We start from the raw sequence: 72089 nt of genomic DNA on the forward strand, positions 1-72089 counted from the left end.
CACTTCAATATAACATTTAAACTAGTAATTAACAATACATATAAACAAAATTCAAACCATATCACGCCTCAAGAATTGGGAGTCAAACATCATTATAGCATAAAAATGGTTACCAAATCAATCAGCCATCAATCGGGTAAGAGTAATTATGCTTTAGAATGCTTCATTTTGCAGAAAATTCGAAAACCACTTGAAAAATCTCCAAATTGAGTCTCAAAAATACTATAAGTCAACTAAGAAACTATCAAAAACTCATGAGGAAATTGTTCTAGACTCGTTCCTCCTTCTAAATTGACTCTTAAAAATCTAATTTATAGTTGTTAAAAATAAGATATGAAGGGCCATTGGACCAGGTAAGTCGAATTCGCCGAGTGGTTCAGTAAACTTCCTATTATTCTCTTCTATTGCCTTTTTGCCTTGACTCTTAGCTTCTTCAACTCATGTAACTTTAGGTGGTCACTCTTCGCATTGCGGAACTACTCAGCGATTCATCGACTGTCCCTTTTCCATCGCCGACTTGGTTTCTTCCCTCAGGGCTGGCATAGAGGAACTTTAGGTGGTAAAAATAGCTACTTGGTGAGTGCTCTTGCCGATCATCAGGCTCGCCTTTCTTGACTTCTTCACTCTTTTTTTTTGTTTTTTGCCTTTTAGTGTCCTTTCTTTGCTGCTCAATCAATATACCTAGAAATCAATGCTTTAACATCACTTTATGAGACAAATTAAGCATTTGAGGACAAAAATGTATATACACAATGTCCCAAATAAGTCCAAATATCATAGTTATCATGCACGGAGACTTTTAATCTTGTAGCTTTCTGCTAAATAATTTTGTTTGAAGTGACTTCTATGGTATAGTTTTCATTGGAATCATGCTTGTTGAATCCTTGAATTTGTGTTGTTATTCCGATTGTCTATCTTTGTGAAAGCAAGGAAGAATCTTGGGCATAAATTTTGAGAGAGAACCCAAATGTTCATATACCCTTTTAAGGCTGATTGGGAGAAAGCAAACATTTTTGCTCCATTTGAGCCTAAAATATTTGTTGATAACCTTGTTGAAACCTATTCGACCAAATTTTTCCTAACTTCTCACCCATAAGTCCTTTTCTAAAAATTGGTTTGTTTGAGTAGTCAACTTAGGCCAAAATCTAAAGGTGGGGTATGGAAAGAAAGGAGGAAAAAAATCCAAGGGGAAGGCAAAGAAAGAGAAAGGGAAAATCAACTTGAAGTGTGTTACGATAAAAAATGAATCCATCCTTATAAAAATAATAAAGTGTGATGAGCAAATATTTGAGAAATTGAATCGAAAAAGAAATTTTGGGGAAATAAAAGGGATATCAAATAACTTGTTTGACTTGTTGAAGCTTGAGTTCCTAAGTAAAACCAAGAGAAAGAACTTGACAACAGGTGAATATGATTGCAATAGTGCTTTGAAAAGGTGAAGTCACTGAGTAAAATTCAACATACTGTTACCCTCAACCCTATTACAAGCTTAAAATACTCTTCATATCTTGCATAATCTAGGTTGTGTGATGATTGGAAAATATAGGCAAGCAAAAGGGATTAAGCTTGCATCTATTTCTCTTTAGAGAGTGAAGTTGTATTGATTTCTAACTTCTTTATTGAATTTCTTTGTGATAAAATTGATTCATTCTTGATGTTTGGGAACTTGAATGCATTTGTTGAAACATAGTTTTTTATTTGAAAAGAAGTTACAGTGAGCTTAAACTTGGTTTGCTACAAGCTAGTCATAATTTGAAGTTTTTTTTATCATGATTGAATGTTGCATATGATTGAGAGTAGTCTTGTGGTAGTAGTTGAATGTTGAAAATCATTAAGAACTGTTGTAGACACTCTTGTTAAACTAATTTTGTTCTTCATTTAATTGAGGAAAAATAAAATTTTAAGTTGGGGTTCTGGATGAGTGGTAGATTTACACTTGTGTGAGTCCTTTTTATTTCAACAATTTGTGCCCTTAATGCCTAATTATGTCTTTTTCTAGTTATATTTTTATGATAACTATGAATGCTAAAGGATAAGGCAAGGATAAATATTTCGAAGAAATGCCAAAATCATTGAAAGAAGTGTAAACATCACATTGGGAGTTGCCTAACCAAAATGGAGGATTACCCAACTAGAACAACATTGCCTAAAGTTACAATTCTTGATACTTAATTTAATTGAGACATGTCAGCGTACTTAATATGAACGGAGACTCGTAAAAGGCAAAGGCAAAACATTCAGACCTAAGCTAAAGGTCATAAAAATTGGAAGAAATGTGAAGGCTTCAAAGGCGAAAAAAATGAAGTACTCAGCGATTCACCAAATGGGAAAGGTAGACTCAAAAGATCTCACCAACTGAGGTTCAAATATTTGAAGCCTAATGAAAGAGAAAAGTGATCAAAGTATCACATGAAAATCCGCTAAATCACCTTGGTGAGCCCGACTAAAGTCGCTGAAGTTGTCACATAGTGAATTCTGGGAAACATTTTGGGAAACTATAAATCAATCAAATGAGAGAGAAAAATAGAGAATTTTGCGAGGACTTTTCAGTGGGACTTCAAAAGAGAACTGTGAGTTCGTACTTTGATCAAGTTTGATAAAAACACTCTCTTGAATTTGATAAATCGAAGTGGAAATCAAAGTGGGTGTTGATTGTAATTGCTTAATTACATCACACCCATAATTCCTCAGCAGACCTTGTGTGTTTTATTTGTGTTGGTTTAGAAACACACTTAAAGAAAAATTATGAACTTCCAAACCCAAAAACTACGTGTACAAAGATCTTTCATATGAAAAGAACCTTTAAGTTGTTGCTGGAGGCTAGTGATTAGTGAAGAATCAGTTCATGTGATAATAATGTCATCTACATACACTAAAAGAAGAACACAACATCTACATGTTTTTCGAAGAAACAAAGATGAGCCATATATGCTAATCTCAAAAGATATTGTAGCAAAGTAGACTGGAGCTTATCAAACCAAGCTCTTGGAGCTTGTCCATAAAAACACCTCTTAAATTTGCATACATCTGATGTAGGTGATGAGAACAAACCAGGTGGAGTCTTCATATAAATATATCCTTTAATATCACCATGGAGAAAAACATTTTTGACATCCATTTAATAAACATACCAATTCTGTGAAGCAGCAATTGCACACCGTGGTCATTTTTACAATGAGTGTAAAAGTCTCCTCGTAGTCCATCCCATACTCTTGTTTGTTACCAAGAACAACCAATCAAGCTTTGTACCAATTTAGTGTTCCATCGGAATGAAGTTTGGTTGAGTAAATCCATTTACATTCAATAGGGAAGACATTTGAAGGACATGAAACAATGTCCCATGTGTCATTTTCTTTACTAACAAAAAGTTCTTCCACCATTAATATCTGCCAATATTCATGCTTGGAAGCTTGTAAGTATTAAGATGGAACAGATAAGTTAGATAAACTATAGGATAATCCATACCAAATGGGAATACGAGATACTTTGGTTAATCACCGAGTAGGCTCAAGAGGACCAGATTGTGAAGAATTCTCATATTATAGTTGTGGTACAATTTTAGCCGACGAATATAGGATAAAGTTGACCGACATCGTTCATACACAAATCAAGTTTTGAACCTCTTAAAATAAGATGATAAATCCTCAAAAGTAGAAAAATAGGAGAAGAAGAAGATGAATCTACAATCGTATGAAAGAAATACCGATTCTTAAAGAAAACAACATTTCTAGAAATATGAAATTTGTGAGAACATGGATAGTAGCAAATAAATCCTTTTTTGTCATGTAGTATAACCCTTAAAATCACATTAAGTAGATTGTACATAAAGTTTATTGCGTTGCGAAAGAGGCAAATGCATAAAATAAACACAACCAAACGTATAAAAATTACTATAGTTGGATTTTGGAGACAAAGACGAAAAATTGGAGACCCAAGATTCATCACTTTAGATAAAAATCTATTAATTAAATAGACAACAAAAGAAAATTCTTTCACCCAATATTTAGATGGTACAGAGGACTCAATCAATAAAGTACGAGTGACATCCAAGAGATGGTGATTTTTTCATTAAGCAACTCCATTTTGTTGTGGAGTATATGAGTAAGAGTGTTGTAAGACAATTCCTTTGTCAAGCAAGAGTTTTTTTTTAATTCATAATATATATATTCTCCACAAGAATTAAAACTCAGCAATTTGATGCATGTAGAAAATTAACTCTCAATGTAAGCCAAAAATGTGTTGAACATGGAAAATACCTCAGATTTGGTTCGAACAAAATACACCATGTAAATCGACTATAATCATCTATGAATGTCAGAAAGTATTTGAATTGAGCATGAGAAATAATTGGTGAAATTCCCCAAACATCACTATGAATGACATCAAAACATTTTGTAGCACGACTACCAAAATTAGGAAAATGAAGGGTTTTGCTTTTTCCTAATTTACAAGTAGAACATTCAATGGAAGCAAAAAAAAATAGTTTTTATTTTCCAATAAACCAGATTTTGATAAATGTGACAACACAACATAATTTGAATGTCCTAGATGTTGATGCCAAATCTCAGACTTACTTGCAGTAGAATTACAAGCAAAAGATTGAACATGATGAATGGAGAAGTGTATAGAAAATAATCACCCAACTTTAGACCCCTTCATGATTATTTTCCTCGACACCTAATCCTACATAATACAATCATTACGAGAAAATTTCATATCATAATTGTTAAATACCAATTTTCCAACTGAAATAAGACTAGTTGAGAGCTTTAGTGAAACAAAAACATTCTTGAATGTTGGAGTAATGTCCCCATTCTTCACTATGGGTAAATTACTACCATTGGAAATTTGTATATGTGATGGACCTTGATGCTTACAATCATTTTTTAGGATGATCGCTGAGTTGGTCATATGATTGGAAGCACGTAAATCAACAATCCAAGAACTAGATGTAACACCGTTACCTTATAATCACAATGCTGAAAAGGCCAACACGATTATTTATTGTACCATTTCATGAGTTAGAACTTGTCCTAAATACGACTTATCATTAGTGGAACAATTTATTTCAGCTTGAAAAACATTGATCCTACGATTTTGAGGGCGCATATGACACTCTATATAATGTATCCTTTTTGTTTACAATAATTACATAGCTTCTTGCTATAATTGATAGAAATATGACCATATTCCCTTCAACTCTAGCATTAAATTCTACTCATATCCATGCCCTTTCCTTTACCTGGAAAAGCAAATGCCACAATGAAATTCGTGAAAGCATCTTGTGTGACAAGATGTTGCTCTTCACGAAGTAACTCCCTAAAGCAAACATCCAAAGAGGGAGACAGGTCACGAATCATCGAGTTAGAGCGAACACTATCAAAGTCAGAGCGTAGTTTCATGGAAAATTGTTCTCTCTTTCTTTGCTCGTGAACTACATGAATCACTAATAAAGATTCAATAGGTATTTTGGCATAGAAAGTAGATACTTCGTGTAATTAGCAAATAACCAATAAGTTCTGAAATCCAGCAAAATAACCCTGAACAGAATTACCTCCTTTAGAGTAATTAGCAATTTCATACTTTAACTAAAAGTGTCTTGCGCTATTATCTTGGTTGTAAACCTTTTTTAAGTAATACCACATGGCCTTAGCTGTCTTGTACGACTTGTAATTGAGAACAATAAGAGGGTCAATTGACCCAAGAGTCCATCTCATCACCTAAGCATTTTTAATCTCCCATTCACCTATTTTTGTTGCATCAGTGGGAGTGGGATCACATCGATCTATATGTCCCCATACTTGTTTGCCGGTGACAAACACCTGAAACTCCCAAGAAGAATATTTTTTTCCAATATAACTGTCACAATTGGGGGGCATCCCTATATAAGTAACACGACGTACTTGACCTCTAAGAGTTTTTGTACAAGACCTTAGACATCTTTCATTGCATAGAAATAAAAATTTAGCAGAAAATTTAAAACTTTTTATATCACATCAAATGCTAGAACATCACTTCAAATATATAAAAATATCACAAGTACATAATAAGATTCTAAGTCTCTTTTTTCATCTTAGACTCAACATCACTAGAGTAGAATAGGGACATGACCCTTAACAACATAAAAGAATAATCTAACTATTACATATACTTCGAATAAGAACTTGACATAGGGAAATCCTTGAAACATAAGGACCCCATTCCTTGAACTTGGGAGATCTATTCAAGATCTTCACTAATGAGACATCCTCTAGCCATCACCACCTACACTTTGTGTAAAAAGATGACGAAGAATGGTATTAGTACAAGAATGCACTAAGTATGAAAATCATGCAAAAACATGCATTTAATGAGGACATTTAGTTAGAAATCATGTATCATGTCTTTTTATAAAATTTTATGAAATTTGGCATAATAACCACGATATAGTTCACATACTTCATACAGACATGTACACTATCCATAATAACACATAAGGCCACTAATCAACATTTGAGGCATATTAAATACATACAACACATTACCTCTCTTTTACCTTAACATCCTTCCTTAAGCAGCCCTCATCTGGTACTTAAACAATGTACCCTTAAGGTCACCTAAGATGGTCTTTCCTAAATATGCTTCATCAACACAACCACATATTATCATAAGGTCATAAGCACATTATAGGACATAAGCTTCAAATAAAACCCACCACCTAAAACAACCCCTAAGTTACACTAGTTCAATGTGTAGAAACTGTCCCATAATACTACTTACACCAAGTGTTCCTAAGAGGCCACCCTAGACTAGGCATATCATACTCTACAAGCCATAACACCTTTATTCATCACTAAACATAAGGCCACATACTTCATAGCATTATATAAGGACTCATGCATATACTATAACTTTAGTCATAACTCATTTAGTTCATATCAGAGGCAAACCACCCTCACAACCCCTTCATAAACTTACTTAAATGTCCACATGGAGTCCCATAACCCCACATATACTAAGTAAACTCATTTAGAAGTCATAAAAGTAATTCACATGCATAATCATAATTCATGTATTGACATAACAAAGTCACTGAACATGCATTCATACAATTCATACGTAACATAAGTCTTATTTTAATAAAGGTCCTAATCTTATCCTTCCTTGAAGCTCACTTGTGCAATGCATGGGTAGGGTCCATAGTCCTACCTACACTAAGTAATCCTCTCAAGGATTTTTATTATAGTTCATATTTTTATCTTACTTTGTTTCTTACTTTCGGGATACATAGCCATAATTGACATTATTCATGTGACCTACATGGAATTCGGTGTTTAACTCCCACACCAAAAAGAGAGGGTATTACGTTCCAAGGTAGGAACATCATACATAATAGCTATTCTAGTGGATCCACTAACATAAAACCTACGGGGGCACGTACTTATGGAACATGGAGATAGATACTAGAAACCTTGACTTGCTAACGTGGAGGTTTCCATCTCATGAGACAAAATCTATGTTAAAAAATGACTTGCTAAACGTGAAGGTTCTCTCATAGGAAGCCGTACTTACTAAACGTAAAACCTCCACTATCATTTTTCATTTTCACTCGGTGCTAAGCTCAAACTCCCTTTTTAAACATATTTAAGCCTTTAGTTAGCATTAATTCATAAAGATAAGGCTTTAGGATCTTGCTCATTCATACATCATATAGCTCAAAGGTTTCTAATATGAGAATGTCCTTTCATCATAGAACCTATATTATGTGGGGATGTCCTTTCACATAATTCTACTATTCATACATCATGTGTGTGTGCATACATATGTGAGATCTGCCTTCACATAAGCATTTCTAGACGCACATGTTCATAACTTCATTAATCATATACTTCATATGCATATAAAAGGTAAGTATGCATAGGAGAACTATCTTTTCCTTAATCATAAATCTATCATATTCATAGATATGCATGGAGTGTGGGTACATTGGTCAACATGATCACATAATGGCTATAATATAGTATTGAGGAAGCCACCCTCTAAACATCACAACACATGTACAACATTCCTCAAGTCTCAAGTCATACACATATAGAGTTTAAGGACTATAGATACACACAGTCACATTACATCATAGAAGTCAAGAACATTTTCAAAATTAGAATAAAATACTCCTAGCATGCATAAGATCATATATTCTTATAGGGTTCATATAGGTAGAGGTCATGTTATAATAGTATTCATCACAACTAGTCATGTAGATTATAACTAACCCTAACATGATTATCACATATATATAACATCATTATTACACCTAAATCATGCAACTAGAATGGAAGACTATACACATAACTCCATAGTCATGATAATCATCATATTAATCCACTCTACATATAGTGCCTTCAAGGTCATGATCACAACATACAAATATAGACAAGAATGTAAAATCGTCATCATAAGTGGACCACACCAATCAAGACAATTCAATATCCATCTTTAGCTAAACAAAGAAAATAGGTCAACTTACCAAATCTCCAAGCTAATGATCATCCTTGATCAATTCCCAACAATTCATAATCAATTTACATAAAGGAATATAGAACTAAGAAATTCATTACAATCTAAACCTAATCTAATCATCATATAATCAAGATCACAAAATCCATATAATATCATAATTTGAAGGATTAAGGAGATCATAGGTTCTTCATGGAATTTGATTGAAAATTATGTTAAACCATTGATTATTCACATATTCAACAATATAATGCTTTTGAAATCACTTTAACAATGAACTCATGGCTAGATTGAAAGATATGATTTTTGACCTTAGAAACATGTTTGAAAAACCTTTGAAAGAACTTCGATGAAAGATTAACTAAGGATAAACCATTAACATACCTTACTATATGACAAGACCACAAAAAATGGATAAGAAACCATAAAAATCCAGCTCCTAGGTTGAACCTTTAGCTTAGTGTTCAATGGAGGTTTGAAAGAATTTGGAAGTTTTGAAGAATTTGGAAGAGAATAGAGTTTTGGGATTTTGATTTATTATTGGGAGATGGGGTTTTTACTTGGGAATGAGGTTAAATAGGACAAAAATAGTTTATAACCGACTCCCATAGTTACAAAAACACCTCCATACTTATTTACACTTTTAGACATGTCAAACTTGACTTTAAAATGACGCAACCGAATCTAGGAAGTGATTGCGCGTCGTTAGGGCAGCTCCTTATTTTGCCTCACGTAATTTTTGAGGCAGTGAGACTTGTGTTGGTCGCGCGACGCACATGCAGGATGAGTGTCAGGCACGTGATGCATGAGGGGCTCCAGATCTTGGTGTTGCACGCTGCCTTCGACAGCTTCCCTGTCCGACGTTTGGGTCCTCCTCGGGGCCCCTTAGGGTGGTTGTCGGGGATTATTACTCGGACATTTTGACCCTTAACATGTCTAATAAGATACTAGGGTAAAATTCACTTTTTTTAGACTCCAAACAACATTTAAAAAGACAAGGCAAAAAATACAAGGAGACACTAGCACACAAACGACTAGTTTTCGGACGTCTTGGTCGTCCTTTGATGTTTGACCTCCAAACCATTTCAAATCAACTATACAATTTGTAAAACACTTGATTGACATGTTATTAACCTTCAAAGAGCATGTGAAGCTCTAGATAAACGTATTTCATTTTAAGGGTCTTGACATAAACGAATACCGAAGGATTCAAAGGTGACGTAAATTCAAGTACAAAGACTCAAGAAAGCAACTAGAATGACCGAGAACGAAATTCCCAAATGGTAGGACTGATTATCTATAAAAATCAACCAAAAACCGTGATTTTAAAAAAAATCAAAGGAACCACAGATGACCCTATGAAACAAGACACCCAAGAGAAGGCTCTAAAACCATATCAATATTCTACTGAATGTCTCTCAAAGTGAGAGAGTCTTTCAAGTATATAGAGAAAATAAAGATTACACATATCTAAAGATCCTCCATTTCTATCCCTAAATATAAGTTATTATAGCTATACAAATCTACTATTCAATCCCTCTAAATCTGCTTGTTATCCCTCCAAAGCGATTATTCTATCACAATATTTATTCGGGAAAAAGGTCAAAAATAACCTTGGGCTATTAGAAAAGGTTTACCTATTGGGTTAAAAATACTCCTTCATCCACCTTTTTGGTCCATAATTACCCTTAAAACTAACAACCTTTTATTTTTTTAATTATTATTATTATTAATTATTATGCGGCATCTTCATATTGGATAAATTTAAATTTCAATCCACCAAAAATTTTTCTACCCATTTGACCCATATCCACATTTTTTTTACCTAAACCAAATTAAAAATTCATCAAAATTGAAAGATTTGAACACTCTTCTCTACCATTCAAACCTAATAGCTTATTCTCTTTCTCATCACTATGTACAACCTCAATCAATGATAACTAGTGAATTCAATACTAGTTAGAACTAAAAGCCTCTTCTTGCTTGTGTTAGAATTTGGTCAATGCTACCATTAAAATACAATCAAATAGAGCTTTTTAGTGCAACTCCACTATGAAAAATTGAATCTTTGAAAAGAGTATGAACCAAAAGGAAGAAATAAGAAGACCCAATTCAGGTTTTCTCAGTGTCACCATGAAAACACAATCAACAACAACTCTTTTAGTGCAACTCAACCATGAAAATTGAATCTTTTGAAAGGGTGTGAACTAAAAGCGGAAGAAAGAAACAAGACTCAAGTCAAATTATATGAATTCCACTATTAAAGCACGATTAAGAAGAACTATCTAGTGCAGCTCCCCTTAAAAAAATGAATTTTTCACATGGTGTGAACCAAAAGGAAGAAACAAGAAAGATCGATTAAGAAGAATTATCTAGTGCAGCTCCCCTTAAAAAATGAATTTTTCACATGGTGTGAACCAAAAGGAAGAAACAAGAAAGATCAAATTCAAACTCAATCAACAAGATCAAATTCAAACTCAATCAACAAGAGCTTTTTAGTTATATTTGATATGGCCAAATTCAAATATCATTATGTCAATTTCAAATTCAAATACTAATTGATTCAATCATTAATTTTATTTTGAACTTGTTGAAAAAGAAAAGAGGAAAAAAGAAAATAGGTTATTAGGTTCAAGGGAAAGAGAAGAGATGATGAAATTTATTATTTTTGATAAATTTTTTAATTGGGTTTGGATCAAAGAATGTGGATATGGGTTAAATGGGTAGAAAAATTTGGTGGGTTGAAATTTAAATTTATTCAGTAAAAAGAAGTCACATAATAATACGTAATAATAATAATAATTGAAAAAAATAACAGATTGTTAGTTTAATGGTAATTATGGCCTAAAAAGGTGGATGGAAGGGTATTTTTAATCCAATAGATCAATGAGGGGTATTTTTAAATCTTTTCAAATAGTTCAAGGATTTTTTTGGCACTTTTCCCATATTTATTCCTTTGATTCTACAATAAATATAGATGATCATCCTAATTTATATCATAATATAATTACATTTAAAATATACAATCATTTAGTTGTCCATAATGCTAACAATGTCTAGGTGATATCTTTTTCTATGTGGTTGTTGTAATTTAAAATTGTTGCATGTTTACCCTCTTAATGCTGATTTGGTTTATTTAATGTGTAAATGCTTTAGTGAAAGGTCTAGGATGAGAAAAGTTCGAAAATTGTCCATGTATAATAATAATAAATTGAAAGAACAGCTTGATGGTTTGTTTTTTAATGTGTTGTGTATCCTTTTAGATATATACTGTCTACCAGATAAACATATGGTAAAGTGGCCACTTTTCTCTCATAGAGAATTCGGGTATGTTTGGAAAGGCGCCTATTAACTAAAATTGCTTTATTTATTAAGATAATAATTATTGACCTAATACTTATACATTTTAGTAATTATACTGATTTGTTAGGTTATTATAGTGTAATTACATATGTTATATATTTTTAGATGTCACGGTGTAATTACATATGTTTTTTTTTTATGGATAATAGCAATCATAATATCACATCAAATTTTCAAAATAAAAATTAATTATTTAAAATTTATATTAAACAAAGAAAAAACTATATAAATAATATTAAACTAAATATTTAAGATATATATTAGTTTTTGAAAATATTAATTAATAAATATATATTGTTAACTAATATTTTGAAAAAGTAATTGATTCATAAAATTTCAAATTAATATTTTTCAATTGATAAAATCTAAAATATGAAGATTCTACTAACATCATGAAATGCGTGTTTGACAAAAAGATATTATATAAATAAAATGTCATAAATTATTAAAATGTTTGACAAAAAACTAATGTATCATGTCTAGTTAAAAAAAGATTTGCAATGTGAATAATTCAATATTACTAAAGCAAATAAACTAATATAACATAAATTTGAAATTCAAAACAAAAAATTTAACATAATACTCTTGTGATAATCTATCTGGTCTAATTAAGAAAATGACTTGCAATGTGAATAATTTAATATTAATAAAACAAATGAAACTGAAAATATAACATAAGTTATAAATTCAAAACAAAAGTTTAACATAATACTCTTAAAATTTCAACATACCATACATAAATATGATTTTTTTTTAACAAACGTAAGTTTATAAACTTACTTAAAAATAAATTCTAAATTGATATAAAAATTAGAATACTAATGAAATATGCTAATGAGAAAATAATCATGGCATAAAGAAATAGATAATACGAAAATATTACATAGAATCACATGAAATAAGATTGACAACGAAAATAAAATAAAATATAATAATATAAAATAAAAATTACACTTTTAGAAATTTTTAGGACAACAAAAATAAAAAGTAAAAACTTAAAATAATAGAAGTAAACTAAGTAAAACAAAAAAAAAACTTAAAAATAGAAATTAATAGGTAATGAGTTGGTAATTACACCATATAAATTACCGGTTGTTTATTGAATAATGTAATTATTCCCTACCAATTACATTAATTATTTGTCCAACCAAATAGGATAGTCCGTGTAATTAGGATAAAGATCCGATCAAGTATACTTAGGTCAAGTAATGCTCAATAGCTTTATAGATTCATGCCATGTGTACTGTATAATAATTTATGGTTAAGATCTATTTAAATTATACACTCATTAATTATTAAAAAAAAAAGTTGTCAATTTTTTTGTTTTTTAAAACTATTAAATAAAATAATTATGTGTACCCAAAATAATATTTTCAAGAAAAAAAAAAGACTAACGGTAATATGCGAACTTTCTGACTTTTTACCCGACAGACTTGTTCATGCATAATTTCACACATGTTTTCTCCAAAATCTGAAGTAATCTCCTAGAATAGATCAAATTTAAAAAACATAATTGAGTTCTAAATAATAATTTAAGTAAAGAACATGATAGTTTATTTTTTTAAAAAAAAATACTTAAATGGAGGTTTTCAAATAATTATAAAAATATATTTATTCTGATTTTTTTAAAAATGTTGGATTCTTTAAAACTAGTATAATATAAAAAATCTAATACAAGTATGAAGTTTGGCAGGTAAAAAAGTCGGAAAGTCCACATATTTCTGTCAATCTTATTTTTTTTCTTGAAAATATTAATTAGGGTATACTTAATTGTTTTATTTGATAGTATTAAAAAATAAAAATAATTGACACTTTTGTTGTTTTTATTATTGAAATGAATATATAATTTAAATGAATCTCAATCATAAATTATTATACAATACACATGCATGAATCTATAAAGCTATTGAACATTACTTGACTTAATTATACTTGATTAGATCTTTATCTGTTTACACCAGATCTAATATTAGTCTCAAATATTTGTAATCTCTAATCATCTCTTCTACGATAAATATTATGATTTTTTTAATTTAATTTTATTCTTTGTCGAAAAATCTGATTGTAATTATTCCATAATTGAATCTGTTCAGGAAAAACCTGAGTCTGTTATGGCTTGTGAATTGTGATGTATATTAGATTCAAGAAGATTATGAAATGGGTGGAGGGATCAGACCTTTTGACTTGCCAATTCTAACTGTTTGTATTAACATTTTGTGAATGAGCTAATTTCTTAGGGATTAAGGAGTAGGTGAGAATTTTCTTGAAAGCACTCTAGCTACTTTGATAAATAACCATCATTCACCGTAAGTTCATAATGGTAATTCTCCTGATAACTGATATTTAGTTTTCTATAACAATAATAATGAGTTTCATTATAGGAGTAAAATTACTGCACTCAAATATTGTGTAATACTAGTATTTTAGAATATGTATATTATCAGGGATGGCTCAACAGTGTTAAAAAAAATATGTGTCTTAGATTCCCAATTTAAGGGGCCTTCATTTTTGATAATTATAGTTTATAAGAAAAACTATATATAATAGCAATCTAATAACCTAAAATAAACATTACTAAAAAAAGGCCAAAAAGAAACCTAGAAATGGAGACTTCAAAAATAGGTCAATAATAAGAGACCTCATGAGGTCGCTATATAAATTAATATCTTTTAAAAAAAATTTAATGTAGGAGAGACCTCGTGAGGTCAATTTAATGAATATTTTTTTTACCTGACTTATTTAAAAATTTTAAATTTTTAATCTAATTCTCATAAAATTGGAGACCTCATGAGGTCTCCAATTTTTTAACTATTCAATTAAATTAAATTATTATTTTTAATTTAACAAGTAGAGACCTCATGAGGTCTCTACTTGTTAAATTAAAAATAATAATTTAATTTAATTGAATATTTAAAAAGTTATAGACCTCATGAGGTCTCTTAAACAAAACCAAAAACCTAGCCAAAATTAAAATAGTTCTTTCTTCCCTCTCTTAATTTTTGGTCGACCGCCTCTCTCTCTTTCTCACTGACCTCGTCGACCGCCTCTCTCTTTCTCGTTGTCGACCCTCTCTCTTTCTCGTCGACCCTCTCTCTCTCTGTATCGGCCCTCTCTCTCTGTATCGTCCCTCTCTCTCTCATCGCTCATCGCCAACTCTCTGCCGCCAGCTCTCTGCCGCCAGTTGCAGTCGCCTCAGCAGCAACGCAGATCTTCAGGTAAATTTATTTATTTTTTGTTATTGAAACTAAATGTGTTAGATCATTGAGATGAGGTGTTTGAGGTTCATTTGATTGTATTATTATATATTTATATCTCATTGTGATATTGTCACTTTGCACATATACTTATGTTGTTATGAATTTATAATATGTGATTTTTACTCTTTAACATCTCTTTTTTCATCAAACAAAAGCAATATTGGGAACTTGTGAAGTGAAAATTATTTTGTTTTTCAATTAATAAGAGTTGGGATGACTCATTTACTCTAAATTAAATAAACATTATGAGATGTCTAACCATATACATATAATAATAGTTAGATGTAGAATGATACACATATAATAGAGATGTGAACATGAATCAACAACAATTCCCCAATCCCTAACATTAATCTACATAATTATAAGTCATAATATACGACAAATGAGAACCAAATATCACAAAATTATTTGTTTAAGCATAAGTACCAACACTAGTTGATCCTATTGATGACAAAATTGATTTTCTTTGAAAATCAATTTGTGTCCATCTAGTGTTGACACTTAGCTTTAAATTTAGAAATAATTATTTGTTAAGCTTAAGAACCAACACTAGTTGATCCTATTGATGACAAAATTGATTTTCTTTGAAAATCAATTTGTGTCCATCTAGTGTTGACACTTAGCTTTAAATTTTAGAAATAATTATTTGTTAAGCATAAGTACCAACACTAGTTGATCCTATTGATGACAGAAAATCAATTTGTGTCCATCTAGAGTTGACACTTAGCTTTAAAGTTTAGAAATAGTTATTTGTTAAGCATAAGTACCAACACTAGTTGATCCTATTGATGACAAAATTGATTTTCTTTGAAAATCAATTTGTGTCCATCTAGTGTTGACACTTAGCTTTAAATTTAGAAATAATTATTTGTTAAGCTTAAGAACCAACACTAGTTGATCCTATTGATGACAAAATTGATTTTCTTTGAAAATCAATTTGTGTCCATCTAGTGTTGACACTTAGCTTTAAAGTTTAGAAATAATTATTTGTTAAGCATAAGTACAAACACTAGTTGATCCTATTGATGACAAAATTGATTTTCTTTTGAAAATCAATTTGTGTCCATCTGGAGTTGACACTTAGCTTTAAATTTTAGAAATAATTATTTGTTAAGCATAAGTACCAACACTAGTTGATCCTATTGATGACAAAATTGATTTTCTTTTGAAAATCAATTTGTGTCCATCTAGTGTTGATACTTAGCTTTAAATTTTAGAAATAATTATTTGTTAAGCATAAGTACCAACACTAGTTGATCCTATTGATGACAAAATTGATTTTCTTTTTAAAATCAATTTGTGTCCATCTAGTGTTGACACTTAGCTTTAAATTTTATAAATAATTATTTGTTAAGCATAAGTACCAACACTAGTTGATCCTATTGATGACAAAATTGATTTTCTTTTGAAAATCAATTTGGGTCCATCTAGTGTTGACACTTAGCTTTAAATATTAGAAACAATTATTTGTTAAGTTTGTAACTATCGTGTTAGTATTAAGTTAAACTAAACTAATTAAACTTAGAAATTCGTTAAGTTAGTTAATAAGTTAAACTTGTTACTATAGTATTAGAATTTAGTTAAAACTAGACTAATTAGACTTAGAAATTTGTTAAGTTGGTTAATAAGTTAAATTTGTAACTATTGTGTTAGTATTAAGGTAAAACTAAACTAATTAAACTTAGAAATTTGTTAAGTTATTTGGTAAGTTAAACTTGTTAAAATTTGTTTTCAGTAAATTATTACATAATGTAGTGCTTGACAAATTTAATTTATGATTCTTATGTAGATGGATCGTAGTTGGATGTGTAATATGACTAATTTTGGTCGAATGGGGCTAAGATTTGAATTTGTAGAAGGTGTCATTGGTTTTGTGGAGTATGCAAATACATTAGATCCTTTTCAACGTAGTGGTATGATTAAGTGTCCTTGTAATAAATGTCAATGTTTGAATTATGAAAAACCAGATGCTATTGAGCTTCATATCTATCGAAATGGGTTTAAAAAAGTAAACTGTGTGGACTAGTCATGGAGAAATTGATAATAACTTTGATGTATTCCAACATTATGTTCCTGGTGAAAGTAGTTGTCACGACCCAAAACGGGCCGCGAGTGGCACCCACACTTATCCTACTATGTGCGCGAACCAACCAATCTAAACCCCAACACTTTCAAACATAGTAAACAGAATAAAATGCGGAAGACTTAAAACTCAATAATAACTTCTAAAACTCAAAACTTATCATTATCCCCATAATCTGGAAGTCATCATCACAAGAACATCTATCCTCAAATTACTAATTCTAAAAGTATCTAGAAAGCTTAGAATAAATAAAAAAAAAACTAGTACATGTCGGAACTTCAAGGCATCAAGACATGAAGAAGAAGATCCAGTCCAAGCTAGAAGCGTTAGCTCACCCTGAAATCCGGTGTAATGAAGACTGGCTAGAGTTGCGATTGAGTTGAAGACGACGGTACGTTTGCTGTACTCTACAAATAACAAAGGAAGAAACATACAAGTAGGGGTCAGTACAAACACAAGTACTGAGTAGATATCATCGGCCAACTCAAAATAGAAAACAGTATATATCAGATAATATCATAAAATCAACTACAATACTCAACATGCGGCATTTACAATTACCATAACCCTTGGTCACAACACCAAGCACATCAATGAGGACTCACTCCTCCCCATCATACTCATTTGGGAATTAGGTTCATTAAATTGAGTATATTAACATATTTCAAGATTCATTCTCTTTACTAATCCTGGTGCCGGAACGTGACACTCCGATCCTCATATACTATCCTGGTGTCGGAACGTGATACTCCGATCCTCATATACTATTCTGGTACCGGAACGTGGCACCCGATTCATATACTATCCTGGTGTCAGAACGTGACACTTAGATCCTCATATACTATCCTGGTACAGAACGTGGCACCCGATCCCCTAATCTCACTACTTTCGTTCATCAAGCCTTCTTTTATACCAAGGCATCATCATTAACAAAGTAGATTAGGGTTTTTCAAGATTTAGGATTCAATAGCTTCATCATGCTTATTTTATCACAATTACATAATCACATTCATGCAAGCATACAATTAAGCATATAGAAGGGTTTACAACACTACCCAATACATATCATTCGCTATTAAGAGTTTACTACGAAGAGCATAAACCATAACCTACCTCCACCGAAGAATTGAAGTCAAGAAATCTACTTTCCCAATGCTTTGCTTTCTTCTTCGTCTCTCTCTTCTCTCGATCGTTCCCCCTCTCTTTCTCTTTTTCTGATTTTTCCTTATTCAAACTCTTTTTCTTTTACCCTAATTACCATATAATTAAGTATAAAAGATGATAAAAGTAACCCACTAATTAATCCAAGGTTATCTCCTTTAACCCCCAAGTAATTGAATTATTAACACTAAACCCCAAATTAAATAATTATAAGCAGGAATAGTCCAAAACGCCCCTTAAAATATTTAACAGAAATCCGACCCAGTCAGGGTTACGCAGTCTGTGATGGGCCGTCGTGCCTGCGACGGTCCGTCCTGTTGAGTCGTCACAGAGTTCAGAGACTCAATTTCATCAAAGGGTCTGTGACGGTCCGTCGTGCCCACGACGGTCCATCCTGCCATGTCGTCGCGAAGTTCAGAGAGTTGTTCTCAGTACCCAATTTTTCAGAATTCTAAGTGTTTTGGAACAAGACACCCTCGACGGTTCGTCGTGCCCATGACGGTCCGTCGTGGGATCCGTCGACCCAGACAGTGATTTTCAGTATTTAACTCTGCTGCTCCAAACGACTAAACAGGTCGTTACAATAGATACAAATTTACCCATCGTTCGTCCTCGAACGATCATAAGAAGAAAAACAAGAGTAAAAAGGAGTACTTGAATCTGTAAACAGGTGTGGGTATCTTTCTTGCATATCAGCCTCCTTCTCCCAAGTGGACTCTTCAATTGGTCGATTCTTCCATTGAACTTTGATGGATGCAATCTCCCTTGATCTCAGCTTGCGGACTTCTCTATCCAAAATGGCAACAGGCTCCTCCTCATAAGTCAAATTCTCATCAAGCAGAACTGAATCCCATCGAATAATGTAGTTTCCATCCCCATGGTATCTTTTCAACATAGACACATGAAATACCGGATGCACTCCTGACAGTCCTGGGGGCAAGGCTAATTCATAAGCCACCTCCCCTACTCGCTTAAGTACTTCAAATGGTCCAATATACCTTAGGCTTAGCTTACCTCTTTTTCCAAACCGCATCACCCCTTTCATGGGCGAAACCTTCAGCAAGACTTGCTCACCCTCCATGAACTCCAAGTCCCTAACCTTTCGATCTGCATATTCCTTTTGCCTTCTTTGAGCCGCTAAAAGCTTTTCTTGAATAGATTTCACCTTCTCTAATGAATCCCTCAAAAGATCAGTACCCCAAGGTCTAACCTCAAATGCATCAAACCAACCAATGGGAGACCTACATCTCCTCCCATACAATGCTTCGAAAGGAGCCATATCAATACTTGAGTTATAGCTATTATTGTATGAAAACTCCGCTAAGGGTAAGAAGTTATCCCAATGACCCCCAAATTCTATCACACATGCACGCAGCATATCTTCCAACACCTGAATTGTTCGCTCAGACTGACCATCGGTCTGAGGGTGAAATGCAGTACTAAGGTCCAACCTAGTACCTAATTCAGCATGCAATGTTTTCCAAAACATAGAAGTAAACTGCGTACCTCTATCTGATATGATGGAAAGTGGAACTCCATGCAATCGAGCAATTTCTGAGATGTAAAGTCTGGCTAACTTCTATGCATTGTAGGTCACCTTGACCGGGATGAAGTGAGCAGACTTAGTTAATCTGTCCACAATTACCCTAAATAGAGTCAAACTTCCCCAATCTCTTTGGAAGACCAACCACGAAGTCCATTGCAATTCTCTCCCACTTCCATTCAGGAATGGGCATTCTCTGAAGTGTTCTTCCGGGCCTCTGGTGTTCATACTTTACTTGCTGACAATTTGGACATTTGGCAACAAAATCAACAATGTCGCGCTTCATTCTACTCCACCAAAAGTGTTTCTTTAGGTCACGGTACATCTTGGTTGCACCAGGATGTATAGAATATCTGGAGCTATGAGCCTCTGTAAGAATAGTGTGGATCAAATCATCAACACGGGGCACACATACCCTTCCCTTAATTCTCAAAACACCTTCCTCATCCATTATTGCTTCTTTAGCCTCTCCTCGCAACACCATATCCCGAATTCAGCTTAGTTTCTCATCATCAAACTGTTTTCCCTTGATCTTGTCAAGAAAAGAAGATCTCGCCTCCACACTGGCCAAAAATCCTCCCTTCTCATTTACTTCTAACCTCATAAAGTCGTTAGCCAGAGTCTGAACCTCTCTAGCCAATGGGCGTCTAGAAACTTGTAAGTGGGGTAAACTACCTATGCTCCCTGTTTTTCTACTTAAAGCGTCTGCCACAACATTAGCCTTTCCTGGGTGATACAAGATGGTAACATCATAATCCTTCAGTAGTTCCATCCACCTCCTCTGTCTCAAATTCAAATCCCTCTGAGTAAAGACATACTGTAAGCTACGATGATCCATATAGACTTCACACTTGACCCCATATAGATAATGTCTCCATTGCTTTAATGCAAACACAACTGCGGCCAATTCCAAATCGTGGGTCGGATAGTTACGTTCATGAACCTTTAATTGCCTCGAAGCATAAGCAATTACATTTTTCTCTTGCATTAGCACTGCACCCAAACCAGAATAGGATGCATCACAATAAACAATGAAGTTCTTACCCTCTACTGGCAAGGTAAGGATAGGTGCAGTAGTCAGCAAGGTCTTGAGTTTCTGAAAGCTTTCTTCACATTCATCCGACCATACAAATGGAACATTCTGCTTAGTCAAGTTCGTCAATTGGGAAGCAATAGAAGAGAATCCCTTGACAAATCGACGGTAGTAGCTGGCTAAACCAACAAAGCTCCTTATTTCTGACACATTAGTAGGTCTTACCCAGTTTCTCACTGTTTCGATCTTAGAAGGATCCACCATCACTCCATCCTTAGAAACCACGTGCCCCAAAAAGGACACCGAATCTAGCCAAAACTCACACTTGGAGAATTTGGCATAAAGCCTTTTCTCTTTTAACACTTCCAACACAATTCTCAAATGCTCCTCATGTTCCTTCTTACTCTTGGAGTATATCAGTATATCATCAATAAATACGATCACAAAGAGATCCAGATATGGCTTAAAAATCTCGTTCATTAAGCTCATGAAAGCAGCAGGGGCATTCGTAAGACCAAAAGACATTACTACAAATTCGTAATGCCCATACCTGGTTCGAAAAGCAGTCTTTGGCACATCCGTTGCCCGTATTTTATATAGTAACTCATGGCAATCAACCAGAAAATCGTAGGCATCCTCGGATTCAGCACCCTTGAAGACTGGAGGTTTCAATTTCAAGAACTTACTGAAAAGTTCATGCTGATCGCTTGTCATTATAGGCCCTGTATTCAAACGAGGAAACGTGCCTATTTCTAATGAGGCATCCATGCGGGGAGCCTCAGCAGCGCCCTGTCGTACTTCCGGAACCTGAGGTGCTGGTGCAGAAAACACTGGAGGTGTCTGGCCTTGATCACTTAACCCGCTAAGATAAGCAAGAACCTGATTAATCATCTCTGAGGTAGGTTGGGGTGGTAATTCCTCATTCTGCACTTGCTCACTTTCCCCTTCCTCACCCTCTCTTACTACTTCCTCAGTCGGTGGAGGAGTCACCGCCCTAGTACTAGATGGGACAGGTGCTTGTCTTCTTCCTTTAAAGGACGTCCTCCCACGACCTCTACCACGACCCCTTGTCACTGCTCCTCTTCGAGCTACACCCCAGTGGCTGGCTCAGACGCACCCTGTCCTTCCGGTGCTGGTGTTGGCATAGTTGTTGCTCTAGTTCTAACCATCTGCGAAATAGAGTGAAGATGGTCAGATACCAATTTGTATCACCTAGATACCAATTGGATCAAAGTAATAGCACGAAAGAAAGAAAGAATGGAATTTTCCTAAAGTCTTATAGCGTCTCAAAGAAAAGTAAAGGCGTCCCCCTACCGTTCCTTAAGACTCTACTAGACTCGTTCTTGTGTGATGAGACCAACGAACCTAATGCTCTGATACCAAGTTTTTCACGACCCAAAACGGGTCGCGAGTGGCACCCACACTTATCCTACTATGTGAGCGAACCAACCAATCTAAACCCCAACATTTTCAAACATAGTAAACAGAATAAAATGCGGAAGACTTAAAACTCAATAATAACTTCTAAAACTCAAAACTTATCATTATCCCCAAAATCTGGAAGTCATCATCACAAGAACATCTATCCTCAAATTACTAATTCTAAAAGTATCTAGAAAGCTTAGAATAAATAAAAAAAATGCTAGTCCATGCCGGAACTTCAAGGCATCAAGACATGAAGAAGAAGATCCAGTCCAAGCTAGAAGCGTTAGCTCACCCTGAAATCTGGTGTAATGGAGACTGGCTAGAGTTGCGATTGAGTTGAATACGACGGTACGTTTGCTGTACTTCATAAATAACAAAGGAAGAAACATACAAGTAGGGGTCAGTACAAACACAAGTACTGAGTAGATATCATCGGCCAACTCATAATAGAAAACAGTATATATTAGATATTATCATAAAATCAACTACAATACTCAACATGCGGCACTTACAATTACCATAACCCTTGGTCACAACACCAAGCACATCAATGAGGACTCACGCCTCCCCATCATACTCATTTGGGAATTAGGTTCATTAAATTGAGTATATTAACATATTTCAAGATTCATTCTCTTTACTAATCCTGGTGCCGGAACGTGACACTCCGATCCTCATATACTATCCTGGTGTCGGAACGTGACACTCCGATCCTCATATACTATCCTGGTACCGGAACGTGGCACCCGATCCATATACTATCCTGGTGTAAGAACGTGACACTCCGATCCTCATATACTATCCTGGTACCGGAACGTTGCACCCGATCCCCTAATCTCACTACTTTCGTTCATCAAGCCTTCTTTTATACCAAGGCATCATCATTAACAAAGTAGATTAGGGTTTTTCAAGATTTAGGATTCAATAGCTTCATCATGCTTATTTTATCACAATTACATAATCACATTCATGCAAGCATACAATTAAGCATATAGAAGGGTTTACAACACTACCCAATACATATCATTCGCTATTAAGAGTTTACTACGAATAGCATAAACCATAACCTACCTCCACCGAAGAAATGAAGTCAAGAAATCTACTTTCCCAATGCTTTGCTTTCTTCTTCGTCTCTCTCTTCTCTCGATCGTTCCCCCTCTCTTTCTCTTTCTCTGATTTTTCCTTATTTAAACTCTTTTTCTTTTACCCTAATTACCATATAATTAAGTATAAAAGATGATAAAAGTAACCCACTAATCAATCCAAGGTTATCTCCTTTAACCCCCAAGTAATTGAATTATTAACACTAAACCCCAAATTAAATAATTATAAGCAGGAATAGTCCAAAACGCCCCTTAAAATATTTAACAGAAATTCGACCCAGTCAGGGTTACGCAGTCTGTGACGGGCCGTCATGCCTGCGACGGTCCGTCCTGCTGAGTCGTCACAGAGTTTAGAGACTCAATTTCATCAAAGGGTCTGTGACGGTCCGTCGTGCCCACGACGGTCCGTCCTGCCATGTCGTCGCGAAGTTCAGAGAGTTGTTCTCAGTACCCAATTTTTCAGAATTCGAAGTGTTTTGGAACGAGACACCCTCGACGGTCCGTCGTGCCCATGACGGTCCGTCGTGGGATCCATCGACCCAGACAATGATTTTCAGAATTTAACTCTGCTGCTCCAAACGACTAAAGAGGTCGTTACAGTAGTAGTAATGTGAATTCTAATGCACAAATTTATAGAATTGATGACATGGTTCAAGATGCTTTTGGTGTGCATTCTGATTTTGATTTTGCTAATCAAGGTGAAGAAGCTCCTAATGTTGAATGTAAAATTTTCTTTGAACAATTGGAATCTGCTAGTCGGCCTTTATATGAGGGGAGTCCACACTCACAGTTTTCTATTGCGATTAGATTATTAAGTATCAAATCAGATTGGAATGTTCCTCAAGGGGCAATGGACTCTGTGATTGACCTTATTCATGATTTAGTTGACCCAAATCTAGAGATACCTGATAATTTCTATAAGGCAAAGAGGTTGGTATCAAAGTTAGGAATGTCATCGATGAGAATTCATTGTTGTGAAAATGGTTGCATGTTATACTATAAGGATGATATGGATCTAGAATCGTGTAAGTTTTGTGGAAAATGTCGTTATAAACAGACAGCTAGTGGGAAGAAAGTTCCTATTAAGGCAATGCATTTCTTACCTCTTATACCAAGGTTAAAGAGATTGTATGCGTCTAATAGATCTGCTCCTCATATGAGATGGCACCATGAACATAGAAGACCACCTGGAGTTATGTGTCATCCATCCGATGGAGAGGCTTGGAAGCATTTTGATAGAACATATCCACAATTTGCAGTTGAACCACGTAACATTAGATTGGGTTTATGTTCAGATGGATTCACGCCACATTTTGTTTCTGCTGCACCATATTCTTGTTGGCCTGTATTTGTAACACCATATAATCTTCCACCCGAGATGTGTATGACCAGTCCATATATATTTCTCAATTGTTTCATTCCTGGCCCTCGGAATCCAAAAGTATTGATTGATGTATACTTGCAACCTTTGATTGATGAGTTGAAACAATTGTGGGTTCAAGGGGTTGAAACATTTGATGTGTCTCTTAAGCAGAATTTTAATTTGCGGGCTTCCTTAATGTGGACAATTAATGATTTTCCAGCATATGGAATGTTGTCAGGGTGGATGACAGCGGGAAAGTTAGCTTGTCCTTATTGTATGGAAAATACTAAATCATTCACTTTGAAACATGGTCGTAAAAATTCTTTGTTTGACTGTCATCGACAGTTCTTGCCAATGGATCATGAGTTTAGGAGTATGAAAAATTCATTTAGAAAGAATTCTGTTGAACAAGGTTATCCTCCTCCAATCTTAACTAGAGAACAAATTTGGGAGAGGGTTCAAAACTTTCCAAAGGTCGCAAAAGAACAACCCTATAAATTTGATGGATATGGTGTTGCACATAACTGGACAAAACAAAGCATATTCTGGGAGTTACCGTATTGGAAGGACAATCTTCTTCGATATAATCTTGATGTCATGCATATTAAAAAAATTACTTTGATAATTTATTTAACACAGTAATGGATGTCACTGGCAAGACAAAAGATAGTGTTAAAGCTAGATTGGACTTACCTGAATATTGCAGGCAAAAAGAGTTATGGTTGCAAGAGAAACAGAACAACAAGTTTTTCAAGCCTAAGGCTAGTTATTCATTTACAAGGGATCAAACGCGTAAAATTTGTGAATGGGTTGAGCAACTTAAGATGCCTGCTGGACATGCTTCAAATTTAGAAAAATGTGTTGATATGGAACATGAAAAATTACATTGTATGAAAAGTCATGATTGTCATGTCTTCATGGAAACATTACTCTCCGTTGTATTTAGTGGCTTGCCTGATAGAATTTGGAAACCTATGACTGAAATCAGTTTGTTCTTCAAGGACGTGTGTTCTAATACGTTAAGGGAAGACAACCTAGTGCAGATGAATCAAAATATTCCTGTAATTACGAATAAGTTGGAGAAGATTCTTCCACCTGGAATTTTCGATGTGATGGAGCATCTTCCTGTACATCTAGTCCATGAAGCACGCCTTGGAGGTCTGGTTCAATATAGATGGATGTATCCTTTTGAGAGGTAAATATTTAACTATTAATATTTTTATATTAATATGTTGTTTAAATCAATGATAACAATGCATAATATAGGACTATTGGAAAGTCTAAACGGGGCATGAAACAAAATCATAGAGTTGAAGGCTCAATGGTTCAATTCCATCTTGGTAGGGAGATAACTAATTTTGGTTCTTATTACTTTAAAAGAAGTGTGTCATGCTTTCAAAATAGACCCAATTGCCATGACGATGGTGGTGAGACTATGAAGCCACTATCAATCTTCATCAACCAGGCAAAGGTTCAAAAAAACGCACAAGGAGGAATCTTAGTGCCATTGAGTTGCAGTCTGCATCTACACATGTCTTATTGAATTTCCCACAAGTTAAACCATTTGTTGAGTAAGTTTTTTTTCTCACTAAAATATGTCATTACAAGACAAAACAATTAACTCAATATCCATCTTCTTTGACAGTTACTTTGTGCATTTATATGGCAATGAAAGAGTATTTGAGAATTTCTCAAAGTGGTTTCAAGATTACGTAAGCCTTATAATATTTTCATAATACTATTATTATTAAATAAATTTATATTTAATTGATGCTAATTTCTTACTTTTTAAATATTTATAGATTTATGACACAAGAAATGGTCAATTTGACCAATTTTTGAAGGACATTTCTTGGGGACCCATCAAGACTTATTAAATGAATAAGTATGTTGTTAATGGTTTTAAATTCACTACTGAAGAATACTCCAAATATAAAAAAAAACTAACAATAGTGGAGTTTGGGTAAAAGGTAGTGATGGAAATCTAGATGGAGTTGATTATTATGGGGTACTCAAGGAGGTTTTGGAAATGGAGTATTCCGGTTGGCCTACAAAAAAATTATATTATTTAGATGCAAGTGGTTTGATCCAACCCCCAAAAAAGGTACGAGAGAAATCAAACAATATAATATCATTGAAGTAAAGCACACAAGGCAATATGAAGCTTATGATCCTTTTATTATTGCACAAAATGTTAAGCAAGTGTACTATTCCTTATCCCTTGCGTCCAGATAAGCTGATTGGTGGGTGGTATTAAAACCAAACCCATGGGACGTGTGGAAGTTGAAAACATGTTGGATGTTGCATACCAAAATTATGATTCATCAATTATTCACCACACCGTCGATATTGAATTAGAAAATAATTTAGAGCATCCTGAACACATATTAGAAGAGGTTGATATGGAAGAAATAACAAATGAAAGGGCAAATGTAACAATTCATGAGGATGAGTTTGAGTATGATGATGAGGATGAAGATGAATATGAGGACGAGGATGAGGATGAGGATGAGAATGAGGACGAGGATGAGGATGAGGACGAGGAGGATTAGTAATTACCATTGTATCTCCGTATTGAGTGTTTTATAGATTTATTAATGATACAGAGAGAAATTTATTAATCTATCCTTGTGTGCCTTTTGTTTTAATTTCAATAACTTCAACTTCATATGTTCTCGTGTGCCTTTTGTTGGATGTTGTTTTAGATATTATTTTGTACTTATTGTGGTGGCTTTATTTTATTTTAAAAAGTGATGAACTGCTAGATAAGCTACTGGATGATGTTTGTCTCTCATATCTTCAATATCTAACAACCTTTGACTTGAATGTTTTTGTTACTAATTAGATGACAGGTAAATGTAAGAATAAAGATATTGATTATGGCCCCAAAAAGAAAAAAAAGAAAGAATGTATGGTTAGAAGACAACAAACAGGTATACATATAAGATCAGACAACACAACATCTCTCCCACCAAAAGACACTCTGTCACATTGCTATTCTAGGCCGACCGTGCCTCCACATATTAATCCTCCTTTGACCTATATGCATCCACCACTGGAATATACTCAGCCGCCCCCTCAGTTACCTTTGATGATGACCACATCAGGGAATGCTACCCCACAGGGATACAGTGTTTTGCCTCCAGAGGATAATCGACCAACGTCTAGTGTCTCTCGCACTAATACTCAAAACCCTGCAAACTCACAGCCATCATCATCATCTGCTTCACAACTTATGATGTCGAGTCTTCGCATTCAAGGTAATAGTTCTGAGCCTAACACTCCTACCACAAATCAGTCAGATACACCTGGTCATGACAATACACAACTTGGCATGAGGGACATGCATAATAGACTTGTCATTGAGCCTGAAGGCTACACGTAAGTTTTTTTAAAAAAATATGGTATGTTTATTATTATATGATTTAATTGTAATTGTTTTAACTTGTAAATGTTAAAACTTTGTATTACAGTTTCAATCCAGATGATGTTGTGGGGATCATTTCTCAGGCAATCAAAGAACTCTATTGAGATGCTTATCCTACATGGGGCAAGTTCCCTAGCAATCTCAAGAGACAAATATTTTTGGAGTTCAGGGTATATTCGAATTTATTTGTTTAACACTATTAAAATACTTGTCTTCATTAATACTTATCAAATAAAATAATTTATGCTTTGATTGTAGAAAAAAGGTGCTTGGCGTCCGGAACATGAGGCCAAAACTTGTGCAAACTTTCACAAGAAAGCTACGCATACTCTTGCTAGTTTGTTTAGTAAAGCTCGTAGAGATAATAACAAACCTAGCTGGGTTCTACCGGAGGATTGGGAAAAATTACTCGTGCATTGGAAATATGATCCAAGATTTAAGCAGATGAGTGAGATCGGTAAAAAGACAAGATCATCTACTAAGGGTGGTTCTCTATACACAAGTGGGGCTCAAAGTCAAGGAAGTGTGAGGAGGAAATTGGTGTGTATCATTTTTCTTTGTGTTTATATATTTTATGTATTAATATGTAATTACTCTTGATTATAACTTTATTATTTTGTGTAGGAAAAGGAACTAGGAAGACCGATAACTCAAGCTGAGGCATTTAAGGCAACACACATTAGAAAGAAGAAAAATCCTGAAGATCCAGACGTGTGGGTTGAACCGCGAGCTGAAGTGACCTATGTAAGTCTCTAATTTTAAAAAATAATTACTTAGTTTCTAAATTTATATTCTCATATGATAACATTCAATTTAGAATCGATATCTTCAAGCTTTGGAGGATTTACAACAAACTCTGCCGGAAGAAAATCGAGGTATGCCACTTACTCAAGAACAGGATGAGAGAGTTTGGTTAGACTTGACTTGTGGGCCGAGTAGATATGGGTATGCATATGGAATGCCGCATAAAACCTTTCGTGAATTTTCTTCTGAGTTTGAAGGCCTAAATAGTTCAAATCATGATGAATCAATGAAGAAAAATTTGGCTATGGAGAAAAAGATTGTTGAGCTATCTAGCCAAGCCGAAGAATCACGGGCTAGGGAAAGGCGGTTGGAATTACAGTTTGCGGGTCTTAAGGCTCAATTCGATGCATTACTTGCTTCAGGAGGGATTCCCCCTTGTTCTTGTGATGTCACTTTCCCTCCTCGACCTCCTCAATCTCAACCTACTCAATATCCAATGTATGGTCAACAAAGAAATATGACCCATGAGACTAGTAGTGATGAAGAAAGTGATGATTATGTGGCAAACACATTACCACATTAGTGAAGTTTAGACTTGTGATAGTTAACTTATGGATCATTTTGTTAACTTTATAATTTTGTGATGGGAATTATTTGTTTTGTGAATACATGATAACGTTGGAATGTATTATATAACTTATGGATATCATGGTTTTTGTTTAATATATAATTATGTTGAAGTGAGTTGCAATTGAGTTGATAAGAGAATATTTAGTAAATGTATTGCTTCAATTGAGTTTTTGAAGCTCTTTGAGTTTGATTTGGGTACTGAATTAAAATGACAGGTGATGAGAAGCCGCAGAAATAATAATTTTCTGCCAGTTTTTTTCCAGAAAAAGAGACCTTTTGCATTAATTTTCCAGATATTTCATAATAGAGACCTCATGAGGTCTCTTTTTTGCATTAATTTTTCCAGATATTTCATAATAGAGACCTCATGAGGTCTCTATTTACCATTTTCTATTTTATAAATGTAGAAACGAGACCTCATGAGGTCTCCCTTTTGTATTATTTTTTCAGCTATTTCATAATAGAGACCTCATCAGGTCTCTAATTAACATTTTATATTTTATAAATGCAGAAAAGAGACCTCATAAGGTCTCTTTTCTGCATTATATTTTCCTTAAATTTCATTATGGAGACCTCACAAGGTCTCCAAAAATAAATGCAGAAAAGAGACCTCATGAGGTCTCTACTTTAGAATAATATAAAATTAAATTAAATAATATCTTAGCGACCTAATGAGGTCTCTTTATTAAAATATAAAATTAAATAATATAATAAAATTGTGACTTCATGTGGTCTCTATATAAAAAATATAAAATTAAATTAAATAATACAATAGTGACCTCATGATGTCTCTTTTTTGTAAAAAATCAGATAATTTATTGGTGACCTCGTGAGGTCTCCGTTTGGCGATCTCATGAGGTGTCTGTAAAAAAGTGACCTGCATTTTACTGACCTAGCGTTGAGGTCTCTTTTTCGGTCTCTTTTTCCCGAAAAGAGACCTCGTGAAGTCTCTTTTTGGCCTTTTTTTAGTAGTGAAATAGAGTAGCTAGGGTTTGATTTAATTGTGCTCCATAGCAACGTTTACAAAAAATTGTCAGGCGCCTCTCTCCCAAATATCTCGCTCGCCACTCTTCTTCAATCTCTTGCTCGCTTCCTCATTTTTTATACAAACACAAGTGTATAAAAATTGTTTCTAATTGTATAAAGTAGAGAAAATTGTATAAATACATATGTTTTTGTTCCCCTCTTCCAGATCTCCCTCGCCACTCTCCCAAATCTCGCTCGCCACCCTCGCCTTTCTCACATATACAAACAGAAGCGAAATGTATAAATTGTGTTTCTGTTTGTATAAAGCGTGAGAAAATTGTATATACACTTGCATGTATATATATTTTCATCATATACACCTATAATTATACAATAAAAAATATTCCCCTTTCCAGTTTCTTTTGTCTTTCTCTCTTTCTCATTTTATACAATTTTCAAATTGTATCTAATTTCTCTCTTTCTCGTTTTATACAATTCGATTCAATTGCATATTCCTTGTCAAGTCTTTCTCTCTTTCTCATTTTATATAAATTCAAATTGTGTATAATCGTTTCTATACACTTATAATAATAAAATTCGTTTTATACACTTCATTTTTATACAGTTGTCTGCTCAAGTGTCTTTCTCTTTCTTGTTTTATACACTTCATTTTATACAATTTGTTTCAACTGTATATGTATAACGAATTATACAGTTTCTATGTTTGCTATGGAGTACAATTATACAAACTTTGCTATAGCATACAAATATGAATTTTTTATTTGCTATATGTGAAAGTTATCCTAGTTTATAAGTTATTATTTTTTAACAAATACTGAATACTATTTGTAAAAAAGTAAACTTTTCATGAAAATGAATTAATTATTAGAAGAAATTTGACATATTTGAAGTACGATATCCATGAAAAATAATTTAAAATAAGAATGGTTATACTATCAATTGAAAACTAGATGAAATCGATTTTTATAAAAGTATTAACAATTCAAGTTTAAGGCGCCATCTAATTTTAGCTTTAAGTCACTAATATTCTTGAGCAAATCACGTATATTATGAATAAAATAAATATTAATGATAACACATACACAATTTTTAAAAAATTATTGTATTTAAATGATATCCATGAATCATGATCACAAAGTCAATGTTACAAAGGAAATACTATTAATATTTGCATTTTTTAATGATAATTTCATTTAATGCCAAACATGAATATGGAAGTGCGGATGAAGAGCCTCAACCACCTGCTACTTGGGCGAGACGTATAAAAGAATCAAATTATGACAGTTTTCAATGAAAAACTGGATATTGAATACACATTTGCTGAAAGTTTGGACAAAAATTTTCATCAATTCGAAGTATTATATTGTTATTATTAAGAGATGAAATTTATGAAAAAACCTTCCATTATAGAATTCTAACATAAGACTTCGTTCTTTTAAAGTTTAAAATGCACATATTTTCTTAAATTTTATTTCTTTGTTAGTACGATATTACTCTAGTTATGGATTTATACTATTAATATATTATTCTTTTTATTTTTAATTAACGAAATATGAAAATCAATTGAAGCTCTAAATTTGACAAATATTTTTTTTTACGTTTATAACATACGAAGTACAAAAATTAATTTTGCATATTATTATTTAAAAGAGTTGAACTAACACAACATATACAAGTTGTACCAAAAGTAAAGTAAATTGTACCAATAGGATTAATTCGGTTATTTTGACTCGGGGCTTTCTAAGTAATGTGTATATTCATCTGGGAAACACGTGTCCAAGCTACGTGATGTATTCCTATTCCTTTTCATCCATTCTCTATTCCAAGAAAAATTGCTTTGCAAGATGGAAGGGTTTTGCAAGCCCTCATATGAAATTTTTCAGTTAAATTGCATACCTAGCTTCTCCCCTCCCTTCTCATTTTTGTTTTGCCTTTTGATTTTAGATCTGTTTTGTCCATTTTTTTCATTCGACGAGTTTCAAATTTTCTTTATATATCAGTTTTGTTGTTTATGATGTGGTAACTTTGCATGCATTAAATCTAAATTTGATTAGATGTTGTTGTTATGGTCGTTTACTCCTCTTCTTCTCCGATTTCCTTAATTGTAGCTTTCTTTTTCAACTTTTTCTCCTTTTGTTCTTGATGTGGGTGTTTTTTCAATTTGTTATTTTTTCACAAATAGGACTTTACAGGTACTTGGAGAAGAAACGAAAGGAAAGAAGCAGGGAACATTGAGCATTATCAAGTACAACGAACTTAAATCTTGATTTTTTTTCTCGAAAAGACTTTCAACTGGAAGGATTAGCTATTAGAGTTACCCTAATTTTACAACCCTTTCTCCTATGTGGAAAGTCCAGTATTTCTCCCACTTTAGTTGATTTAACTTTCCAGTTGGATATGCAGTTAAATTATAATGTTGAATACTAACATATGTATATGTCATAAGCATAAACTATAATTTGCTTATATGACAAGGAAGACTTTCTTTGCACATGAAGAATTCTTTGTAAGATAAGTTATTTATTTTTCATAGGGTGCAAACAATCTCAATTTTTAACACATCTTATTCATTTATCTAAAAGCTATGGAGAATTACAGATTTCAATCAATAGTATATCGCCTTCAGGGAATTACAAAATCGTCTCAGAGATTTGTTCCTATACCATTTGCATCTGATGGTTTAACTGAAGAATTTTATGATCTGGATGCTTATAACCCTGCTGAAAGTAAGTTCATTATGAAACTTCAAGTTCATCCAGAACGAATGAGCCAAGAAGATAGTCACGAACTTGATTTGTTACAATTATAAATTTCTAGTTCTACTAAATTTTGAAAAACGTAATGAAGATATACATGTTTAGTTTAAAATAAGCTATAAGATAGTCATATTATAACTTATTCAATTATTAATTCATTGATGTAAACTGGTATAACTTTTTCTAGGAATAGAGAGAAGACATACAAAGATACATAATAATTAGGTGCCTTTTCCACGATCACATTCATATTTATCGGCTCCGTTGACTCCTCAAAGTCAAAGTGAAATTCTTGAAGAAAGCTTTCAAGGTCACAAGGAATGATGGTATATAAACTCTTCCCTTTACAATTTTCGATGATTATTTGATTAAATACATTGAAGCTTTCCTATAATCCTTGATCTTGATAAGTTGATTAACTGTTTTCTCTGTACAGGTGAGAATCTCTAACCTGAGCCAGTGTAAGATTCTGGTGAGTGAATTCATGTCGAGGGGAAGTTTGGAAAATCATCTATTCAGAAATCAGAAGTAAGTATAGTTTGTGTGGAATCATAACTGCATATTTGATGCAAGAACGGATCCAATATGATATGCAGATCCATAGGAACCCAATTGCTTTCTCTAAGCCGTGTATAAGAAATTCATTTTTCTATGAACTTAGTTCATTATAGAAATTCATAAAGTTGAGATCTTGAATCCACATCTAATTTGAGGACATCCACTAATATCGTTCCTGTAATGTCATTGAATTAACCTAGGTACATCTTGAACAGAGGACTGCTTATTTCCAACCACTATCATAGAATCTCCGAATAAAGGTTACTCTCGAGACTGCTAAAGTACTGACATATCTCCACAACTCAGAAGCTAAAATTATATATCAGGATTTCAAATCATCTAACATTTTTCTTGTTACTGTATGTAGTTTTACTTTATTTAGTCTTCTACAAGTTTTAACAATATTTTTGTTGCCCTCTTATAATTTGTGCATACCATGAATTTACAGAATTACAATGCAAAGTTGAGCCAATACACAGTAAAATGGGTACCTTCTGTTGTGCTGCTCCTGAGTATATGACTACTGGTAATATACAATTACAATTTACTGCTAATTGTTCTTGTGCTTTACCTGAGCTGAGCGTCAATCGGAAGCCAAGTACAAAGTAGTTAAAAGATAGAGATGGTGTCATTACGCATAGCTTGGCTGGTCCATTTCCATCAGTTTCTCTGTTCAATGAGTATCAAAATGTAGCGATGGTTGTAAATTCATCAATACCCACTGTACTATGTCATATTTCCAGCATTAGATAGTATGTTTATCAATAGTTTAGCCAATTTTTAGAATGTATCCAAATTACTTAAAAGTTGCACAGCTAGACTGATTTAGCATGATAAATGATGTTCGATCTGAAATTTAATATGAATTTTGTATGTTACCCGTTGTTATGTGAGCTTAACTTTTTGATTCACATGTAAAAATTGACGGTCCATAGTAGCCTCTTTCTCGATGTTGTTGTCAGTTGTAACTTTGCTTTCTGTTCTTTGAGCTACTTTACTGCATTTGAAGAGAAAATTCAGTAAAAATGTGGCTTCGATGCATAAAGCTGGGGGAACTCAAAAGTGAAGTAAGATGAACTCCTAATCATGTGTTTTGATGTATTTTATGGTTAACTTGGTGGCTATGTTATATGAATTTGTTGCACATCACTGACATTAGTTGCTGATTGTTTTGTGTATACTTGATGAATTGTATCCACGTTACATGGACACTTTCACTTTCAATGTAGCATCAGTGTTAAATTAATTTGACAGCGTGTCTACTCTCCTCATTTTTTGGAAATGTAACTCTCTAGGACACACTGATTATCGAGCTTCTTTGATTTATCTCTCTTTATTAGGTAGGATTTTTTTTCTGCATCAAAAAACTACATGTTGTCCATTCATTTAGGTAGCTCAAAATGATGTTCTAATAGAAGTCTACTGCAAAAGATTCCTCCACCTTAAAGCATATTCGAACTTGCGTAACACGACAGTCATAGTTGATTCAGGTAAAGATAGAGGGATAACACAAGCTGCTCAATTATTTCTAATTGTAAATGTTATTTTACTACATCCTCAAATAGAGGCCTCAGATTCGAACTTGGGATACATTAAGTCAATAAGTGTACTAAAATGAATATAGTTAATATACTTCCTTCATCAATTAGCCTCGCTGAGTTTGTTAAATTATCACACAAATTTTGTTATGTTCTTGATGAGTTCTCTCTTAAGAGTTATCTCCTCTGTTTAAACCTTCAGTCTTTCATACTTGCAAATATCAATACTATGTGTCCTGAAAGAAATTGTATAGTAGATCACCATCAATCTGAATCTACTACTCAAATTAGTTGTCCCTCTTTTTAACTCTTTGAGAACTACATCGGTTCTCATTTTCTTAATTTCTTTTAATCCCCATCTGCTCTTTTTTTGCTACTTGGGAGAGATTTATGTATTAGAATGAGTGTTGGTTAACATGGATGTATGTGGTTAGTTCATTTTCTTTATTTCTAAAGTTGTAGTTCAGATTAAGTATTCAACAATAACTACCGAGTATTTCGTGATTTAATCTTTCAGAAAGAGTATTTCGTGATTTAATCTTTCAGAAAGAGTATTTCTATCTTCACGTGATAGTGATAAAATCTTATAACATATCTTGTTGTTTGAACTCTATTGATTTGTATGACCTCTTCCTTTTTCTACTACTTAACGATCACTAATACTTAAGGGGCTGTTTGGTGTGATGGACAAGATCACTAATACTTAAGGGGCCGTTTGGTGTAATGGACAAGAGGATTTAATTCTTGTATAATTTTTAAGTGGTCATTAATTTGTCATTTGGTTGCCAAGGGTAGGATAACTTATGCCAGGGCAAGGATTAACAATTAGTTTTGCGATATGTTATCACTTCTTGGGGGTGGGATAGTAATTTCAAGATAACTTATCGTGAGATTAAAATTAGGTAAAGTAACAAAAGTACCTTTAATACAACACTTTACATTCATGTATACTAACATAATTTTTAACAATAATTATAATAACATTTTCAAGATTAATTATTCCTCGTTTTTATGATAATATATTTTTCTATTAAAAAAAATATATTTTTATAGATATAATTTTATTCATGAATATAATATGAGTTGAATTTATAGTCCTAATTCTTAATGCTATTTATATTTTAATTTCTCTCAAAATGTTCACTTCACTACAAAATTGCATATTTTTAATTAAAGAGTTTATTACTCACTTAAGATAATATTTTATATATCAATTAATGTAGATAACTCTAATAATAAAATTTCTTTTAGTTTTCTTAAATTGAAAATGAGAGTTTTATTTTTAAGCTAAATAAGATGAATGTTTAATTATTATTTTTTTGAATTGAATAAGATGAAAGTTTTATTTTTAAGCTAAATGATTGAAAATTTTGTTTTTAAGCTAAACAAGATGGAAGTTTTATTTTAAAGTCAAACAAGATGAAATTTTAGTTTTAAAAACACACGGCACAATTATATAAATGAAAACCCAAAGATATATAAGCTAAATAAGGTGAGAAATTTGATTATAAAGAATGAATAACTATAATTTACAAAGAAAATGTAAAAAAAAAATGAAGGGTATTTTTGAAAACAAACAACTTATTCTTAGAAATTATGCCATGAATATAAGTTTGAATATGACAAACCAAAAAAACAATAAAAATTGATCTCAGCATAACTAATTTCAACATAACTTATTCCAGTATAACTCATCCCAGCATAACTAATATCAACATAATTTGTATTCAAATTGAACGCTCCTAGAGTCTTAAGTATTGTTCATGTTTATTACCTACATTACTGTTCTCCAAGTGATTTTGTTCCAAAACTAAGTAAACTAATATGTCAATTACCTCTTTTTCGGATCAAGCTGGATAAAAATGGTATTGGGAAGAGAGGACAACAAAACAGAAAGTGAGATGAGAGGGACGACAAAATGGAAAGGGGAAGCGACATGAAGAAGCACACGCAAGATTCACAAAATAAAAGGTCATTTTCTATAAAGTTTTGCCAATTTACTCTAACACTTTCTTTTTGGTTAGAATTGGCAAATATTTGATATAATGGCCATGTAATTGATACATTCACTTTGACTTCAATTTGCTTACTTCACCTGATTCATTTACTCTATCCCTCGGGTACCATCACATTTCATTTATTTAGAAGTGTTCATTATTGTTTTATTAGATTTATAAGATAGAATGTCTTATGTGCAGTAAATTAAGATTACTGACTTTTTGACTTTGTAAATAAAATACAAAACGATGTATATGATTTTTAGCATCATTTGTTGAAACACTTTTTCCAATAACTTGCAGGAACGACCAATAATAATTTAGGGAAAATTTTCAAAACAATATTTTAACATTTCATGGGGCATCACATATAGCATAACTTTTAATATTTATTAAATATTTTCCTAGATGCTTCACGTTTCTCATCCTTTCTTTTTTCCTTTTTATTTGATGAATGATTAATGCCAGGAATAAAATTACGTTCTGGACCATAATCATGACCACGACCACGTCCACGATCACGTCCACGACCACGTCCACGATCACGTCCATGTCCACGATTAGGATTGCGACCTTTCCACGCCTAGCATGGTGGGCGTACGCCTCATTCACTTCAGGAAGTGGTTCAGATCCAGTAGGCCGATTCTCATAATTTTTCAATAATAAATCATTATTTTGCTCGGCCACAAGAAGATGATAAATTAGTTCAGAATACTTTTTGAAACCTTTCTCTCGATATTGTTGCTGCAAGAGCACATTCGAGGCATGAAAAGTGGAGAATGTCTTTCCCGTCAATATCAATCTCACTAACCGTTTCTCCACATAATTTCAATTGAGAAGTGATTCTGAACATGGCAGAATTATACTCATGTATAGACTTAAAGTCTTGTAGCCTTAGATGCATCCAATCATATCGTGCCTTTGGACGTATGACCATCTTCAAGTGGTCAAATCTTTCTTTTAGGTTTTTCCACAAAACAAGTGGATCCTTAACTGTCAGATATTCGATTTTCAGAATCTCGTCAAGATGATGACACAAGAATATCATTGCTCGTGCACAGTTTTGATTTGATGCCTTATTTTCTTCTTTTATGGTGTCTCCAAGACCCATTGCATCAAGGTGGATTTCAGCATCCAACACCCATGAGAGGTAGTTCCTGCCCGAACTTTGAAGGGCAGTGAACTCTACTTTTGTAAGATTGACCATTAAAATTAAAAACAAAAGAATAAATAATACCTTTATTAATTCTTCAAATCTAACCTTCACTTTTGAGAAATTAGAGTATCGTGCTGATAACGTTTTATAAAACTATAGAATAAGAAGAAGAAACTAGAGAGAAAAGAAGAGAAGACTTGTTATTTGTCTTGATGAATTAATTTACAATGAAGAGGATCACTCTATTTATAGGAGAAATTTAACTTGGTCCCCAAGTAGGACTCTTTAACCATATCCTAAAAAGGACTCCACAGACATTCACTATAATACAAATACTTTATAACAGTATATAATTTTTAGCATCAATTGTTGAAACACTTTTTCCAATAACTTGCAGGAACGACCAATAATAATTTAGGGAAAAATTTCAAAACAATATTTTAACATTTCATGGGGCATCATATATAGCATAACTTTTAATATTTATTAAAGATGTCACTATTTTTAGTTTGTTATATTGTTGATTTATATATTTTTGTCATTTGTTTAATTGAAAAAAAATACAATTAGTTATTAGCAGAATGGAGAAAATCAAGGAAAATAATATTTAAAATAAGGTAATTTTAAATTTAAACCAACAAATAATTACTCATCATAATTTTGGAGCTAGCTTTAAATCGGCCTAGATTTTTCTTTTCACTGCTCTTATGCTCTTTTCATCTTTCATTTTTGAGATTAAAATTTAAAAAAATTATTTCCTATTATATGTGTTTGATTTCAAAATTGGCATTACTTCTCTCTCCCTAAAACCTCAAATTTTCAATATTAGTTTTTAACTCTTCATTGAAAATATTCAATCTATGTCTAATTGAAGTCTATTGATTTAAGATTTTTGCTGGCAGTGAAGAAGATTTTAGAATGAATACAGAATAAAAAAAATACAAAACTTGTTGGCATACAATTTGGGATTGAAATACAAAGTGATCACGAAAAATCTAAAACTTGCTAGCATACATTTAGAATTAATACAAAATATAAAAGAAATACAAAAATTGTTTGCATACAAAGTGATATTGAAATACAAAGTGAACACAAAAAATTCTAAAACTTGTTGGCATACAAAATGAGATTGAAATACAAAATGATCACAAAAAATACGAAACTTAATGGCGTACAGTTAGAATATATACAAAAAAATTGTATGAAGCTTAATTTAGAATAGCGTACAAAATTCAATAAAGATGTTTATCTAATACAAAATCAAACATATACATAATTTCAAATGAGTCACACCTACAAAATAAATACAAGTTACCCACCCCCCCACCCCCTCCCAAAAAAAAAACTCAAAATTTAGCAAAATACACATGAATTTTGCAATGAGTACAAAATGCAACAGCAAACACAATAAAAATAGTAAAGAATAAAATTTGATAGTTTATATGCAAAATGCAACAATTGGTAAAATTATTTTTCATCACCCTGATCTTCAACAATTTTATCATTCTTTCAAATATTGACATTGGAAAATGACACTTCTTCACCTGACACATGTTCCAGATCCAAATCAATACATTCGAGCGATTTATCCTAATATTGACACTTCAAAAATGATACTTCTTCCATATCTAGATCCAACATACAAAGCATATAAAACACTTTTTATCTCAACACTTCAATTGTTGAAAATCTTTTTAATGATTTCTAATATTTCTTTAAAAACTGGAAGATTTTTATTTAAGAAAAAGACAAGGTGCAAAGTTACTTGAGGATATAAAATAATGAAAGAAATATTTAAAGAGAAAAAGAGAAATGATAGAATTTGGGTGAAAATATTAAGAGAGTGAAAGGGTAATGGGGTCTATTATTTTTAGTCAAAAAGTGGGTCTAATTTGAAAAATAAAAGGAAGACAAATAAATTATATAAGAATATATTTTATTTGTTAAAATATTGTCATTTTAACATTTTAAAATAAATATTGTAAAGCATTTTCATTTTCACTAAATATGTTATGTTTTATGACTTAATTGCTAATTCTCCCAATAATTTATGGGCTTGAAAAATAAATGTGTAACAAAAGTTTGAAGAGTTGATGGGCCCTGTGAAAGTTGTGACACCACTAAAATTTGATTGATAGATTGTAAAATTTTAATGTTCTTTCACCTCCTTGATTATTCTTGTTTTCTTTCTCTTTCTTTTGAAGTTGTTTAATTTGTGTTAATATTTCATGTCTTTTTCTTTATTGATGGATTGGTATGGTATAGTTTGGAGATGCTTGAATGAACAAACTTTGTTTTTATATTTTTTAAGACAACCTCTTTTATTAGAACAAACACATAACTTGAATTAGTTAATACTTGTATCTGGTCACTTATATAAGTGAATAGTTTCCAACAATACTTTGCCTATATATTGAGTAATAGACCAATTGTGCTTATGTTAGCACGAGCGTTCCCTTCTAGTATATATAGTGATAATTCATTAATTCTATTTTATATTAAGGATACAATGAACATTTAAAAAATTAAATTATTAATTAATATAAAAAATGTGTCATTCTTTTTAGGTTACTAAAAAAAAAGGTGATATAAGTTGGGAGCAATTTGAGACTAATTAAAGCTACCTATATATGAACATAAGTTGTAGTGCAAGGATGTCAGTGCTTCACCCTTAACCTGAGGTCTCGGATACGAGCTTTTGGTATAGAGAAATTAGGAGCGTCACCCGCAAATGAACCCTACAGAGCGCGACCTGATTTAGCCGGAGCTCCAATATATATATCAAACACTAGACAGAAAAACAAAAAAAAAGCTACCTATATAGAAAGGTTTGATAAGTAGGTGGGACTTACTTGACTAGAATCAATGTTTGTCGTAGAGGGTAAGGGTGTTATTGGAAGTAGTACGACGGAAATTGAGGTGTGGCCTGAAGAGGAATAGACCAGAATGAATAATAAGAAGTAATTTAGTAATAGCAACAGGGGTGGCCGTGGCAGAAGTTGTAAACAATCCTAATTAATTAGTAATGTAATTGAAGTTGAAAGCATATTATAAGTAGTAGGTTGCTTGAAAGCATATTTTGTCAAGGCATGTATGTATAAGGGTGTTTTGTACAGATCTCATGATCTGAGAGTTGACTTATCTATCATTGGTGGTAATGGTGTTGATAAATAAATGTGAAAATCCATGTTTTATAAGTTTAATAGGAGAGAAGAGAAGATGCCCAATCCTACACTCGCTTCAATTGAATCCTTCTCCATACCACTTGTAAGTTGGAACTATCTATTTTCTCCATCTTTAATTTCTTCTTTAATTATGTACAATATTTTGAATTTAATTTTGTAGGTGCAACAAGTGGTGTTGTTGGCCGACTACAGTTGGACCAATTGTCAGCATTGGGTTGCTCAACTCATGTCAAAGATGAAGGGTACATACCTTCTTCAATCTACCATCTATTACTTATATTAACAACCTAACCCATACACGCTCCTTACTTTCTCATTCTATCAATTACTGTTTTTATTAAAAAAAATTAATCATTTTTACGGTAGCTCCCACACCCACGTGTCTCCCTTCATCAAAATAAAGTTTTCTTAAAACAATTATTTTTAAAAATTATTTATTTATTTTTTTAAAAAATCATATTTTACACCACACCCTACCACTACCCCCTCTCCCACCCAGGCCACCCCATCATTTTTTTTAATTGAAAAGAAAGAAATCAAATTTTAAGAATTTCATTTTTGACGCTATCCCTACCCCTGCCCCAGAAATCCCCAACCATCACTGCCGTCAAAATTATTTTAACAAAATAATTCAAATTCATAATATTTAATTTTTATGTGACTGGGTTCGAAATTATTTTCTTAAAAAAGTATTTTCTAGTGTTAAACTAAAAATAAAAAATATTTTCTCTAAAATATTTTTCTTTTAATAAGAAGCATTAACAATTATTCTCCATACACTAATCAAATATAAAAAAATAAGTCAAAATTCAATTAGTTTTTATGAAAGCATTTTTTTCATTTGAACCACCAACAACCTTTTAAAACATATGTTGACGACAAGCCACTATGCATACAACTTCATTTCTTGGACCACTCACTTTATTTGGCATTGATATTCCACCAAATTTCTTGGATCCAATATTTATTTCTCCCTCTATATTTTTATTCAATGGTAATGCCAAATTACCAAAAAATCAACCCAGAATTTGGTTAGAAATAAAAACAAATTATAATATTTTATTTTAAAATAAAGAGATTTCCTTTTTCATTTTTTAATTAAAATGTATAAAAAATTAAAATGGTAAAAAAGTTCAAAAAAATAAAATAAACATAAGTAAAATATTATTTTGTCCAAAAGAATTTTTCATTTATTTTATTAGTTTGACAAATCACCCCTTTTATTTTTAATCTGGTCATGTGTCTGTTTGTTAAAAAGAAGGGTCAACATAAAATTATGATGAGAAATAAAAGATAAGTACACATGTATATTATCAAAACTTGGCAAGCTTAGGTTGATGATATATTTAAGTATTATTTTCGTTTGGATTGCAGGAGAAACGAAATCTATATTAGTAAGTCTGGGGGAGAAGAAGGTGACTTTAACCTATGAATATGCAAAACAAGAAGCTTCAACATTTGCTTTCCTCAATTCTATTAAAAACATTGTACCTTATTCCTCACTCCTTTAAATTGATTTAAATCTTCCCATTATCATGCTTGATCCTGTGATATTAATTCCCACTTATTCATTTATTTTAATGCAAGAAACACAAAGTAAAATACGTTACAAAGAGAATGCATTTTCCGTTCCAAAACAAAACAAGGATTTCTTAATATGTGATGCAATGATATTTAATGTCATTAACATTCATAATTCCTCATCAAAATTAACTCTTTACTCTACAATATGTCCTATAGAAGTTTCCTATATCAGTAGTGTCTTTTGTGAATGCTAAGACAACAAACAAAAAGGAAAAAAACACATTTCCCTCCTTTATTCTTATTCTTAGAGTATTTTTGGACAATTGGTATAAAACAACCTCTAAACTCTCAGCAATGAGTGCACGTGTTTAAGAGTAACTGTGGAACCTTGGGGAGCAATCGACTACAACGATTTGCACCGGAGTCTAGCCATAATTGCTTTCAAGGTAGTGTGCTTGCCACAACATAGTGTTTGTTATAAGTAGTTAATACTTTATATTATCAATCTAATATCAATATTGTAGTATTTTTCCCAAAAAATTGAAAGTGATTTCAATAACATACAAGATTGATAATGACAATTTCTTTGACAAAACCTTTTCTAATTTGTCAAAACTTGAGATGGAAACAATTTTAAACATTGGTCACATTTTTTTTATTTTCTTTGAACAATTATAAGTTGATTATGTTTTATTGGACAAACCTTCTATGAATGTTTGTAACACTACTAATGATTCTAGCAATGTTATGATTGCTGCTGATGGTTCTAAAGTAAGTTTTAAAAATGATAAAAGAACCGTGAGAGAGGACATTTGCTAAATAATATGACCAATCATCTATTTGATCTATTTATCACGTATAAATAAATCTACTAAAGAAATATGAGATAGTTTAGAAAAAAATATGGTGTTGTTGATGCAGAAAGAAATATGTTGTCGTTGCATTAAATTCCAAATGGTTGACAATAAGTCAATAATGAAACAAGTCCACTAGTATGATAAATTTATTGCAAATGTTCTCAACGAGGACATGAAGATGTGTGCCATTTTTTAGGTTAATGTCCATCTTGAAAAATTTCCACCATCTTTAAGTGATTATAGAAATCAGTTGAAACATAAAAAAATCAACTCTCCAAGAACTTATTAGTTATATGAGGACTGAATAGGCGAAGCATCTCAAAGATAAGATTATATGGAAGCATATTCTCTCACTTGTTCTAATTCTTATCTTGTTGAATCCTCTTTTAACACCCCATATGCTAGAAAGACCACTTTTTAGAAATCAGAAGTTGTAGGTGCCACCGATGGGAACCATCCACGGACGGTAGGTGATCCATAGAACATAGGTGGTGTCTGTAGATGACCACCTACACCCTCTCATATAAACTCAAACAAAACTCATCCGAGGGTCGATCTACGGATCGTATGTGGGATTACTATATGTGGTCTAGGCCATGGTTCAGACCTAGATTCTATAAGACCCCGAAAATGACTTAGGTGAACTAGAGCCTAACATATTGGTATTTAGGGTATAAGATCCTAAATAGGTCTAATATATGGTATAGAGACAGTAGCTAAAGTATTAGGTGCATTGGAAGTCAAACGTCAAGGGACAACTAATACGTTCGATAACTAAGTCACCTGTGTGCCTCATATGTGGTTTTATCTGCTTTAGTGTGACTCATGAGGTTTCAAGGTCTATAAATGAGTTATTATTTCATGTATATACAGTGTGTAAATTTTGTGGAGTTTGGACGTCAAACGTCCATGACATTCGAAAGATGTGCCTTGAAATGACCTTGTGTGCTTAGGCATGTTTCGTCGAGTTTCACTGTAAAGTGTTATCTAAAAAATGTGATATTTTGTTTAATTATTTTATTATGTATGTTTTTCTTATGATTATAATATGATTGTTAAATTAAAAGTTGCATATTTCCAATAAAAGTCCATTTTCATGATATTTATGCATAATGCCATACTTACTACATGTGGTTGTTCCCTGCTTTTATCTATCTATATAGTTCTTGGTACGTTAAGAGCTTTTGGAAGAAGACTTGGACTTAGAATATCATCCAAGAGAAGTTGAAGTATGTCCTCACTTTACTCGAAGGCATATATTTCTTTTACGTTTTCCATTTGAAGTATTATAATAGACTAAGTATTTCTTTATTCGTATTATGAAATATGGGTCGTGGCCCAAGTATTCTTGTGTCTTAATATGAGGAGATTAGGACTTAGTATTTCCTATTACTTTTATATGAAAGAGATTTTAAAGACTATAGTATGTTTTGTGAAAAGTTTTAATTGTTCACTACTTTTCACTATGTTTATGCGATGAATGATATGAAAGGGCTTGTACAAGACCTTCGAGAAGTTGAGTACGCCGGTTACAATCCAAGATTGTACCCTAAATTCTAAGGTGTGGTCTTGGAATGTGACATGCTTCATATCAGAGCATAGGTTTGTGAAATCTAGTATTAGGAATCAAGAAGTCTCATCAAGTCACGTTTAGTTGAGTCTTGACCATCAGTCTGAGTTGCAACACATCTATGGGCGAGAGGATATAAGATGATAGAGTTTTCCTTCTTTTCTACTGCTCAAGATGGGAAAGGTGTCCAAGGTTCCCAAGTGCCTCCCCAAGGTGATCCTAATCCTAATGTGGAAGGAGGTATTGAGGTTCTGGAGATGTCTAAAAGGGAGATTAGAGAGACTTTGATTGCTATAGACCGAGCCACTATGCAGGATAATTTGAGTATGATGTCTAGGGTTGTGGAGAGCACTATGACAACTAGGTTGAGAGATTTTGTGAGTATGAATCCTCATTTTTTTGGCTCTAAAATGGGGGAGGATCCACAAGAGTTTCTTGATGGAGTGTATAAGGTGTTGAGTGCTATGAGGGTTACATCTAGGGAGAAGGAGGAGTTTGCTTCATATCAATTCAGAAATGTTTCTCAAGTATGGTACACTCAATAGAAGGATAATAGGCCGGAGGAGTCGGGTCCTATTGACTGGGAAAAATTCAAGGAAGCGTTTCTTGGTAATTACTTTCCTCGAGAGAGGACAAAACTTAAGGTGGAGAAGTTTATCAATCTCAAACAAGGCAATATGAGTGTTGAGGAGTACTCTTTGAAATTCTTAACTTTGTCTAGGTATGCCCCTTCTCTTGTGTCTAATCCAAGAGCTGAAATGAGTCATTTTATGACGGGGGTAGCTGACTTATTGGTGGAAGAATGCCATACCTCTATATTGCATGACGATATGACCCTAGCTAGACTCATGGTGTATGCACAATCAATTGAAGCGAAGTTTGAAAAGGAGTGGTGCTAACGTTCAAAAGCAAACTAGGTTTAAGAAGAGACCTCAAACAGAAGAAGAACCTAAGAGTGCTAAGGTGAAATTGGAGAAAGGAGGTAGTTCTCAAAAGGTCAAACCTACTTGTGCCAAATGTGTCAAGAAACATTATGGTGAGTGTCTATTGGGTACCGGGAGTTGCTTTGGTTGTGGTAAGGAAGGGAACAAAGTGGGAGATTGTCCTATGATTGCTTCTACAGGAAGAGAGGGTAAGCAAGTTGCTCCTAGTGTTCCAAAGGATGATGCTCCAACAAAGAGGCATTTCTATGCACTCCGTTCTAGAGTAAGAAGCCAGAGGAGAGTGATGATGATGTTGGTAAGTTTTCTTTATCTTGTTGTAACATGAGTTCCTTCTAGTGGGGGAGTATGGTTAGTAATTGGGATAGAATGGTGTAGAAGTATGTTGCATGTGCATGGTGTTTCGGAGTTTTGTTGAAATTGAAATTCATTAACTTCTTGCATTGTGTATTTTATGAAGTTATGATTTTATTGTAAGATGTGTTTATATGATGTTAATTTGAATATTAGCATGTTTATATCATGAATTTCTTAAAAATTGCATTTTTGAAAAATTTGCTAAAAATCACTGTATGCTTGAACCGTTCACTGTAAAATTTTGTGAAAAATTACTATTTGATTCTTTGATATAAATTTGTTGTAATATGGTTAGAAATGATGTATATAAGTAATATGTTAAATATAAAATGAGTTTTTACTATTTTGAATGAATCTTGTGAGTTTTGTAGCATAATGAGTGATAGAATTGTTTTCTAGTTTGTTATTGTGTTGTGAATCTCTTGACTATGTGAAATTAATGTTTTCTGATTGATTATGTGTTTTATGGTTTAATTATTACTTGCTAGTTAAATCCCTATCCTTGGAAGTGTTCGGAGAGTGGCAAGTGTCATTGAAGGACGAATGTTTTCCAAGTAGGGGAGATTGTAAGACCCCGAAAATGACTTAGGTGAACTAGAGACTAAAATGTTTGTATTGATGGTATAATATCCTACATAGGTCTAATATATGGTATAGAGACAGTAGCTAAATTATTAGGTGCATTAGAAGTCAAACGTCAAGGGACGACTAAGACATTCGACGACTAAGTCACCTTTGTGCCTCATACGTAATTGTAAGTGATATTGAGTGAATCATGAAGTTTTAATGTCTATAAATGAGTTATTATAGCATTTATAAGAAGTGTGTCGAGTTTTGTGGAGTTTGGAGGTCAAACATCAAAGAACGTCCATGACGTTCAAAAGATATGCCTTGAAATGACCTTGTGTGTCTAGGCACGTTTCGTCGAGTTTTACCTATTCGTTTTGGATAAAATTTATGTAAGGTGTTAAAATTATATATGATTTTATTTGGGTTGGAAACGTCCGGGAAATTATCCCCAAGGGTCATTGAAGAAGGACCAAAACTCAATGTAAAGACTGTCCCAGGAAGCCCGTAACGACGGAGGCATCGACGACTCATTGGCCAATTGACGCCCCGTCGATGGGTGGTGTCGGTGTAGACTTAGTATTGGGAGGAAGTATGACCTTTAAAAGGCTCTAATCCAACCAACGGATGGACAGATGGTTCATTTGTGGACAAACGGTCCATCGACTGTCCACCGTCGGTGGTCATGTCCCTGCATGCACTTTCACTGCCAAGCTAGGGGTGAATTTGTAAATCCACCCCACTTATAAAAATAGAATTTGGAGGTTCCTACATCGTATATTGGGTATTTTAGATGTGTATATACGTGTTAAACACATTGAAGACTTCATTCTTCAAAATCAAATCCCAAAAATCCCTTAAGAAATCCCAAAGTCTCCATTGAAGTCCAAATCAAGGAAAAACTTGGAGGTGATTTTTTGAGTGGAAATTATTCATAAAAGTGAATATTTATTATCATTTAGGTATGGATATTGATCATTGAAAACTGTCTTCATCAAGGAGCCCCAATTCTCAAAATGTTTTCAAAGTTTCCAATGTTGAATTGACAATTTCATGATTCTACCATGGGTTCTTGCATAAATGATTTATAAACATTGAATAATGATTTAATTAATATTGTATTGATTATTTTAATCTAAATTACCTATGAACCCACGAATTGGATGAACTCTAGATTTTAACTATGTTATGGGTTACATGATATTGATCTAATGTAGATGAATTCTATGTAGTTTTATGAGGGCTATTCATTGATGTAATAATTGTAGTAAATTGATATATATGTTGTATTTTATTGATGAATTTGCATTGAATTTAGCTAGTTCATTGATTATTGTAGTTTTTATGTTGAATTGTTGGTTATGGCATTGGGTAAGGGTCTTGTATTATCGAATTGAGTAAATTGACTTTGGATTGAAGTGTGGAGGATGATGTGGGGGTATGCTGCCCTATTTCCTTTAATTTTTTGCTATTTATACTTCGATTCTATTGGGATTGGTATGGTACACTTATGGTAGCGGTGTTATGTGCTTTACTTGCAATTAATGTGACCTTGTCGGCATTATTTTATGCAATATGACGATCTTGGCCTTGTTGACAACTACTTGAAGTAATATGACTATTTGTGTAGTTTGATCATGTGAAGCATGACAATATCTATCTATATATGGAGTCATATATGTATTCTTCTATTCATGTTGTCTTAGGTGACCATGTTAGACTACGCCTTTGACATTATGTGTGTAGCGTTGAAGTTGAGTCTTGGTCATTCCTACTTTTCTATATGAGTATATGTTTATTAAATTAAGATTTTATGATAGTATATAAGATGACTTGAAGATGTTAGGGTTGTTTTTAAGTGCTTCTAGAATGACTTGCATTTGGGTAAAAGTGAAGTATGTGGTGTCTTGTCTTGGTTTACTTGTGTCCCTTGATTGACATATATGATTATGAATATGTGATGTCTTGATTTAGGGTGTTAAAACTCTTATTCTTGAATGTATGAATGACATATGACATTAAGGAACTTAAGAGAGTCTTTTATGTGAAAACGTTGACTTAATGGAAAGGTTAAGATTGTTGAAGTCGTAAGCCATAACGATATCCTTCAAAGTAAAGGGGTGATAGACTTAAGGTTTATTGGCTTGAAAGACATCATATTAATCCTTAGGAAAGTCATCATTAGCATCTTGTCGCCATTGTGAGGTAGCCCTAGTTGACCTTCTTTGGTAGGTAAATATGATTGGGTTATGAACTTGTAATGGAACCCTTTTATGTGAACCTAATGTGTTAACTACTCTATGAGAAAGAAGGCTAGCACCAAGTGAGTATAGTAAGGGAAGTATTTCTAGTTAAGTATGAAACTATAATACAAAGAAGCCCTTCATATTCCTTAACCATGTGCTTACATGGGATATGTCTAAATTCTACCCTAAGCAAGAAGAACAATCTCATCGCAGTAGGATAGAACTCTAGATTCAATGTCTTACTATCACGGTCTATGTCGGTTATTGCCTATTCTCATCATATGGAATACCTATTAGCATAAGAGAATTTTATGAGGTTTAGGTGGCGGTATGGGACGCTATCTAGACATTGCAATAGACTTTAAAGGTGTTATTTAGAGTTCCTAGGTATTGTCTAAGACCATTACTTGAAGTCCTTTATGTGATGTATGAGTATTAATGAACTAATGAACTAACGACTTATGGTAAGGAGTATGTAAAGGAATGAGTACCTAATCTAAAGTGACTTAAGGATTCCTTAGCTAAAGTGTAAAGAGGGCATAAGATATGATCTCTTCATGTCTTATCTTTAGAATCCTGAGGATGACTACAGTTAGGGAAGATGTTTGGTTTTGTGGACATGATCCAAGCCTTAGGTGCTCTTAAGGACTATTAGGTAATTTTTAAGAGATCACTATGGATGTTATCTTCTTGATTTACATAAGTAGGTCTTTTTATAGCCTTTAGAAGGAGAATGTCATACTATATATGTGTTGGTATGTTAAGTGAGAATGGCTCTATTCTAGGGTGTCTATAGGATATCTTAAGTGTGTGTGGAAGGGATTGTATGGGAGGTCGCTTAACAACTCACTCACGTGAGACTTAGAGTCACCTTTAGTAGAAAAATCTTAACTTGATGTTTATGATACTTTGTAAGTGTGTATGTGACTCATTATAAGTTTTTTTAGGGTCGTTTAGGCACATCTAGAGAGGGTGTATGGGCGGTCTCTATTTGTGTGACTTAACTGAATCTTAGGATAGATTTTAGTAAGGGAATTACATGCTAGAAGTTGGTTAATGGAAGGTAAAGTGATTCACTGTAACAGTGAAGGAATTCACTATACATTGATTCGAGTTCACTGGAAAGTGTTCTCTAAAAATGTGATATTTTGTTTAATTGTTTCCTATGTGTTTATAAGTTGTTAATGTTGTTCTTATGATTATAATATGGTTTTAAATGAAAATATGCATATTTCTAATAAAAGTCTCTTTTCATGATTTTTATGCATAGTGCCATACTTAGTACATGTGGTTGTACTAATTCCATGCTTTTATCTATCTATCTATATAGTTCTTGGTAGGTGAAGAGCTTTGGGAAGAAGACTTGGTCTTAGAATATAATTAGAGAGAATTTAAAGTATGTCCTCACTTGACTCGACGGCATATATGTCTTTTATGTTTTCCATTTGAAGTATTCTGATAGACTAAATATTTCTATATTCGTACTTTGAAGTATGGGTCATGTCCCAAGTATACTTGTGTCTTAAGATGATGAGATTTAGATTTAGTATTTCCTATTTCTTATATATGAAAGAGATTTTGAAGACCATATTATATTTTGTAAAAAGTTTTAATTGCACACTACTTTTCACTTTGTTTATGCGATGAATGATATGAAAGGGCTTGTATAAGACTTCCAAGAGGCCGAGTATGCTGGTTACAATCCAAGATTGTACTCTAACTTCTAGGGTGTGGTCTTGGGATATGACAGATTCAACCTCTCTGAACACATTTAACGGTTGATAGGACGGACCATAGGTCCATCCACGATCCGTCATTCAGTCCGTCGATTGTCCTCGACAGCTTTTAGGTCAGGTGTTTCACTATGCGTGGACCCCTAAAATATGTTGTATTAGTCAATTTTCACTTAGTAACTTAATTAGAACTTAACCTAGTCAACTCATTTTCTAAAATTTTTATCAATTTGAACAAAAAGAAGGAGAAAGAGTCAACTAAGCCCTCTCCTAGAATGCAACCAGTTTTCTTCAATTCCAACCCTAGAATCGAAAGATTTTTCCGTAAATTTTGTCAACATGTATGTGAGATTTCACTAGTGGGTTTCTTTCTCCCATTACTGCCACATCCGGGGAGCACCTCCTAGACGTAACCAGTATCATCGTCCTCGGAGAGGACTTAGACTAACCTCTTAGCATTGGTCATTACATATCATAGGTTAAATTGCGGAAACTTTAAAAGTTTTCACATACATCTGTCCTGTGAGGTTTACATAGACCTCTCGCTTACACATCATATATACATAGGGAGTTTACATAGACTCCTCACATAGGAAGCTTACATAGGCTTTTACTTTTAGTTAACATATCAAATATATAAAGATAGTCTACTAGGAATGTCTCACATTTAAACCATCTAGAATGAGTACAAATTCGGTCATAGCCCATACTTCATTACAACAAGATCCACATATAGTCTTATACAATAATACTTTAAATGAAATAGATAGGTCTTATTCTATAACAACTTCAAATAGCTAGATAGTGGCATCATTCTCGGAAGGTGAGGACCTACAAAACTTGGAGAATGAGTGTCCAAGCTATCTTCAAATGTCCCTTCTTGAAGCTCAACGGCCGAAACATACATAACTGTAGAAACATAGAAATATGGGGTCAGTACACACTTGTACTAAATATGGAAACATGCACATAAAACATTTGAAATGATGCTAAAGGGGACATTTGTTCAAAAACATGCTAAGCAAGCCAATAATCACATATTCTTAAGACAAAGCCGTATACCACACAAGACCAACATCATAAAGTATAACCAAGTCAACATGTGTAATAGCATCTTTGAGTACATGATCAAAATAACTCCAACATCATGTTATATCAACAAAGTATGTATAAGAGTTTATAACATCATAACATTACAACATATACAAGACCCATACTCATAACCCACCATCAAGTCTACAAGTGCAATGGCCAAGTAAAGCCCCATAACCTTACTCAACCAAGTAAACCAAGCAAAAGATCATAAGCTATGCCTAACTTCACATAACATAGTATCAGGAGTAGTCATCATCATATTTAGCAATATATGCCAATAACATGTTCATAAATAAAACTAACATCATATAGGATAATCAACATGTAAATTCAACATATGCATAACATTTACTTTATAAGACATAATAAAAACCTTCTAGGACTTCCCTCAAGGCCAACTAGTGCAATGCATAGGTAAAGTCACATACCCCTACCTAGACTAAGTCAAAACCCTAAGGTCAACCAAGTTAGTGTTCACTTTATTACTTCATTTTACTTTTGGGAACACTTGCCTTAACCGACATAGACCACATGAGCTAAATGTGGAATCCAGTGTCATGAAATCCTACACCGAAAGAAGGTGGTCTACTTTCCAAGGTAGTATGAAAATATGAACATAACATTCTAGGTGGATCCACTAGCTAGTATTCCTTTGGGAGCAACATAGTTCAAGAACTACGAGATATGTTTGGGACCCTTGTTATGCACATTGCATTATAGTCTCCATGTCATGAGTACAATAGTGAACCTACCTTCTCTACTTGGAAAGGGACACTCCTAACTACTAGTTCACTTGGTGCTAAGCTAGAGTCGCTTTTTGAAATGTCTTTAGATCATCTTTTAACAATCATAACTTAGATTAGGTCATAGAAGACTACCCCTTGTATAATCATAGTCATTAGATGTTTAGGAATTGCATGCGAACATCCTTTCAATACAACCCTCATATGTGAGATTAATCATTATCATCATCATGTCATGGTAAGGCACATAGGTAATTTATAACCAACCTTTATATCATTACATCCTAATCCTAATATCACAATTCACATAATTAAGACATTTCAATTGCATCACCATACCAACACTGAGTTAATAGAATCACAAGAAATGCTTCAATTGAAGTTCACCACCAAGTACAAGCCATCACAATTGAAGTAAAGACTTAAGATCACAAAGTCTTACTAATTCTCCTTCAAAAGCCATCATTCATGATCTTACCACTAACCAACCAATTTCATCCAAAAATAGTTTTATAACATTATCAACAATAATTAACAGAAGAACTAAGTCAATTGCATTAGTCCAAATCAATTTAACATGAGTTCATAACCTAGGGTTAGAGAATTTGGGTCAATTCATGATCTATTCCACATACTAGGTTTAACATCAAGAACTACCATAATTGAACAATAATACATTATAATGTAACTATATTAATAATTAGAACTCAAGAACAATACAATTTGAAAGATCAATTTCGGATTAGAAAAAAAACTGATATGTAATTCATCTTTTTGAAGCAAATTTTGGAAGAACCCTTTGGGGAAAGGACTCCCAAAGGTTAAAGTTTCCCTTACCTTGTTAATACTTGAATATTAATTAATAAAAGTGATTTTCTTGTTGACATATAACCCTTAGAACTTTCCCTTCAATAGAGTCTTCTTTGGGAGAGAGAAAGTATAGAGAAGGAAGAATAATTTTTGGTTTGGACTTAGGGTAGCTTATATAGTCACTTAACTAACTTAATTAACCACCCTTAACCCCTAATTAAAGCCCTAAATAATTTTTTCCACACTTAAAACTTAATAGTGAAAGCAGGCCTGACTTACGAGACCCCGACCTACGGTCTGTAGGTCAGTTGACGCCCATGCCCCCCTACCATACTGGAAATCGTTGATAAGTTCAGATACTGGTATTTTGAAAAGTCTTGAACTTTGGATAAGTTTTAAATGATGGAGGCATCTATAAACCTTCATCTAGGCTATGTCTTATCGATGGCAAACGTAGGTAGCCACTGTTTTATGACAATTTTTGGCCAATTTGGAAAGGTGCTCCTCAAGGATCCTTAGGGTGGTCCTTGGGGAGTCTTACTTGGATGTTTTTATCCTAAACATAATCTAATACTTTTATAACACCATTCCAAAAAATTTCATCTAATTCTGACTCCTAAAACCCCATGAAATAGGCTAAGGCACACTAGCACCTCTTTCACAATTCTCCAGACGTCATGGATGTTCGTTGATGTCTTGACTCAAAAACTTCCTAAATGACTCATAAACATTATTTTACGTCTTAAAATAGTGATATAAACCTTATAATAACATGTGAGCCTCTAGATTAGGTCTAGGACTTTCGAGTGTTACAATTACGTCCCTAGAATGCAGTCAAATTCTTGATTTTCTATATCATGTTAGACCTAGGGTTTCTAAAATTTTTGAATTTATGTTGTGATTCAGTTGTTAGTGTAACCCAAGTCATATTATCATTTTTTCTTGGAGTTTTTTTCTTAGTTCTTGTTTGAAACTCGGAACCCTAGTTGTAGATTCATTTAGTTCATGAATAACACTTGCTAAATCAGTTTATTCAGATATACATGCCCCAGTTAAGAATGTATTATTACCAATGTATTAATGTTGCATTCTCAGTTATCTTGTCAGTATTTTGAGTTATTCAGTATTACGAAAATTCAATCATAACCTGTAATTTATATAAGCAATTGGGAGTAGACTTAGTACCAAATGGACGAAGGGTTAGACACCCTCGTAGTCCCAAAACTATGTGTCCCCATAGGATAAGTTCCCACTATGGGCAACATATTTAGTAATCACACTAGTCATGCCTTTATACTCTTGGCAAGGTATATATGGTATTCTCCATGGGGTGATACATCGGACTCTAGGAATAGCTCTCGTGATTTTATGTTACCTAATAGTAGCTCGCACAATCATATTCTAGTGCATTGACCACGTTACAAATTATATGTTCAATATTCAGTTTGAGCATGTTATGAACTATGTCATTACGTTCAGTTTAGTTCATGATTAGTATGTTTAATATATTTTTCATGTTCCTCGTTGGAAGACCCCAAAAATGAATTAGGTGAATCTAGAGCCTAACATGGTTGTCTATATAGTCTAAGGTACTAAAATGGTCTATAATGTGGATTGGAGTCAGTGTCTAAGAGTTTAGATTCATTGGAAGTCAAATGTGAAGGGACGACCAAAACGTTTGACGACTAATTGACCTATGTGCCTCATATGTGGATTTATGTGTTATAAGTGTGATTAATGATATCATAATGTCCTTAAATGAGTAAATAGTGTATACATGCAGTGTTTCAAGTTTCGTGAAGTTTGGAGGTCAAACGTCCAAGAACGCCCATGACGTTGGAAAGGTTTGCCTTGAAATGACCTTGTGAGTCTATGTATGTTTCGTCGAGTTTTACGTGTTCGTTTTGGATGAAACTCTAGTGGTAGGTCCTAAACTCATAATAAAACATATTTGGGTTGGAAACGTCCATGTACGACTCCACATAGGACCCAAAAGGGGACCTAAAGGAGGACCCCAACTAAGAGCTCAACACTTCCAGGCAGTGGCAATCAACTGACCTAAACAATGGCCAGTCGACCAGGCGACGACTTGTCGATGGGTCTCATCGATATATCCAATTGTCTTGTAGGTTGAAGAGTTGCAAGTTCAACCCGCGAGACCCATCGACGGGGCGTGGGTGAGACCACGGACCGTCGACGTGGGCGTTGATGGTGCTGCCTGTTTTCTGCCAGCTTTCTGTTAAGTTGAGGGGTGAAGTTGTAAATTAACCCCAAGTCTTATAAAGTGTGAGGAAGGTTTTTTTGAGTTTTTATGGGTATTTTAAGGGTATATAAGTCATTAAAATCTCATTATAACCCTAACACCTAAATCAGAACACATTCCCTCCAAAAGTTCCTCCAAAAACCTCCATATGAGTTCAAAGTGAAGATGGAGCTTGAAGATGGTTCTTCAATGGAGTTTCTTTTAAAATCTTAATTTTTTTTTCAAATAATATATTTGATTTATTCATCTAAGGCTTGCTATTACCTTAGAGCCAATTTCAAAGATGATTATTACAGATTTCAAAAAGATGAAAAGTCCAATTTCTAGTCTAAGTCTTGGGTTCTTGTATAAATGGTTTTCAATCACTAAGATAAGATGTTATTGATGTTTTATTAAAGTTTTCCTATTAAATTCTCCATTAACCCTTGACCTTCACAAATCTCTCAATTTGACAAAAATATGGGTTATGTGATCATGCTTTGGTATTGATGAATTCATGTGTAGATTGTTATGGGTTTTTGATTCATGTATAGATTGTGGTTAATTGGTTTACAGGATGTTTCAATTATATAAATTTAGTAATGAATATTCTTAGATATTTTGACTATTAAGCCTGTTGAATTGATATTGACTTAATGCTTATGATTATAATATAGTTTTCTATAGGCTAATGAATAAAGTAAAGATTGTATTATATTTAATTTTAGTTGGTCTTATATTGATAAATCTATATTGAATTGACTCAGATTTTTTTGAGAATTATGGTTTATATATTGAATTGATGTTCATGGTCATGGGTAAGGGCCTTATGGTATCGAATTAGATGATTTAGCCTTGAAATCGAAGTGGTAAGATGGAATGAGGGTATTCTGCCCTAATTCCTTTTATTTTATGTTAATTAGACTTAAATTATGTTGTGATTGGTATGGTCCACTTATGGTGGCGGTGCTATGTGAATTGATTTGGCCTTATCGGCGTTTCTTTATGCAATATGATAATCATGTCCTTGTCGGCACTACTTGAAGTATTATGATGATTTGTGTAGTTGATTGATGTGAAGTATGAGCATATCTATATACATGTGAAGTAATGTAAAAGTATGTGTTATTTCTATGTATGTTAAGAGATCACGTAGACTATGACTATGTTCTTATATGTGTAGTCTTAGATGTTGATACATCATTGTTCCTACTTGTCTATATGAGTTGTGATGGTTATATTGATGATTATATAGTAATATATAGGATGCAATAAAGATGATAAGGGTCATTCCTGAGTTCTTAAAAGAATGATATGCTATATGTAATAAAGTAAAGGAATGCTGCGTCTTCTTTGGTAGAACTTGTGTCCCTTACTTGATACATGTATGAATGATATGTGAATATGAGATGTCTTGACTGGGTAGGCTTAGTGCACCCTTGTCATGTATGAATGAGTGATATGTGAGACCGTAAAGGATGTTAAGAAGGTCATGTACGTGGTAAATGTTATGTTATGAATATTGAAGTTGAGAGCCGTAATGGTATCCTTCATGTAAAGGATTGATGGAATTAGGGTTGATTGGATTAACGACATCATATCATCCTTAGGAAAGTCATAATGATCTATCTTAGTCGCCATTGAAAGGTAGCCCTAGTGGACCTCTTTGGTAGAGTGAATGTGATTGGGTTATGAACTATATAAGGAACCTCTTCATGTGATCCTTTAATGTCAATTAGTCTATGAGAACCAAGGATAGCACCGAGAGATTATGTTATGGGAAGTAGCTCTACTTGAGAATGAGACTACAGTACAATGTAACTCTACTTGAGAATGAGACTATAGTGCATAAAAGCCCTTCATATTCCTTAACCACGTGCCTACATGGGATGAGTCCTAGTTCTTCCCTTGGCAAGTAGAACACCCTCATCGGAGTAGGTTAGAAACATGGATTTCATGACTAACTATCATGGTCTATGTCATTTATTACCTATTTTTATCATATGGGATACCTATTAGTATTTGAGAAGTTCAATGAAATTTAGGTTGTGGTATGGGACACTATCTGGACATTGCATAATAGGTTTTGAAGGTAATAGTTGGAGTCCTTAGGTCTTGTGTAAGTCCGTTACTTGAATGTCCTTTATGTGATGAATGAGTCTTAAATGAACTAATGAATGTAATGACTTAAGTTAAGAAAGTATGTTGAAATGAATAAGTACTTATCTAGAATAGTTAAGGGTTGTCTAGTTAATGCATGAAGGGGGCATATGAATGGTCACTTCTTATCTTACCTAGATAAGTCTTAAGCATGACTCTACTTAGGAAATATGATTGTTTATGTGGACATGATCCAAACTTAGGAAGTCTTAAAGATTATTTAGGTAATCCTGAAGAGGTCAATCATGAACATTATTTTCTTGATGTACTTAAGTAAAATGTCATATTATCTATATGTTGATATGTTGATGTCTTGTAAGTGTTATGTGACTCATCACAAATAGTCTTGAGGATCATTTAGGCATACCTAGGGAGGTTGTATGGGATTTCTCTCTTTGTTTGACTTAAGTGAGTCTTAGGATAGCTTTAAGTGGGATAATTACATGCTAGAAGATGTCTAAAGTGAAGTGAAGGGACTTCACTATAACAGTGAATTGAGTTCACTGTACAGTGTAGTGAATTCACTGTAATGTTGTCTAAAAATGTGACATTTTGCTTAAATGATTTCTTATGTGTTTCTAACTTGTTAAATGTTGTTTTTATGCTTATAGTATGATGTTTTAATCAAAATTCATGAAAAACATGCTGTTTACTAAATGTCCCTTTTTCTTGGTTTACATAACTTCCATACTAAGTACATTTAATGTGCTAATCCTTTATTTTCCCTTTTTGACTAAAGTGTTGGGAATTGGAAGTCTTGATGTGCCATGGAGGATGGATAGGTTTCTAAGGATTGAAGATGAAGTATTGGTGAGTCCTCATTTGTTCGAGGACAATATCCACATGTCCCTTATGTCATAGCCTGTCCTTTATTGTCTTGTATGGGATTAGTCTCAGTGTTGTATACTCTAAAGTTAGATGGTTCAAGTAGATGTTGTAAAGATTTAATGTTTTAAATGAAAGTCTTCCGCTTATGTGATGTTTATGAAAGAGTTCTTCGTGTGTGAAGAAAGTTTTAAATTCTTACCTATTTTAGTATGTTTATTATGCAATGAATGATACGGGAGGCTTAGATGAGACTTCTTGAAGTCTCATTTGCCGTGTGACGAAATAAGACTGCTCTAACTTCTAGGGTGTACTTGCGGGTCGCGACATTCATATATCATTGATCATTATGCTTTGTTTGGTTATACATTTCTGTTAGCTTTATCTTATACTGCATGTAGTACTTTCAAGTATTGGCCTATAATCTATGACTAAATCTTCTCTTGATAAAGGTTCAAGTCCTCAACAATTAGATTACGCATAGATCAATTTCTGATCTCCACTTCAACTTCATTAATGGTGAGTCCTTATTCTTCGAGGATGATTGACATGTGTTTTATACATTCGTTTTATTTTACTTTTTTATTTTTTGTTGAGTTAGCTGGGATATATTTAACATGTCTAATTATTATAGGCTTTTATTAAGACATAATTTAGATGCAGTTTTTAGTTTGATCTTATTCTTTTAGTTGTCATTGCACTTAGTTTTATGTTACAAACTTAGAATGGGTATCCCTCATCATTTCATTTAATGGTATGTTTTAAGCTTCCGCATAGTATGTCTATTATCCAGAAAATCATTAAGTGTACTTATGATATGCCAGCAGAGCTAGCTTGAGGTCACTCCTGATTCTAGGTCTCGTGTTAACATCCACCGGGTAGCCTTGGGGTGTGACAAACTTGTTATCAGCACACTAGGTGTTGACACCAAATTTTGGTCTAATATTTCTAAAGTTAATACTTTGAATTTTTTTTAAATAGTTCAAACCACATGTTTTCCATTTTAATGAAATTTATTGGTAATTATCCTTATCCACAAAGTATTAAGATTTTTATTGGTTAATTCTGTTATATTATTTTTCACAACTGATTGAATATGTTTAAATATTTATTTATTCTTATAAAATCATTATTTCTGTTTACTTGCATTTTTACATTTCATTTGGTTACGTTCGTCACTTTTTTTAATATTCATTTTTATATGTTGTTTTTATTAGTATATTCATTTTGATATTTTGCATAATTCGGACATCCATTCTTATATAAATTAGATTTGATACAAAGATATTTCATTAAAGGGATAATGCACAAGTATCCCCTCAACCTATGCCCGAAATTCCAGAGACACACTTATACTATACTAAGGTCCTATTACCCCCCTGAACTTATTTTATAAGTAATTTTCTACCCCTTTTTAGCTTACGTGGCACTAGTTTGAAAAATAAAGTCAACCTTCGTTGGGCCCACAAGATAGTTCCACGTAGGTCGAAAAGGGGTAAAAAATTATTAATAAAATAAGTTCAGGGGGGTAATAGGACCTTAGTATAGTATAAGTGTGTCTCTGAGATTTCGGGCATAGGTTGAGGGGGTACTTGGGCATTATCTCTTCATTAAATGATGATTTTGGCCCACGATTATAAGATAGTGAAATTATACTATTTGTGATTTTCAGTTTCTTATTTAAAGACTAGATTGATCATTAAGTTAAGCGGTGGTGGATAAAATTATAAGGGTAATTATCCGATTTTTTATAGTCTTCAAATAGTTTTCTTTTATTGTTTCTTATTTTTCCGGCAAGTCACTTTAGCGCCACCGAGATCAGGCGAGTCCACCACCCAAAAGACCCCAGTTTCTCCATTTCTACTATTCTTCTCTAAAAACTAGATCCGTTTTTCGTTTTTCCAGAAACAACCTGACTGCAACGACATTGAAAACCAAATCTCACCTATGTGCCTAACCATTTCTAGTAGAAAATTACATGATAACCGTCGGAATACCACCTAGATGATATACCAGAAGCTTATGTTATTTTTGATATATTTCACTTACGAGTTGTGTGTGTTTAGGGCCATTTTCCATTGGAAATAATGTTTTTGTGTCATGTTGGTAGGAAATAGGCTTGGACACGTTTGAATGAGATGAGATCTTAAAAATCTACATAATTGGCAACCCATTGAGAGACCTAACGATCATAGGTCTTGTGACGATCCGTTGATGAGTTCATGATTTGGACGCATTTAGGGCTTTATTTTATTGTCTAGTATCCTCAAATGCATATTTTGTGCCAAAATATGATGTAAATGCTTGATTTCTCAGGTATTTTTATTGAGGAACAAAGCATGGACATTAATGAGCAAAAATGAAATGGTAGGTGAAAGAAAGAAGCAAACAAGGACTGATGATTTCCTAACCCCATGATCTCGCCTAAAGTTTCAGCATGCCAAGCTATAAAGGAGAAAATCGATTCGATGATAGAAAAGAGCATCCGGCCAGTCACCGAACAATTTTTGCAACACACCAGTAGATCGCCCAACGTTATAGAACTTTAAGATGTTGAAGGTCAAAGAAAAAATGCGATAGAAGTGCGGATCACTGAGTGGATCAGTGATACAACTTATTGCTCCGAGTGGTCCTTCGCAACACATTTTTTGGCGACTATGAATACATTTGTAAATTCTTAGTTTAATATCAAATATTCATTATAGAATTAGAATTATTAGTTTTGTAGTTGGGAGGTTAGAACTTTGAGTATTGAGACGTATATTTTCCTTAGATTTGAAGATTTCCATTTTTCAGAAATTAGAAGTGTTTCATTGAGATTCTTCAACCTTCACATTTGTATAGATATAAAACATCTCACCCAGTTGATGGAAAGTAACACTCCGGAAATGACATGACTTAGACTAGATCTTAATATATTGAATAATATTTAAAATGATGTTTCCAGACCTATATTAATGTAACAAGTTCATTTGGAAAAGGTAAGAGCCAAAATGACAAAGAAAGACCCTGTTGTCTTGAAACTAGCTAATTTGAACTAGTTGACGTCCCTATGTTTGGTGAAGATTTCGAAGTGTCAAATAAATTCCAAAACTTTTAAAGAGACCTTGGATAGGTAGTATGTAGTACAAAGGGTCCAATCGTTCGGTAATGACACCCCAAGGACCACCCAAAGGGTCCTTGGGGAGGACCCAATAATGGGTGAGCCGGCTGCCTAGCTGCCGAATAGTCAAAATTGGAGGAACAAGTGCGTGACGCACGGTCCTCACAAGGTGTACTGCCTCAAGATGTGAGTATCATCCTCGCGATGCGAAGCTACCACACTCCTCACTGCCTCAACAAAAAATCTCAGAAAAATGACGGGATTTGGCCCCGCGATGCACAACCATTTTCTAGAATCGTTAAAGTCGTATATTTGGTAATTTACCTTCATAAAAAACCTATTTATGTGGAGGGTATTTTGGATATTTTATAGGAAAACTGTATATGGATATTAGGTCAGTTTTAGACCACTTTTTAGACGTCTAAATAGTATTCAAACCAATTTCCCATCACTCTAAAGGAACACTCTCTTTTTCCAAACTCCATTGAAGAACAAGAAGATCTTAAGGAATAAAACAAAGACTTCAAGGTTTTCATCCAAAATTTCATGGATTCTTCATCTATAAGATATAGGTTTTTCACTCTTGGGATTCCTTTCCCTAAGAGGACCTTTCAAAGACAAGTTTTCAAGAAATTTAACTCTAGGGTTTTTACTCTACAAAATGGATTTTCTTCCTAACTCTAGATTTACGATTATCGATTAAAATTAATCATTTTCAATGGTTTATTATGCATGTATTATTAAGTGTTTGACTTGTAATAATAGATTTTCGTGTGAAGCATGTTTATTATAAATTTGATGGTTTCGAATGGGTTATACCTACTACTTGGTAATATGAAAACATTGAGATTGTAACTAAGACGTGAATGAACTCTTAAACGACCCCTTCCCTTATCTTACATTACAGATTCATCTTGTATATGATTTGAAAAGTGGGTCTTGTTTATGCTATTGAGTATTTCACTATGTTGTGGTTATGAATTTTGTAAGTTGAATGTAAATTCTTTAATAAGGAACTTGGAAGCAAAAAGGAAGTATTCTAAATTTGTGATTACTCTTCAATGTTTATGTTAGCTTATAAATCATGATGCAATGTTAAGGAAGTATATATGGTGTTGCTATGTGTATATGTTGGGCTATGAACATTTTAGTTGTGACATCATGATAAGAACTTGATAAATGAAAGCTACACAAGATGACTATGTTATGTTCATCTCACATACGAAGGGTTAGAATGAAAGTAAATTCTCATCTAAGTCACAAAGAGAACGTGACCATGTTTATACAAGTATTTAATTTCCTATGACCTATGATAAGTTTATGAATAAATACAACTTAAAGGTCATTCAAGAAAAAGACTTAATCTAAGAACCGATGGACTAGATATGAGAGGTGTCCCTTCCCTAGTTGGAAGGTAGGTTCACAATGACTCTCATGAGATAGAGGCTGTCATGTAATGTGTAACTATGGGTCTCTAATACATCTCCTAGTTCTTGAACTATGTTTCCACCATAGGATAATAGCTAGTGGATCCACCTAGAAAGCTATGTCATTTTTGGTTCTACTTTGGCCGGTAGACCACCTTCTTACGGTGTGGGGTTTTATGACACCGGATTCCATGTTTAGCTCACATGGTGTATGTCGGTTGAGGCAAATGTTTCATACTGTAAAATAAATGACAAGTAAATGGACGTTGACTTGGTTGACTTGAAGAGTCTACTTAGTTTAGGTAGGGGTTTGTGACTTTACCTAGACATTACACAAGTTGACTCTAAGGGAAGTCCTAGGAGATTGTTCTTATGTAATATGATAACATGAAAGATATATTCTTATGATACATAATGTTACTCTTATATGATGTTGGTTTTTATGATGAATATGTTATTGGGTTATATTGTTATATGAAGTGATGACTACTTAAGTTACAAGTGATATGAAGCAAAGCTTTACTTATGGTCTCCTATCTTATCTACCTATTGTGTGGGTTTATGGGCTTCACATATCCATTGCTCTTTTAGGTTGGGGATGTGATCATTGGTAAGTGTTTTGTATGTTATTTTTGTATGATCTATTGAATATGAAATGTTAATATGACTATAGGATAATATGTCTTCGATTATGGTGTACTGACCCTATAAGTAATCACTACAAATTCGGGGACCGACCATTGAAGATTAAGAAGGTCGATTGACGAAGCTTGGAACTCGTACTCCATGCGTTGGTTGGTCCTCATGTTTGGGGATGATATCTTTTCATATTCTAGTTTACAAAGACTTTAGTAGATTTTAGGAATACTCCTATTTCCATTATGTTCTTTGGATTCTATTATATAAAAGCCTATATGTCATATTGACTATTTATTGGCTAAGACAGATTTCCACTCTTTAGATGATTTTATAAATTTGAGACTTTTAGTATATCGTATGCTATTATGAATATTAATTATGAATTCTAAGTACACTTCACATAACTATGTAAAAGTTTTAATTTTCCACAAATTTTAACTGATGACATGTTATGACGAACACTAAGAGGCTTGTCTAAGTCCTCTAAGAGGACGATGACGCTGGTCGCATTTGGAATGTACTCGTTGGGTGTGACATGGAAATACAATTTTGTAACGATTTTTATTTTTTATGATGTCAAGATAACACCCAATTCTTGGGGTGTGATTATGAGTTGATTTAGCTTTTGGTTATTGTTAATCGATAGTTTCAATGATGTTAAAAGTGATTTCAATTAGTAAGTGAGGTCTAATTTAAAGGGTTGTAGTTGCAAGTGTGACGTGTCATAATTTCACGGCATTTATAATGTATTTCACTTCAAAGTTGTGAGTTTCTAAAGCCTTTCTGTTGTGATTTAAACAAATTTTGTGTCTTGTTTTTTAGGAAAGATGTTTAGGTGGCAATAAAACTAAAAAATAATGTAGAACCAGACTGATGGAGACAATCGACGGTCCATTATTCAATCGACGGACCATAGGTGTGATCGTAGATGAGCAGCTCAATAAATTGAAGGAAAATTAGGGAATTCTGACTAAGCTTGGAACCACGAGAGATAACAACCGTCCATCGATTGATCATGGACCATACCGGTGAACTATCATTTGGTTTAGAGAAGGTTCCAGTACCTGATCTTAAAAGATTCTAAGTATGGAGCTATGGAGGAGAATTGATGACCTGTAGATGGATCGATGGACCGTACGGTTGGTCCTTCGTTTGATTCAGAGAGGGTAACTCCGGATAGCAAAAATAATTCTAAGTCCTGTCTAACGGAAGCATTCTATGGATCGTTTACACTTGAACATGTTTACACTTGACTCTTAAATCTTAAGCACGTACGACTTCCCTTGGGAATGATCCCAACCCAATTAGTTAGGTGATATACTGACTTAAAATTGTTGGCACTTAGAATTGGAAGAAGTGTCTTGATACGTAAAGTCAAAATGGAATCACTGTCAGAGAGTGGTGTTGTCTGAGAATCTTGAATTAAGTTGAATTTAGTTCTTGTTAGTCATAGTTGAACTTACTTAACTTTTAGTTTGGCTTGTGTGATGCTGTTTTAAGAAGAGAATTGGAGCATATTTGGTAGTAACAATGACCTAATGGACCACCCTTCTTTGAGATTAATAATGTTTAGGGATAACATCCTAAATTTCAAGAAATTGGAGGGTGAATCCATTGATGAGTTGTCGCAAAGGTATAAGACCCTATTGCACCAATGTCCAACTCATGGAATTCTAGATTAGATGCTTCTACCAAGGTCTTTGCTCTGAAAATAGAATGGTGGCTGGCCAACTCTCTTCAGGATGTTTGATTCTACAATCCTATGAAACAGCAGCCCGAATCTATGATGGCGTGGACAAGACAGACAAGGAGACTAAGAAGGATCACTTGGCCACATTGTTGATATAGTTGGATGTCTTAACCACAAAGGTAAAGGACTTGGATATAATGTCTCCAAGTCCAAAAAGAAGAAAAAGTACATTTCCCCTCACGAACGCCGAAGAATGAAGAAGCAAGAGGGGAAAAAAAAAGAAGTACTTTTACTCATTCTTCACAAAGAAAAAGAACACAACAAAGTGTTGAGTGAGATAAGAGAGAATGTCTTGATGCTGAACACGATGTCATATTCTCACGTCATGTTCATTCTACTTGTAGAATCCAAAATAGACAAGGTGTTTTCCTCTATCTACCCCTAACAAGACGGTGGGTAGCATTATGAAAATAAGGCAAACCCCACTAATGGAACTTAAGAGGGGACTTGCATCGTTCCATGACGTTATCTAAGATTCTTCTTGGGAAGCAACCCAAGTGTTTATCACTTCATTTTGTAGAGTAAGTGTAAGAAAGGTAGAGATTTTCATGATAAAAGTATAGTAGGTTCATCACTGGAGAGGTTGGAGAGCCCAACCTAGACACTCATTGGACTCAAGAAACATTGAAATTGGAGTTTGTAAAACTCGATGATCCCACTTACCAGGTCTGAGATCCCAACTTTGTCCACTGTTTGACCCCCACATTAACTAGAGCTCTTGTAAAACTAGGCAACATAAGTGCCTACTCTGCGTGTCGCCAAGTGAATCAGCGAGGAAAACTAATGTCATAGAATGAGCGAGAACTGGAAAATTTTTAACATCAGAATTGTAAAAGTTTCAAACTCTATCGCTTTCCCTCACTTTTATTCTTCCCAAACTCACCCACACATTATTTCCAGTTTCTTTTTGCATTCTAGAGTGTTATTGTCATCCGATTTCTGTTTGGAGTGTATTACCTTGCTTCCTAGCATTTCAAATTATTTTAATAGGCAGATAGGTTGGTCATTCGAACCCCGAGTTCATATTTAGCAATTGGTACTCTTATGCAATTGATTTTATCATAATATTGTGTGTTGGGTCTCTTTGCTAGTGTTCGTATGCTAGAATACTTGTTTTACTTTAATAATTTTTCTTGTAATGCCTTTATTGTTAAATTTCCATGATGTTGTACCTTAAAATTTGTTAAAATTTATGGGGTTGTGCTTGCATCATGTTTTAACCAAGTGACATATGTTGCACAATAATAGAGCGAGTGACGTCATTGTTATGGGCAAAAAAACTCATTAAATAGTCAAAATTAACCATATTGGGAAAAGTCTAAGTATCCCGGGGGCATGTTATTAATGGGTCTTAGTTTAATTTGATAAGTGCATGTTTTTATTTTTCTTTTGGGGGTTGCGACTTTGAATTTAAGAAGTTGGGTTGAAAGGCACTTTAGATCATTTGGTGAGCTGGGCGATCTCGTCAAACCACTTGTTGATTCGCCGAAGTTCCCTATATCATCGTTAAATTCATCTTAAATGTGAAGTTTGGTTCTATAACTCTTTTTGAGAATCTCTAGCTCTTCGATTGCACTTGGTGACTTGCCAAAAGTTGTTCTTTATCGCCCTTTCTCTGCACCCTGACCCTTAATTGTACTATAATTTTTCACAGACTATTCCTTGCTCTCTAAATGTTGTCGGCAATTCACCAAAAGTCCCTTTATCTCCCACAAGCAAAAATTTTCACAGATTTTTGAGCCAATACTTTCGACGAGCCCGATATAGCTCGCCGTAAGGATTCGATGACTTGCAAACCTCTATGTCTTTTGTTATTCTAATTCAATTTTGTAACTCTTCATGATGTTTTTGAATACAAAACTAGACCAATGTTTTTTAGTAAGAACATACCACCCCGCAAAAGGGCTAAAAGGATAACTATTAACGAGGATGCATTTGTGTCCGGGGGAAAGGCTACAAAATTTCCATAACTAGTGGGAAAGGCAAAGGAAAAGGAAAGGCATATGCGTCTCCGAATGTAAGCTCTGACAGTGACAACACCTATTCCACCCACCACGCTACTTCTAAGAGTGAGGGTGAGCACCGGGAGAATCAGGTTGCATATTCATAGTTTGACGATTATGAATATATAGCAGCACAGAGGCATGAGATATGATTCAAGTGGTTGAAAGATCCGTATAGGATCAGAACTCCTCAAGCCACCCCTACTCATTCTCGAGCTCCAGCACATGCCATGGTCCCTACACCACCAGTACAGGATCCTCCCCTAAGTAGATGAATAGAATGAATAATGATGGGATAGGAACAATTATTGAGGAGAAACGCCTTTCCACTGATCGGATCATTGACATGTGCTCGTAGATAATGAGTTGCCTCAAGTCACATAAGTTCTAGTTGTTAACTCAACCCCAAGGTACTTATAAGACCCCCAAAATGAGTTAGGGTGCATAGATTCTAACATGTTTGAATAACTGTTAAAAGGTTCTAAAATGACTTATAATATGGTATTGAGGTAATATGTAAAGTTTGAGGTGATATGGAAGTCAAACATCCAAGGACCATCAAGATGTTCGACGACTAATCACCTATGTTCCTCATGTGTCTATACGTGTTTATATATTGTATGTCATGAGCTTACGAAGTCAAAAAATGAGTTATAATGATGTTTATAGGAAAAATATGGAGTTTCTTGAAGTTTGGAGGTCAAACGCCCAAGAACTTCTAAGACGTTCAAAAGTTAGCTCTTGAGACGCTCAAGTATGTCTTGATGGGGCCTAGAATGTTTGGACATGTTTTATGTGTGATTTTTGGGTGAAACTTGTATGGAAGGTCCTTGACTTATCAATGTTCATATTTACGTTGGAAAAGTCTGGGTACGACTTCTCAAGTGCCCCACAAGAGGGGCCCACAAGAAGGGCCCAAGGGTTGTCGAGACACCGCCTTGGCAGTGTCAATTGACGATTTCAATGCATGTCTCCATTGGTTGACTGACGACCCGTCGATGTGGAGGAATCTGTTGTAATTTAGCATGGGGAAGGCTTGACACATGAAAGTCTCAGACCAATCGACGGAGTGCAAAGAACGGCCCGTCAATGGACTAACGCCTAGTCGATTGGGTACATCGATGCTGGATGGTGAAACTTCAACCTGCACACTAACTACATAAGAGGTGAATGGAAAATTCAGCACACGTCCTAAACTGAACCTAATAGGTTTATTTAGTGATTTTTGGGTGTATTTAAGGGATCAAACACGTGATCAACCCATTCCTAATCCCATCCACACAGAAAACCTTTCCTTCAAAAAATCTTCTCCGTAGAAACCTCCATTGTTGATGAAGCTCAAGAACATCTTGGAGAATGTATTCCTATTGTTTCTTCATCAAGTTATCAAGGTTTTCATGAATATAAAGGTATGGTGATCTTTCATCTCTAAGTAACCTTTCACTAGAGAGTTAATCGTAATGTTTTTCAAAGAAGTTTCATAATCAAAGTTCTTCTTCTTCAATCTAGCAATGATTTCCTTCTAAAAATGTTTTTAATGGCTAAATCATGATGAGTTTATGTTAATGTATTGGTTTTAACGTGATTTTAATCCAATTGCATTATGAACCCATGTCCCTTCCAAAAATCAATTTATACCTTGCATGGGAATTGTGATCATGACTTGTTAATGGTTGAATTGCGATTCTCTTACGTTGAATTTTCCATATCTACTGTTATTTACATGATGTAATGATTATTAATGATGAAGGATCCATGTGGATCAATGTATGAAGAATTGAATATGACTAACTTAGATTCCTATAAGTTCACTGTAACCTTGCCTCTAATAAGCATGAATATTTAATTCGATTGTGTAGGTATTGTTGTATCTACTATCTTAAATGGATGTTATTTAAGAATTGTAAATAAGTAATTCATGTGGATCAAGGTCGATTAGCCTATGATTCTTCTATCTTCCATTGATTTCTAAAGTAGCATGTTCATTGTGATCTAGATGTTATGAAAATTGTAATAGTATTTTATTTAGGTTATGTTGTCCTTAATTACTGCATTATATTGATGATATTAATGTATTGTGGGTATGGATTCTTTATGATCAAAGAAATGGAGTCTTGGCAGGGATTGATCTAGGTTCTTCTAGCCTACAATGTTAATGTTGTAATGAACATTGTGTGATCTTAATTCTAGGGTAGATAAAACATGAGTTGGACTTGATTATTACGTCTTTATATACTGACCTAGATTGATATTAATGATGAAATATGATCTATAATCCATGTAAGTAAATTGGTTAATGGTCTTTGTCCTTCTACATTCTATCATGTTAACGATGTATTGTACTAGTTTGTAGCATGACCTTGTAGTAGTTTATGCATGACTTCATCTATACTTATTCTGTTTTAGATACTTCCCTATACTTGAATTATTGATGAAAGTGTAGTAATGGTAAATGATGTCCAAATGCTAAGGGATCAATAAGAACCGCTTTACTCTTCTACTTCTCTACTTCTTTATAGTAATGTTGATGAAGACTTGTATGACATTGTGTGATATGGTCCACTTATGGTGGCGGTGTTTATTTTAATTATATATGTATTGACCATGACCTTGAAGGCAAATTTATGAAAATATGAATGAGTGGTTATGATGATGACCTTATGTGTAACTTGTGCCTAGTGTTTTACTTTAGTTGTGAATCTAGGTTATGTTACTATTGATATGAGCATGTAAATGTTTATGAAAGATAATGTGTAGGTGCTGCCTTTGATGAAGTAGTAAGAATGAATATCCCATACCCATGTACCTTATGTGAAGGTGTGAATAACTAAGGTTAGGAGTCCTGAATGTAATGTGAAGATTGTCTTGCTTCCTATGCTAAATGGTGTTGTGTAGTCTATGCTTTGTTGTGTATTATGGTCTTAAGAGGGTGGATGCCTCAAGATGATATGGATAGCCACTTTGTGATCATGTTGACCAATGTACACGCACACGCACACATTATACATGCTTACAAGTAGGATAGTGTTTGAGTTTTGGTTTCTATGTACATGAAAATGAATAATTGGCATATTATGAATATGACATGTATGATATGGTGAAGTATGAATGTGCATAGTGCCTTAGTGGGTTTATATGAAAGGATTGATCATATAGTTATACCTATAGACTTATGCATTGATGTATGAACATGTGTGACCATAATGTGTTATGTGAAAGATTTGATCACATATAAGTATACCGACACATGAATGATGATCTAGATAATAGAGGAGCCTTGAAAGGTGTTCTCAAGTGTATCCTAAACTAGATAGTGCTAATGATATATGCTATGTCCATGTGAAAGAGTTTCTTACATGATTTAGGTTAATGAAATCTCATCTATGACCTATGAGCTAAGTATATAGAGAGTCAATTTACTAAAGCCTATATTTTATAAAGTAATGTAATTAACGATTTTTAATGATGAGAACTTAGCTTAGATCTGAGTGAACTTGAATATAAGGGATTTACCTTTCCATTGTAGGAAGGTAGGTCACTATAGTCCTCATGGGATGGATAGCTTCATGACCCAAAAGAGTGTTAGACTGATGTTTCCGTGATGCCCTCAAGTTCCATAAGCTATGTTTGCCACATAGGATCTAGCAATGTGATATCAACTAAAATGCTAGCATGAATTAATGTTTTAC

At 33.6% G+C, this 72089-nt stretch overlaps 3 protein-coding genes and 2 long non-coding RNA genes across 7 annotated transcripts; 4 read left to right on the plus strand and 1 right to left on the minus strand.

The window, feature by feature from the left end:
* The first annotated feature begins 24113 nt into the window (after positions 1-24113).
* On the plus strand, positions 24114-25472 carry LOC138348675 (uncharacterized). Its single transcript, XM_069298243.1, has one exon. The coding sequence runs from the start codon at positions 24114-24116 to the stop codon at positions 25470-25472; it is 1359 nt and encodes a 452-aa protein (XP_069154344.1).
* A 2401-nt stretch (positions 25473-27873) lies between these two features.
* Positions 27874-29745, plus strand: LOC138348676 (uncharacterized). The gene is made up of 5 exons (XM_069298244.1): positions 27874-28211; positions 28304-28340; positions 28516-28797; positions 28882-29001; positions 29075-29745. Exons 1-5 carry the CDS (start codon positions 27874-27876, stop codon positions 29582-29584), a joined length of 1287 nt encoding a protein of 428 aa, XP_069154345.1. The 3' UTR covers positions 29585-29745.
* A 2626-nt stretch (positions 29746-32371) lies between these two features.
* On the plus strand, positions 32372-34810 carry LOC101255591 (uncharacterized). 3 transcript variants are annotated; one of them, XR_011221184.1, is made up of 5 exons: positions 32402-33344; positions 33562-33700; positions 33811-33902; positions 34133-34291; positions 34381-34810. It is a non-coding gene; the product is annotated as an uncharacterized lncRNA (long non-coding RNA). The 3 variants fall into 3 exon arrangements; XR_011221185.1 differs by having other exon boundaries at positions 34133-34192; XR_011221186.1 differs by lacking the exon at positions 34133-34291 and having other exon boundaries at positions 32372-33344.
* Positions 34811-37849: 3039 nt separating this feature from the next.
* LOC101251983 (uncharacterized) lies at positions 37850-38674 on the minus strand. Its single transcript, XM_069298245.1, has 2 exons — positions 38183-38674; positions 37850-38050 (listed from the first exon to the last, which is right to left on the minus strand). The coding sequence occupies exons 1-2, from the start codon at positions 38672-38674 to the stop codon at positions 37850-37852; spliced, it is 693 nt and encodes a 230-aa protein (XP_069154346.1).
* Positions 38675-41585: 2911 nt separating this feature from the next.
* Positions 41586-43341, plus strand: LOC138348394 (uncharacterized). The gene is made up of 3 exons (XR_011220994.1): positions 41586-41890; positions 41969-42050; positions 43183-43341. It is a non-coding gene; the product is annotated as an uncharacterized lncRNA (long non-coding RNA).
* The last annotated feature ends 28748 nt before the right edge of the window (positions 43342-72089 follow it).

The sequence above is a fragment of the Solanum lycopersicum genome, chromosome 5 (assembly GCF_036512215.1).
Source record: "Solanum lycopersicum chromosome 5, SLM_r2.1".
NCBI classification, from domain to species: Eukaryota; Viridiplantae; Streptophyta; class Magnoliopsida; order Solanales; family Solanaceae; genus Solanum; species Solanum lycopersicum.

What these genes read in the sequence shown, in the direction of transcription:
- LOC138348675 (XM_069298243.1), top strand. Translation starts at nt 24,114, where the DNA reads ATGGTTCAAGATGCTTTTGGTGTGCATTCTGATTTTGATTTTGCTAAT.
- LOC138348676 (XM_069298244.1), top strand. Translation starts at nt 27,874, where the DNA reads ATGCATCCACCACTGGAATATACTCAGCCGCCCCCTCAGTTACCTTTG. An exon ending in TTGTGGGGATCATTTCTCAG is followed by an intron (nt 28,341 to 28,515) that starts GCAATCAAAGAA and finishes CTTTGATTGTAG; the next exon opens with AAAAAAGGTGCTTGGCGTCC. An exon ending in GAAGTGTGAGGAGGAAATTG is followed by an intron (nt 28,798 to 28,881) that starts GTGTGTATCATT and finishes TATTTTGTGTAG; the next exon opens with GAAAAGGAACTAGGAAGACC.
- LOC101251983 (XM_069298245.1), bottom strand. Translation starts at nt 38,674, where the DNA reads ATGGTCAATCTTACAAAAGTAGAGTTCACTGCCCTTCAAAGTTCGGGC. An exon ending in CGAGAGAAAGGTTTCAAAAA is followed by an intron (nt 38,051 to 38,182) that starts GTATTCTGAACT and finishes CCACCATGCTAG; the next exon opens with GCGTGGAAAGGTCGCAATCC.